This window comes from Lutjanus erythropterus, chromosome 15, assembly GCF_056507025.1.
Source record: "Lutjanus erythropterus isolate fLutEry1 chromosome 15, fLutEry1.hap2, whole genome shotgun sequence".
Taxonomy (NCBI): domain Eukaryota; kingdom Metazoa; phylum Chordata; class Actinopteri; order Lutjaniformes; family Lutjanidae; genus Lutjanus; species Lutjanus erythropterus.
Genome location: NC_139331.1, coordinates 18,930,169 through 19,002,257, shown reverse-complemented (window position 1 = coordinate 19,002,257; position 72,089 = coordinate 18,930,169). Strand labels below are relative to the sequence as shown.

The 72,089-nt window shown below is 39.5% G+C and overlaps 1 protein-coding gene across 5 annotated transcripts; it reads left to right on the top strand.

The window, feature by feature from the left end:
* The first annotated feature begins 18,724 nt into the window (after positions 1 to 18,724).
* On the top strand, positions 18,725 to 67,154 carry sgk1 (serum/glucocorticoid regulated kinase 1). 5 transcript variants are annotated; one of them, XM_084736832.1, is made up of 13 exons: positions 18,725 to 18,895; positions 25,427 to 25,666; positions 45,770 to 45,985; positions 51,228 to 51,291; positions 61,901 to 61,976; positions 62,172 to 62,247; positions 62,845 to 63,033; positions 63,126 to 63,257; positions 64,041 to 64,277; positions 64,377 to 64,472; positions 65,048 to 65,203; positions 65,318 to 65,407; positions 65,621 to 67,154. In XM_084736832.1, the coding sequence occupies exons 1-13, from the start codon at positions 18,740 to 18,742 to the stop codon at positions 65,786 to 65,788; spliced, it is 1,896 nt and encodes a 631-aa protein (XP_084592958.1). In that variant the 5' UTR covers positions 18,725 to 18,739; the 3' UTR covers positions 65,789 to 67,154. The 5 variants fall into 5 exon arrangements, with proteins under 5 accessions (XP_084592958.1, XP_084592961.1, XP_084592959.1 ...); XM_084736835.1 differs by lacking the exons at positions 18,725 to 18,895; positions 25,427 to 25,666; positions 45,770 to 45,985; positions 51,228 to 51,291 and adding an exon at positions 55,670 to 55,688; XM_084736833.1 differs by lacking the exons at positions 18,725 to 18,895; positions 25,427 to 25,666; positions 45,770 to 45,985; positions 51,228 to 51,291 and adding an exon at positions 59,728 to 59,885.
* The last annotated feature ends 4,935 nt before the right edge of the window (positions 67,155 to 72,089 follow it).

Sequence of the window (72,089 nt, the reverse complement as noted above, 5' to 3'; positions counted from 1 at the left end):
TATTTAATTTAGATAAATGTAAAAGTATATGCATGATTTGTCCGTTGGTATTTGTAAACACATCATTCAAAGCTCAACAAGTGAGCTAAAGAGTGCATTAAGAGGGAATGTGGTGTTCGTGAGAACAACATCGTGAGTGATGAGGTGTGTGAGTGTGTATCTCAGCCGTGCCGTCGGTCAAACAGACACACTGACCTGCAGCTCTGTATGACACAGACAGAATATAAAGGAGAGATGGAGACAGTGATGCACAACTGTAACCCGGTCGATAGGTTTTTATATAGTCCCAGCCTCGCAGCCTGCATGCTGTTATTAGCTAGGGGCTACACACCAGTACCCAACGATAGACACCAAGAAACATCCCGAACACAACAAAATAAGAAAATACAAGCAGACAGCAGAGTTTCTGCAGATACACATACCACTGCCACGCATTTCTGTTAGGCCATAAGTGATAATCAAAAGGGATTATTTTTATATGAATCTAAAATTCTTCATAGGACACCTTTAAAGCTTCATAGCCACTCTGTTGAACTGATGACATGAAGATCACCACAGAAACATCGCTTGGACCAGTAGCCTCCAGGAAGAGAAGAAATTTTGTGATTCGCTGTATTTTCAAAGGCAAGACAGCACAAGCTGAATATCTGCTCCCCTGCCAATCCACTGCCTTTATGAAATTCTGAATTTAGCAGACTCTGGGAGAATCAAAAACCTGAAAAAAATCAGCTGCTGAAAAATCAGATCCCATATGAACGAAGACGTTTTTCATGTCTGGCTCAAAACTTCACAGCTTGTTCAACTTCTCAACCACTCTCATAACTTTTTCATTGGTTAAGTTCAGCTCGGAAGTTATAAATCGTGGTTTGATATTGAAGCTGGACATTATGTTTTTATTAACAGTGAAATGGTTTCATTCTATTTTGAGAAACATCATCTTCGGGACTTAGTTGCCTGAAGCAGCCAAGTTGAGCTGTGGATGTGGATGCAGTGTCACAGCTGAGGGTGAGGAATTTTGGTACCTATACTGTGCTGAATTTGGCCTGCCAAAAATAGTGCATAGTGTTATGCAAAGAAAGAACTGTGTCAGGGTTTGCACTCTTTTCTGAACATTAAATTATACATTAATGCATTTAGATGAATCTGCGTTTGGAAAGATGATTAGAGTAGAGTGCAGTGATGAACTTTTTGAGGGGTAAAGGCAAAAAAAAAAAGAAAAGTGCACCCCACTTCATCACGTTTTCTGCCCTGGAAAGGCCCCCTATGTGGCACTGCATCCTGCCGTCTTCACTGATGAGCATCCTAGAGGAAACTTTATCACATTTTGTCAACTGGAAAGAGCATTTCATCACATTTTCTTCACTTGAAAGGCACCCCTGAGGGCACTTTATCAAGTTTTCTCCACTGGAAGGACGCCCAAGTGGGCACTTTTATCACATTTTCCCTACAGCAGGGGCGCCTCAGAGTGCACTTTTCACATTCTCCCCAATGGAAGGACACCCTAGAGTGTACTCTCTGACATTTTCTCTCATACAATCCACTTTTTCATGTTTTTTCTTCCATAGGGACATCCTTTTTTAAACACAGGTCACAGAGGGAAGTGGGTGCTGAAGATCTGCATCTGCATGTTCACAAATGAAAACAGTTTTACCTTAAGAGATTTACTTAACACGTCTCTTAGCTCATTAAGAAACAGGCTGTTGTTCTTAAAGGGCATGAGTGGAGCTGACTTTTTAGCAGTTAATGAAGATGACACCACCTGCTGATATGAATCCCCTCCAAAGTCATGCATTTGTTTGTGCTCTAGCTTTGTTTCGAAATTATATAAACATGCCAAACCAACTTTATTTGCACCCTACACACGCTGTCTTTAAGCTGATGTAAATACATACTAATAACCAAAACTGGAGCTGCAGTGTGAACACAACAAGTGTGCGTGTGTGTGTGTATATCTCTCTATTCTTGCCTTTGTGTTTACTGTGCAGAATAATATCAGTATCAGGTCAAAGATGAAAAAATATGATAAAATGCCCTTCACTCTGCATCCTTAGAGACACTTGACTCAGGTTTTGGTGTGTGTGTGTGTGTGCAGGTGTGTGCATGTGAGCAGGTAGTATGTCCCAGAATCCCTTGGCTTATCCCTGTCAATCATCCACTAAAGACTGTATTTCTGAAAAGGTCACAAGGCTTCCACTAACAGACAGACAGACAACGAGAGAGAGAGAGCTGAATATTTTAATGATTATTTGATCAAAATAGACAGACAAGTAAGGGAATGGGAGGTTTGCACACAAGTGCACACAAGATAAAAATTTAAATAATCCACCTGATTTCTGAATGATAGTTTTTCCTGCCCTCCATTTGAAACACGCTTGACAAGATTCTCATCTATGTTCTTGGTGTGTCTGACTCTGACTAGAACAGAATGTCTCTTTTGGTTTCTTACCAAACCTGCTCACACTGTAGACCAGGTGATTCACTTTCTCAGGTATGTAGCACCTGACAGCAGGTCTCCCGTCTCAATGAGATTCAGTCAAGAGATTGAGCTGTCAGTCACAGCATACCGGTAGGACAAACAGGCGGAGCAGCCAAGTCACAAGGCAGAGTGAAATAACACAAGGTCATACAAGGTGCAGAGGATCTGCACTGTGTTCACATCAAGCAATAATTGTATTCCTCCTACTGTGTTCCTGTTTTTTCTTTCATCAAGCTATTATTCACACACATATAATTAGTTTTTCTGTTCTTTTTTTAGAGAGCAGTTAGAAAGTAAATGTCCACATTCTGAATGAAGTTAACCAGACATCAGTGATGGAAAAAAGTATTTAGATAGAATTATACAGTAAACACAAAAAAAGTTGAGAAAACTTACTGCAATGATGAATTTTGAGCAAACTTAAGTCTTGAAAACATTTTACCAACTACTAATCTTTTGTTGAGATAACTTAATTCTCTTCTTTAGATAAACTTGAATCTCTGCGTTTCAAATTACTAACTTAACTCAATGAAGTGAAAGTGAATAATATTTTAATATTTTCAAATTAAACCATTTAATTTTCAAGCACTCAACTAAATTTATCTTAAGAAGAAAAGTAAATTATCTCAAGTAGAGTTTGAGTTGGACTGTAATATCTATTGCAGTAAGCTGCCTTGAAATTTTGAATTGTCTAAAGTTTTTTTAACAGTGCAGTTATATCACACTAAAATACTCTGCTACAAGTCTTCAAATTTTACTCAAGAAAATGTAAAGAAGATTTAGCATCAAAAAGTACGTGAGGTATCATAAGTAAAAACATTCTTTATGAAGCACTTTTTGGCAGTTCAACCCTTTTAAATCTGTTCAATCATTTTTATCTGAAAAATAGCTAGTAACTAAAGCTAAAACTTAAGTCTGTTAAAGTAGACTAAACAGTACAATAATTCATGTGAAGTGTTGTGGAATCAGAACATAAAGTACCTTACAATAGAAATACTGAAGTGCAACTATATTCAAATTGTACTTCAGTACAGTACTTGAGTAAATGTCCATGACTGCTATACATCCTGTACACTTTAAAAGACAGTGTGACGGGTTCACATCAGTAGACAATTACGAAAACAACTGGTGATGTCTGCTGTTACATACAGTACATACTGTACCTTGCATACTATACATACAGTACTTTACGTGAAGAACTTTCACATAAACTGTCTGTCCAAATAATCTCAAACGACAGATTAGAAAAGTACTTCTCATGGGTTGTCTCTCACAATATTTCAATATTTCCAATTATAAAAACAGTAAAATATTCAAACACTAGTAAAAAAACCCAAAAACTAAAGTGATATATATAGTGCACAGTGGCGTGAAGTCCTTGTTTCACATAAGACTGAACAAGTCACATATATTTTTTTTCCTTTTGCAATCTTTCTTTTGCAGTCAGGAAGTCAGGAAATGAATTACAATCCATATGGTATCCTGATGGAATTTTTTTCATGTACTTGCTGTCATCTATCATAAGATTAATATAATACCAAATACCCAATATATGCAATGTCTGAAACCTGCAAATGTGCACCAAATGAACACTGTAGGCCATGGTAATATTCACTCTAATTCAATATTAAATCATATTATATTTCATTACATTTTACGTTTTTCCCCTGACCTGTCACATGATAGATGAGGTCTCACAGCTCCTGTTCTTCCTGTCCCTTCGGCCTTCAGGTGATTGGCTGAGAATAACTGAAAGTGAAAAAGCTGACAGATCAACTCGTTGAAAACAGCAACCAAATGCTCCACATTCCTGGGCTGCCACTGCTTTGAAAACCCCGTGAACAGAAATCACATAATGCTAATGCTTAAATATTTTTCAGCAGCTGCTCCTTCCACAGGTATGTGCTACACTGCATCTGTCGGGAACAAACACTCGGTGCATTCTCACAAACACACACACACCCATTTGTTGGCTTTGATTCCTGGCTACAACTTGGTCTTATGTATTGAATTATCGGCAGAAATAAGAAGAACAAATTAATTTATGTTCACCTACATGTTGAGCTGCTACAACATCAAATAACGTGCATACATCCATTGAATTCTGTCTCTCTATATATAATAATATTCACTGTGAGAACACATACTATACACGCATCACACCACCAGTCACAAACCAAATCACATATCACAATCAGTCATCAGATGATCAGGTGAGTGAGTGTCAGATGACTCATCCTTGACACCTCTGCCATCCATCCGAGACATCGCCCCACACCTTACTGTCAGGTGGTTTTATGTTTTGCTTTTTCCCTCTTAGCCCAGCTGTGTTTGTCTGTGGTGAGACTATTGAACAACATCTTCATGTGGGAGGGCAAATCATACAAACAGGAGGCTTCACAACTGTATGTGAAGTCCGAAGTGTAAACAGCACGACCGAAATCCATATGCATAGTCTCAACTTCAACCTCTCAACTTTAAATTTTATTTTAAGTGTTCTCATCATCTTACTGTAATTGCGATGTATGATTACAATTCATTAAACTGTGTGTTAAAGGAGCTACATGTAGGAAATTTAGTTAAAACATTCAACACAACAGATTGTGAAAAACATCTATGTATTGTGTTTGCAGAGATATCTTAAAATTAACATGCTAACCAGCTAATCTCCTGTCTTGTTACACCACGTTGTGCCTCAAGAGGCGACAGTGATTCACTGTGATGTCCAATCTGCTCTCAGTCTAATGTGAGAGCATGAAGAAGTAGTGTTGCCCCGAGGGCAGGAAACCACATTCAGCTGCAAAGAAAGACGTGATAAAATTAGAAGCAAAACAAGAGTTAAAATTGGTGCCGCTTTCCACTGCTGGAGACAGCTCTTGGCCTGTAATGAAGTTTGACGCTGAACTCACAGCTTTCTTCTAGACTGACAAATAAACAACTGTTACTGCTAATATAGTGTATAAAGGCAGGTAACTGTATGACTAATTGTGTAAGTTAGCTGTTGTTGAAAGAAAAAAAAAGACCTATAGAGACAGAGCACAATTAAGGCCTACCTTCTCCAAAGGGGAGAAAAAAAAAAAACACATTGATCTCCATTGACTGAAGGTGGTTCTTGTCACTTTCCATCTGCTAGCAACCAACATGAAAATGCCTAAAAGCTCCTGTGTGGTGGCAGGAACTACCAACAGGGTAAAAAAAAAAGTTTTTAGAAGCTGTTGAACTGAAAAACAGTGTGTCTGAGCTTTGGATATGGTTACTTGAACCTCTTTGACACACGCACTGCATCTCTGCAATTATCTAGAAGCTACTTGGAAGAGCTCCATGTGTGAACACATGGCCTGGACCCTTGTTCTATGTCTGGGTGAGCTGCATGTGAGTGGGTGTGTAGATGAAGCTACATGGTGTTCAGTTGCTTGTCTGTGAGTCTGAACCGATTATTTAATGCCTTTCTTCATCTTCACGCGAAAACGTCAGAATACAATTAGAAATATACTCACTTTCAACCACATCTCATTGTCTCCACGAGGAGGTAAGTAGAGTTTGAGTTGAGATTGTTTTGTCAGCTGCTGTTTCCAGTGCAAATGAATTGTCAAGCTTGGCATATATTAAGAGTTTAAAAAGAAATGCAAAAATACTAGTTATATGTCATAAATATAATCAAATGTAGTATTTCTCAAAATATTTTAGGATTGGAAAAAACAACATTTTGTAAAACTTGCACTAGATAAACTTGAAGAATTGGTTAAGCTATAAAAACACCTCTGCTTGTTGCCGAATAGGTGCAAGCTCCTCCTTAATCAGCATCCAACATTCAGTCAAATACAGAACCTCCACTGATTGCTCAGCTGTGAGAAAGTGGCTGACTTTGACGTTTTCTCTCACCTTGCAATCAGAGTGAAATACTGTCTGAATGTTTGCGACCCACTAACCCTCTCTGGCTGTTGTTGATGCCTTGAACCAGGGACATTTTATGGTATTTATTCACAGCGAGATGCCGGAGCCTGATCTTCCGTAATTCTGTGAAATGAGCACAGTGTTTTCAGACGCAGTTATCGGCTCTGTGCTTAGAAAAACACCACGGAGTATTTGTGTCCCGCTCTGAGGTGACAGTATAAAGATGACATGTTTAGAGGCAGGCAGCGTTCCTCAACAGGTAGTGTTTTCATGTAATGCATTATGTAAAAGACTTTTGAATTGCTGTTGTGTTTAAAATGTGCTGTACAAACAAACACGCCTTGCCTTGTCTGAACAGTCTTACACAGTCGTAGGGCAGAAAAACAGGAATTCTTGACACCAAGACAACACAATTTTTTACTCACTAAGTCTTGATTCAGCTCTGTAGTAATTTTTGAGGTTGTGGTGTTGATGTTTTGGATTGCATTATACTGTGATACATTTCTGTTTTTTGGTCTACCCCATAAATGTTGAGCATCAAACGTGATGATTGAACAAACAGAAAATGAGGTCAAATGTCAGCTGTTGTTAGACAGGCTTTTATTATTGGAATGAATCAACTGAGCACTAATAACACCAGTGATGGACCCAGTGTCCCCAAAACCTGGAAAACATAGTGCCCAGGTTTAAAAATATCTTTCAGTCTTGATGCTCTCGACCCAAGTTAAATGCAAAATCCCATACACTTGGGTTATGAGTTGTAAACACTTGATAATGCATTTATCAGTAAACATGATGTCACTTTGAAGATGTCAACAACGATAGTGCAATAGCTAATGATACATAAAATTATAGTTAATTTAAGACAAATGCGTATATTATCCCACAGAACCCTGTCTTTTTCTTTCCATCCCTCAAAACAACTGACAGTGGAAATCTTTCTAAACAATGCTAAGTGCTCTTTTTAAACAGTTGGATGCTCAGAGAGGAATAATTATTGTATTTGTTGGGGACTTTTTTCAGGTACGGAAATACACATTTTGTGAACAGTTGAGTTGTTAACAGCAGCAGGATGGTGTGTGAGGTATCGATTCATGAAAAACTGCAGTGTGCGTTCAATCTAATGAAGGAACATGTCACCCAGTATAACAGTGAGACTCACTGATTGCAATCATTCCTGGGCAACAGAGGAGGTCTATATTACAGCAGAATAACCTTTTCAGAACACTATAAAACAGACCTATTCAATTACTTTGTCAGAGGGGCCAGATTTGAAAAAAAAGTAAAGTGCCAGAGGGCCACATGTTTACATTTCTGACCCATGAAGTTAGAAATTTAAATGTGTAAAACAGTGCACCTTTTTTTTTCAATTTTTTGAAAATTGGAAAGGAAACATGTACAGAAATACAGAAAAAAACAATGCACCTTTGTCATTCTATATTAGAAATAGCTTGTTGTTTTAATAAACACAATGTTGCATTTAACATCTTTTGTCGTTCAGTTTGATTTTTCTAAATTCCCGCTGCTTAAACATCACATCTCTGTGATTAATAATAATAACTTTATTTATATAGCACTGTTCAAAACCAAAGTTACAAAGCGCTTCACAGGCAGGGATAATAAAAATCAAGCATGACAATAATGAAATAGCTCCACCTTCACAAATAACAAATAAAATAGATAAAAGCAGCAAAAAAGATCAAATGAAAAATACACATAAAAGGACAGATAAAATAGGAAACAAAGCTCAGTCAAGTAGCTTGGTGCCATACCACGAAGAGCCTTAAAAGTCAATACTAAAATTTTAAAATCAGCTCTAAAATAAAACTTAAGTCAACTCAACTCCTGCAGTTGGTCCTGTAAAAAGTTCTTACCCACTCAAATATTAATGTCAGTAAGACAGGCAATAAGAACAGGCAGTGCATTGGGGTTATTTAGTGACACGGAAATGTACAGTTGTGTTTTGTCAGCATAAAAATGGCTGTTGACATGGTGGTGTTTAATGATGTTTCCAAGAGGGAGCATATATAATGAAAACTGAATTGGTTCAAGAATGCTTCCTTGAGGAACACCATATTCTACTCGAGCCCATGTCATGTGACCCGATTCCACACCTGTATAAACTACAGAAACTAGAACATTTATTTTAAAGTGTCACGGCCAATGAAACATTATGTAAAATAAATCCTGAGTGAGGGAGTCTCAGTCGCTGCGTGTTGCAGTCGCTGCTCCTGTTTTAGCTGACTGAGCACAGTGATGAGAGTCGGCCAGTGAGCCATTGTAATTGGTTCTCTCCTTCCTCTCCCCGTTCTCTCCCTCTGTCTCCTTAGCTCAGCACTGCAGTGTTGTCAGTCCCACTGGGACTTCTTTCATGGCTGCACTCCCTCCCACGCACACCGACACACACAAAAACTGTACTCCGGCAAAAGTAACTCACACAAAGGCACCACGATCACTGGCACGTGAGGGTGTGTGTGCACCCTACTAGATTCACATAGCCTGTCCCATCAATACTAACTCCCACACATCGCACACACACACCCTTGCACTGGCACCAACAGTTGGCACGTGGCTATGTGTGTGCTGCTCATTAGGCGATGATAGATTCAGTAAGCTCGACTTTAGGCCCTCGGAGACCCTTGAGGTAAAGCACACCTAATAAGAAAGTATAGCTGAAACACACATGCACAGACACACTCACTCCCAAAATGGTCTTCATCCCTCTATTCATTAGTCAAATGTGGGTGTCGGAGGGAATTAATGTTGTTTACTGCACCTGTCAAAAGTCTGCGTTTGCTTTCAGGTGGCAGTTCTTCACTCATTCTCAGTCATCCTGATAATCATCACATACACATTTTGTCATCTACTTATACCCTGATCCTCAGTCGTTCCAACGCATTTGCTTCCTGAGATTATTCACACTAAACAAATCCTGTCAGTTTGCATAAATGCTAACAATCTCACACTCAAGCACGTGCCAGCATAATGCACACACACCTATACAGACAGACTTGTTTTACACCCAGTGAATTGCATTTGAAGGAATCTGGAGCGTTGTGGCAACACGTGTTCGAGGCAGGGTTACTATTTTCAGCGTGGGAGAGAACTAGCGACTGAGAGACGCACTTTTCCCTATAGATGCTCTTTGCTGCAGCCTGTGGAAGCGGTGCAGGAATATGGTTAATTTATGAAAGTGACTTGGAGTCAAGAGCAGCTTCTCTAAAGTAGGAGAAGACAGTGACAGAAGACTGTGAATGTGTCTCAGACAACACTTGAGATGCGTGCAGTCAGGTGCACACAGTGGAGGGAATTTGGGGCATCGTTCCCAGTGATGAGCTCACCTCCGGGTGTCAGTGGTCAGCCTGTCCCTGCCTGCACAGGAAAAAGTCACCCTTGGCGAGACAGCAAACCATGACCCTGCCCTCCTGAGCTGACACACAGAGCTGAGGAGGACAGCAGAAATCAATTGTGTTTGATGCAGTGGAGACAGGTCAGAGAGCAAAGACAAAAATAGAGAGTGAGGGGGAGACTGTTTTTTATCTTCTCCTCATCTGCAATGTTGATTTGTGTTTCTCTTGCAAATGAAACTTGCTGTAAATGTGAACAAACTGATTGTAGAGGTGGAGACCTCTCTGCACTGTGCATAGCTTGTAGAGCGAGGATAAACAGAAGCATAATCAATTTCTATCGATGATCTTTTGCTGCCCTTTACACTGTGCCCTTTATACTTCATCTGTTGGCTGCATAGAAAAATCCACATTTTTGCACTCAAGAAAAATATAAATGCTTTTGTTTTTGCTCCCATTTTTCATGAGATAAATTGAAAAAACTAACACTTCTTCTATATAGACAAAAGGTTTATTTCTCTCAAATTCTGTTGACAAATTTGTTATGTTTGTCATGTTTGTGAAAACTTCTTTGCAAAGATAATCCATCCACCTGACAGGTGTGGCATTTAGAGATGCTGATTAAACATTTAGACCACAGTTCACTGAGAATTCTCACTTAACAAGAACAAACAACACTAATGTGCAGTAGTAGCTGAAATTATATGTGGAAAAGTCACAACCTGGTCAGTCCTACCTACTGGGTCTTCATTGCGTTTTCCCCACAGAAAACAGTAGCCATCTCCGGCAGTGAGAACCGAGTATGTCCCCCCATTTACTGATGGTGACTATGTGATTATAGGTAGTGTCTTTGGCAAAAAATCTTCAATATAACAATGCATATTTCTGGTTACGGTTATTGATGATAAATTAAAGTAATTAAATCTATAACGTGAAGCTCAGGAGTTGTTTCAGTGTTTTAATACACTGAGGATGGTTTTAAAATGCTGAAATATACAACTGGTGCTCCACGATGGTATGGGTCTATTAAACAGTATGATTATTGCACAGGTGTGTCTCTGATCTTTATGCAGTTTGATGTTTATTGTTATTGAACTATGGCTATTTCACATAGGGGTACAGATATCTTGTTCTTTTTCTCAGGAGGTAAAAGTCATGACCCGCCCTACTGTGCTTCTGACTGGCTCACCCAGATATTCTCAACCTAACCCTAACTGGTCACTACTTATACCTAAACCCAACCAACCCAACCAATGTAGGCAACAAATACAAGCCAAGCAGTGGCAGAGAAGGTCATGACTTGGCTCTCAGAGGAAAAAAGAAAATTTTGTAGGCCAGCCCAGAACTTTACACCACTCTGGTTCCCTTCACAAAAAGCCAGTGGGATTTTTCCAGTGGATTTTTTGATTAGTGCAGAAAATAAGCTCTGTCTTACATGCTTTGCTCAGCAAGATAATCTTCACAAAGAAACACCACGTTTATGATTTTTGAAGAGTAAATGCAGCACCAGATGTAAGCTGACATAAGGCTGTAAACAAACTACATCACAGCCGTGTGACTCAGTGTCGCCCCCACTACATGACTAGTGTTCGGCGTGATGACGTTTAACGTCCACGTAAATCTCTGTTGTCTCATTCAGCCACATGCTAACGTCTGTCTTCAAAATTCACAAGTGGTATTTACTGACGTATTTCATGCTGTAGAACAAAAAATGAAAATCACGTAAGCTTGTGTTAATCACAGACCTTTTGCAAATAACTTAAACCTCAACAAAAAACATTGACTTCCAGATGAGGGAAGCAAGAGAGCTAATATGCTATCTCACTTCCACTATTGCAGCATTCTATGTGAAATGGCCATAACTCAGTGCCTAATAAATGCCTTTTTCAAGATAAAACTTTAAGAGTGGACTTTTATTGTGACCAGTATAAGACACACTTGTGCAAAAATCAACTTGGCAAAAAAGTAGTGCTCACTATAAAAGGTTTAAATAAATTTCTGAACAAAATTGAAGAGAAATAAACCTTTTGTCTGCATAGAAAAAGCCTTGGTTTTTCCACCTCAACTCCTGAGAAATGGGAGCAAAAACAAAAGTGTTGCACTTATGTTTTTGTTGAGTGTATTTTCCAGTGTTGCATTTTTAGAAGTTTTAAATATTTAAAATTAACAACCATAGTAATGTCATAGGAAAATATTTTCTCACTGCGTTAGTTGTGTTTGCGCCGTCTGTGCTCTCTCTCACATGCGCTGGTTTCATCAGAAAGTTGAGTCCAGTTGAGTTGAGTGAGGTTGTTTTTTTTTCTCTCTAAAAGGGCTGAAAAGGATTAACAGAGTTTTTTTTTTTTTTAACAGTATATGATCAAAACATGCCCAACGGACCTCATTAGCAGTCTGAGACAGCCAGTGTATATTACCTCTGACCATCACAAGGGCTTAAAACAGCCTCACTTGGCTTTCTATTAAAAGTGTTCACTCTGTGAGGTACTGTCTGATTATTCTGGGCAAATAATAAGTGTGAAAATGCATGTAAAAAAAACAACCTCCACATACCGTATCATGTGGTGGTCACAGCTGGAAGCTTTTTTGAGAAGGGGGTGGTTATATATGATACTCTACTGCATCTAGCTCACTTTGAGGAAAATCCATAATTTATTGACTTTGCGATCATTTTGGCAATTCTCTGAACCATTTAAGAAACCTTGTTATTAATTATTTACTGGCTGCATTTGAATCCGCAAGAGAAGCGGAGAATCTTTGGGTCTTTTGGGAGATAACAGAATAATTTATGTGCCACAGAGCTATACACTTGAGTGAGAAATTGTTGCTGTTATGTAAGGGTGGTGCTGTCAGACTCTATAATAGCACCCTGGAGCCCTTACAAAGATATATTTTGGCAAACTCTTTCTTTAGTTTTATGACTAGATTCAGCAAAGCAAATCACTGGTGCTTAAATTCTAAAAGCCAAAAAAAGGCTTCTTCTTCCTTTATTCTATTGACTAGATGCAGTGAGGGAAATATTAAAAATGCACTTAATAGCTCAAACAAACTTTTATATTTCTGAGCTATTTATGTGAAGCCCACTCAAATTAAAAATAGCTCTTCACAGCAAGGATGTTTGGTCAACATCCCTGATAAAACCAAGAGCAGTATGTAAAGTTTGAACAAATATTTTACAGGCAAATTACATTTTAAGAGATGCTGGTAATCCCCCCAAAAAAACCCTCTGGAAAAGAAAATGCATTGGTTGCTTCCATTGGTAAATTGCAAGCCACCCACAGTCTTTTTACAGCTGGGTGCAAAGCTGATTTCACCAATCATTGTTCCATGTCATTACCGCTGAGTTGCTCTTGATTGGGCCTCTGACTGATCCTGATGACGGTGAATACTGCACAGTCATTGTTTCCCCTCCATGGAGAACTACATCCTTCTCAATATGAAGCTGAGGCACACTGATTCGCTTGCTGAGTAATAAGAGTTTAATTTCCGCTGAATGCTTACCACATATGCTGCCAAATGTTATTAAGAAAGACCCTTTAATTTACACAGCAAGCGGAGGTGATATTTGTTCCCATTGAATTATCAGGTTCTTAACCTTTTCTTTCTAATTGGTTCTGTCTTTATCAATACTGTAACAGTCAATGTAATTGCATTGTACTAAATGAAACACTCCAGCAAGCTGATTTATTTCAGTATCTTTTATACACTGCATTTTCTGAAGAGAACATATTAGAACATATTGGATGTTCTGAAGGTTAACTGGCACTGGAGTACATCAACACATAAATGTAAAATAAAATAAATGTACAACATCCTTCAACAGAAATATTACACACAGAGAACAGGGTATATAACTTGACTGTGAAAGGAAACAGTACCTGATCCTGTGGTGTTACCATGATCATACCCTCGTGCATTATGTTTGAAGTAATATTTCAAAGGAATAGTTGGAAAATTAGCTTTTTTGCCAAGAGTTAGATAAAAACAATTTCTGTACCATGGATATATTATTAAGAACTAGACACTGGATGCAAAGATGGCTTCCAATTGAGTCCACTGAGAATTGCCTGGCGCATACACCAAAAAGGTTTTCTAGCTTCCGGGTTTACTTCCGTGGTAAGTGGCCCAATTAATATGCACAGTTATGTTTCTCCCAGAGGCCCTGCACACCAGTTCCCACTTGGCCCATAGACTTTACATTGTGACTACATTGCAGATTTTTAAACCACTTTTGTTGACTCAAGGAAAGTTTTACATAACATCGATGAATAAAAAATCCTAATAGAAAGAGATAAGAGAGAGAGAGATAATATTAAATATTAAATTGTTTTTAGCATTTAGATAAAATGCTAAGCTATTTTAGGATTAGTACAAGGGAAGAAAAGTCGTAAAGTTAGTTAACTAAGTATTGACTATAATATGGCAAAATTTACCTAATGCTTGCTAACATTAGCTTTTATTAACAGCCATAAGATACAGCTAAGTCAAGCTGTAGCAGCACAGTCCTTGAGTGTATTGAACTGAGTTATTCAATTCAACTTTTCATCTATAAGTAGAAGAATGTGTGACTTGCTCTCTCAAAAGAAATGTGATCTTCTTTTAAATCAACAAAATATAACATGTTAATTAGCTAACCTCAGAAGTGGATTTTTTTTTTTACCTTTGGATGGAGCCAAGCTAGCTGTTTCTCCCTGGCTAATGTAGTGACCAGTTTGCTCACAGCATAACTAGTGTACAGATGTGAAACTGATGTCGTCTTATCTAACTTTTGGCAAGAAAGCAGATGAAGGTAATTCCCTAAATGTCAAACAATTGTATTAAAAAATGCTGATACTTTTAAACTAACTCATCTTGGTATCTTGACCAATTTAGCGATAGCAACTTAAGGCCAGGAGTCCACAAGTTTTCATTCCAAACAAACAAAAAACATACTGGTTCTGGCCCCGATTATAATTCAAGTCACTCTTTGACATTAGCTGTTTGGAATGCCTCAGGCTGTTTGAGTTTGTTAGCCACAGCAAGCAAAGGTCAGGTTTAGACTAATTTTCTCATCATGGATGGAATCAAGTCAGTAAACATCTGTTTTTAATTGATATGTGAAGAAGGCAGACACATAATACAAGAAAAACCTATCAAACATGCAGCATTTCTTAGTGTTGTAGAAAATTAAACTGTTCTTTTCTTTGGCTTAATATCTCATTCATATCATCATTTTTTAAGGCAATAAAGCCAGTGCATAACTAGAAACATGATTTTATTTTTGTTGCCTGACTCACTGCACATGTGAAGTGCATGAATTCATAAAAGAAATGTGATTCAGCTTTATCGTTCATGGCTGTCACATCAGGAAATTAAACTAACCCTGTGTTATAGGTACAGAGGCAAGAGTACACACCAATATGATGAGGTGTGTGTGTTTGTTTGTGTGTATCAAATCCAGCTGGACCAAAGCTGTCAGGAAAGATTGCATACCAAATTAAACCCTCACACAATGCACGCTTATTGTGGCGGAGACATATTGTGGGTGTCCCTGTCCTCTTCAGTCCTCACTGGGATCATTTCAGAGACCAGAGAAGAGAGAGAAATCATGAGAGGGGTGAAGTATGAGGTGAGGGAGATGGAAGGAGGGATACAGAGAGAGAGAGTGAGAGAGAGGGAGAGGGAGGCACCAGCATCGACTGCAGCAGGAGACTGAGCGAGCGGAGGAAAAGGGGGAGGGCAGAGTGGTGATGAGGGACAGTGAGCGAGAGAGAAGGAGGAGAGAGAAGAGGAGGGAGGGAGGGGAGGCTGCATCTGCTCACTGCAGAGCCTTTCATTGATAAAGTAGACTGCAGCTGGACACATCACACACATCATGCTCTCATACACACACTTCCTGGGTGTTTGTTTACAGGCTGACACCACGGCGGCATCAGTGCATCCTCTCTCAGTGCACCCCACACAACACACACACACACAAATCACACAGTGACATGCTCTTATTGAAACGGACAGCAACATCATCAGCATCCTCTTCTTTCCTTCACCCTCTTTTGGGTATGTGGGCATAGTTCAGTTCAGTGACGACAGGAAGGGACACCTGTAACTGAGGAGCAGGAGTTGGTGCATCTGATCTGTTTTTGGAGAAGTCCTCGGGTAAAAACAGGCTGTTAAAGCTGCAGCGGGACCATCCAACGCACTGGCATAAAGGTAGGGAAGCATGAAGGTATGCTTGCATTTGGGATGTGTATTAGAATGAATCTGGCGATATAATACATAACACAATATAGGGATTGCAATTCAATATTTTGTGATACTGTAACCCAGTGTTAGGAAAACTCTCATAATAAAAAGTACATACCAACATATGGATAAAACCTTTAATCTCTTAAGTTTACTTTTTGTATGCAATCAAACAGTGAAGATAGATGAAAAAAAATACTGCTATTAAGATGATGGGGCTTTTGCATGTATCATGATATCATGATGATCATGACAGTGTTTTTGAAAATCAATACAGCATCACAAAACACAATATTGCGATACTCAAGTACATCAATATTTACGTACACCCCTAGCATGTATACACTCAGAGCAGGGCGCAAATACATCAAAACCCATCTTGTTACAAATAGCAAATAGTTGCTCATCAAATGTATCAAAATAAAAACAAAATACTGGCAGAAGAAAATGTATTTTATTAAAAGACAACTATGTGTAATTTTGTAATGCAAAAATTCATTTTATACAAACTGATATTATTACATTTTAGACATTTAGTAGCCTCAATATCGGTCTGACCTTAAATGTACTATGTGAGGCAGTTTACATATGAATCACTTGTATTGCCATGTGAACGGATTGTAGCATGATTTTAATGCTTTAATGCAAAATTTTTATGCTATTTGCACCCAGGTTGGAATAGCCAATGTGCCTATTTGCACCAGGATGGAATATCCAGTGTGGCTTGACTTAATCAAATAGTTTTATTACCTAAACCTAACTAAACTGTGACTGAAAACTGAAAATATTAATAAAAAAACATGACCCCACTCTACCACAGGAAAACCCTGCACTCAACCCATTTGTCTACCTTTTCTCAATAGAGATTTCATTGCTCTTTGTATCTAAAATAAGATGATCAGGTGCCAGCTCTTTTGGTTGCCTGTTGGTGTGTTTCAATGTAAAGGACTCAGAATATTTTTTCTAAGAAAATCTAAAGGATGTGATGTTTATGTGCGGCCCAGAGTGCCTTGCCTCTCTTCAGCTACCTACAGTGTGCAACATCAACAAAGGTTAGCTTCAAAATGGAGTCCTCCGATGTCAACAAGTGACTGGCACCCACCACAACACAAGCCTAGCTTTACTTACATCATCTGTCAACATTATGCTGGTCAATCACATTCAGTCTCAATCAATATTTCATGCAACATTTGGTGGGGACAATAAACATGTCCGGACTGTGCTGCTGCCAGAGGAGTACTGACTAAGATTACAGCATGCATGGAAATCAATTAGACAATAATACATTTATGTATTTTTCTGACTCTACCCCTAGATTTGTGCTAGTCACTTAATTCATATATTAAATATTTTGCAAGTAAAAGGACACACATGGCTATAGGTACTATAGCTGGTGGACCAAACCACTGTGAGTGATCAGCATATCTTGGAGGTGGGAGGTTGTGAATTCAGGATAGTGTGCTGGGTGGTTTGCAGCCATCATTTAGTCAAAGATTTTGATTAAGCCAATTGTTGGATGAAATGTGTCTTGTCTGAGAATAAAATGTATTTTAAGTATTTAAATTACACAAATACAAGCTCTTAAGTATTTTTGTTAGAAATTATTAAATTTTTTTCTACCCAGCAAAATACAAATTATTAAGAACTAGAAAGTAATTAGATATGTATTTTAAAGGAGAAATGTGTACTATACTCGTCGTAATAATGATTTGTGATCAAAGATCAAGGAAGCATGCCAAGTTGAAATATTCGCTTCTCTGACAACAACGCTACAGCCGCACGTTTGAAATTTCTATTTCAGCTCATTTCACATTAATTAGAGTTCAAATTACCACTGGATATTCACCAAATTAGTTAATGTTTATGAGCTGTAAGAAATCATTAACAACCTTGTAGAAGGAGTAAATGTTTGTAACGATTAAATTGAGCAAAATGTTAATGGAGTCTGGCAGGCAGTGAAGCAGGCAGTCACTGACTTCAAACATGAGATTGTGTATTTTCAGAGCAGTGGGCTTTTGTTTTTACAATAACAGGCTTAACCTTACATTGACAGGCAATTGACAGCTATAAACAGTCGCGACTTATCATTGCTTATTATTGTCATTTTATTGTGTCTGGGGAGGAGGGGGCAGGGTTTGTGTCAACCATAGATATGGTATATTAAATGGGATCTCAACATATTTAATATACTCTTGGTGGCTCCAGCTCATGATTTGGACTGCTATACTCAGTTTTTGCAATTGTTACGTTTTGTTCCTGCAAATACATTTAATTAAAAGTACTGCATATACTGGAGGGCTATGTAAACATACTCAGCATGTGAATACACATGCATGGATAAACTTCACACACACACATCAGACAGTTCACTGAGATGTTTTCTGTGAGACTCCTGCTGTTTCCTCCTCACAGCAACAGGAGCTGGTACCTTCCTCTTCCTCTTCCTCCTCTCTCCATCTGTTTTTGTGTATCCCTCTCTCCTACTTTGTCTCCTGCCCTATCTTTATCTCCATCCTGACACCTAGTTGTTACAGTAATCTCATTCTCATTGCAGCATCCTGCCTCTCTCCCTTGCATTTTTGGTCCATCTGCCTCCTCCACCTCCACCTCCTCTCTCACTCTCCTCCTTGCAGCATCCTCCATCCCTCAGCACAAAGGCATCTCTCTCATTTGCTGTCCCAAAAAGCCACAGCTTTCTGCTCATGCCTTAGACAACTCTCCCCTCTCTCTGTCTCTTTCACTCCCTGTCAGTCTGTCCGTCATCCTGGGATCTACGGAGGCAAGCGGAGTGCCGGTGTCGGCCATGAAGCTGGTGAACGGGGGCGGAGGAGGAGGAGGAGGAGGAGGAGGAGGTGGTGGCGGGGGAGGTGGAGGAGGCGCAGGAGGAGTGGGAGGAGGGGGAGAGAAGACAGCCTTTTCCTTTAAGAAGTGCTCAGCTTTCCAGTTTGTCAAGAGAAAGGTGAGTTTAGATGACATACACACACATTTGAGGATGGATACACATGCACCAAGAGTGAGAGGTGTGCATTGGCTGAGAGAGGAGGTGTCACAGCCGGAGTGTTCCCTCTCTTTCTTTCTGTGTGTGTGTGTGTGTGTGTGTGTGTGTCAGTGCCAGAGATGATGTCATTGTAAGAGCTAAGCCGTGCTAATCAGGCACAAGGTTTGGGCGCCCTGTGTTTACTGTGTATGAGTGTGTTTCTCTGTGCATATGTGTGTGCTCCAGAACACTGTTGCATTACAGAACCCACAAGTGTCTGTTGTGTAGAAAACATGACATCATAGAGCTGGCGAGGTCCGACTGTATAGTTTAGGATCTACTCAGCATATCCTGCATTATGCTGCAGTGCTGTCACAAGGCTCATTTCCTGTGTAACATTATTGGTTTGCATTGAACAGCTTCCGTGCTTGGTGTGTTTGTGTAATGAGTGTGTGTGCTGACTTTTACAAAAACAAAAAGTACAATCCAGTGATTTAATGGACTACAAAACTGCACTTGGAGGACATTTGCTGGAGCTTTCTAATTAGGCATATACTGTTGGTTTTATAACTTGTAACTAATGGCTTTAATAATGGCCAATAAATGATTTGTTGTCTTTTTAACTAGGAATTTATTAACTTTTACAACTGACAGACCCACTTAAATAACTTTATTCAAATTACACAAATAATTACTTTTAATAATAGTGGCAGCATAATACTATGATATGTCTTGAACCATTTTATTGAAGAGTTATAACCAAATGCTCAAACTGCTGACTTCAGAGACCTGCAGACCTGATGGCTTATTTTGAAGCGAGAAACTTATTAACGCTTATTAATGACTCACTCACTTTAATAAACCCTCAAGGTTGCAGGTATAAATGTTAGTGTGTATGATACGATACAATACGTTACAATTCAATTCGATACGATACGATACAATACGATACGATACGATACGATATGATTTTTCTTGAACTCAGATGGTGCACACATATAGCTGCCTTTATGGTAACAGTATGAAACAAAAACAAAAGAAAAACAAACAATATACAGGCAAACATATTGCACATATTACCACATTGTCGCTAACCATTTGCCCACCAAATAAGACACCAAGATTTGAGAAAGAACTAACTCAAACCATAAGATCTCAAAAGTTTGCTACAGGGATGATACCAACCAGAGGGTTTTTTTTACCATCAGGCAGCTAAAAGTTGCTTGTTTAGCATTAAATAAAGCCATCTTTTACAACATGTTAATACCTTATGAAGCGTGCCTCATTAGAGAGTAGTAGATTGTCCCATGCTTCAAGGTATGCTATGCAGGATTTTCCTAAAAATGTACAGACTCATAGAAAAATAATCCCTCTTGAACATCATTTATGACCCACTAGAAGTGTGTGGTGGTGTTTGCATCTGCAGAGACCCTGTCTTCTGCCTGTATTTCCTTATTTTGATGTATTTGGGATATTTCTGGGTATCAGCCTTTGGGCAGTGGTGTGTCACCCCCATGCAGAGTGCGAGGTCAGGACTCAATAAAAATGTGGTGACCAATGGTTACATCACTGTCTCCATGTTTCTCCTCTGCTCTCTGTCTGTGTCATGGATGTATGAAGAGCTGCAGGTCTGTGTGTCTGTTTGACCAAGGGTGGGGCTGAGCTACACACATATTTCTGCATTAAAATACTAAAATAAAAAACACTAGACTTGTTGAGTTCAATGCTAGGAAAGTATAAAAGCAACAGTGATTAAAAAAACGAGGAGATGCACAAGGATGCCCATCGTTACCCAGTGAATTGTTAATGTGAGTAATGCTATAGTGTTGATAAACTAAATTGTGAATTGCTCTTTAAAGCTAAAAACAAGCGGGGGGTTTGTTGGACTTGTGAGCTTCAGTATATGCTGTAATCTGTTTAAACCCCCATTAGTGTTTGTCACACTCACTCAAAATATGCCAAGTTTGACAAACAGTTCAACTTCTGCTTCCTCAAATCTGAATAATTTGCAGCCGATTTACATGAGATCAAAAGAAAACATTGAGCAATATGACTGTGGGGTATGACAGGAAGGAAATGACTAACATTACTTCCAGCCTGTATGGAGGAGAGGTGGGTTGATGCATTCACTCAATAATCACTGTATTGCTTTGGGAATATGGCACAACATTATTTTCCCCATTACTGAAAGGGTGTAATATAATAAATCGGATAATAAAGTGTTTATTGCACAGGTTATTGCATTCAGGTTACCACATTTTTAGCCTTAGAGTGTGAACATGTTCAGGATAACAACAAATTGGCAACAATCAACACTCCTTCATACCCTTATGATAAATAATGCTTAGTGTTAAGCTGCCATGTAGATTTAGAAACTTTACTAGTCTGGTTGTGTCATCAACGTGTGTTCTTGCTCACAGTAGGGTTTTCCAAAGTGTGTGTGTTATTGCGTGTGTTGGTCTCAGATGGTGTACAGTATGGTGTGGATCACTGATGACTCGGCTGGTTAATATGGGCAGATTGTGTTGTGTTAACACCCACGCACAAACACACACATGCACTCCCACAGGCACATTCTGCTCCAATCAGGCTCCCATGGGATTTTTTAAAAATTATAAATGTTAATCAGTAATTAAGAGCCTGAAGAACTCTATCTATCTATCTATCTATCTATCTATCTATCTATCTATCTATCTATCTATCTATCTATCTATCTATCTATCTATCTATCTATGCATAGAATCTTCAGGGAGGGTTCTGTGTGGAAACATTAGACCATAGAGGGGTTCTCTGTAGAACCTCTCATTGCAGGTTCTGGGTAAAACATTTCACATATGGTTCTACATATAATATAACCATTGTGTTACTAGAACCCATCTTGAAAAATGTAGAACCTAAAAATCAGAAGTCTCCAAGTGGTGCTTTAGCAAATGTTCTACCAGGAACCAATCAGGATCTATCTGTGGGTTCCACAAGGGTTCTTCTAGAATGGTTGAGGTTCTACCCACAGCCATTCCCTTGAATAAAGGGTTTATCAAGGGTTATTGTAAAAATAAGGATTCCATTAAGAACCCTTTTCATCCAAAGAACCTTTTGTAGAAGACAGGGTTCTTCAAGGGCTGTTGAAAGACACCATAGATTTGTTCTCAGTTGAACCTCTCATAGGGGATTCTGGGTAAAACCTTTCATATGTGGTTGTAAGTATAATCCTTTATGTTGCTGGAACTCAGCATAAAGGGTTATACGTAGAACCACTTGTACTTGAACTCTCTGAAGGGGTTCTAAATGGAATCTTTAGAAAAGGTTCTACCTCTTTATCTATTTTTGTGTAAAATTGTCTTTCCTTCCAGCATAGCAAAGAAACCAGAAGCGTCCTGATATGCATCAGCACACAGCCCCAAATCAGAATTAATGCCTGCTGCTGCTGTTTCAGGGTTTATTTGTCTCTCTATTTTTGTCTAAATAAGCCTAATCACATAATGGGGAGAGTCCAGACAGAGCACTGTATCACACAAATGAGTAAGGGAAATGATGGAAGGAAATATAAAATCAATGGCTCTGTGCGTGTGTGTTTTTGCCTGTGAGTACGGACTGTGTATTTCAGATTACGTCAGATGAGGAGATATACAGATAAAGAACTGTTTCTCAAACAAGACGCAGTCTTACTCACATCAAACAGTGATTAGACGTAGAGACTTTGCAGTTTTGGGATGCAACATGTCCCCAAAGTTACATCAAATTACCGTCAGCAGCTTTTGAGATACGCTGTGTTACACTTGAGCAAACAAACCCATCAAAAAACATGATGTAATGCACAGCTCCTCACTGATTTTTTTTAAAGTGAGCTACAGAAAGAAAAACACATCGCTGCTGCTGGGAGCACCGTGTTTTTGTGCCTGAGGTGAATCAGTGTTAAGCTTCGGATGACACCTCTCATCAGTTTCATCGTCAGCGTGACACGGTGAACAAGCGGTATGACAGCGCACTGTTTGATCCATGGGGTAATGCCAAAGCATTTCTCACACTGCTTTGAATATGATGGCAAATAACAAAGGCAAAAAAGTCTAATTGGATGTTACGTCAATCACACGTAGGGTTGGCTCATGTTTTATGTGAAGAAACGTGTGTGATGGTATTCTTATATTTAGGTGTGTGTCATCAGACTTCAGTGCTCGTCCTGCAGGGGCTGGTTTGTTTGTGCTTTGACCTGCAGGAGTGTTTTTCCAAGTCTGTTTTCATGCCTTGACATGCTGTCTGGCTATCCTTCAACTCAGGCATTCAATCTGTGTGTGTGTGTGTGTCACAGCTGTCTGGACTCTGTGCTGCTCAGTCACACAGGCTACTATCCTGCAGTGTGTGTTTGCTAAATGTTCGACCCACGCAGCAGGATGGGATTTCATGAGGTTCTCGTGAAAATGCTGTCTCCTGTGTGTCAGTTTTTCTGTTTCCTCTCCACTTTCACTACCTCTCCCTCATGTTTCTTTCCCCACAAAACACACACAGCCACCCATTATGGGTATTACGGTTAGTGACGGTACTTTTCTGGGAAGTCTTAGTCACTGCAGGAGTGATGCGTGTGTGCATGTGCTTGCATGCACCAGCTTGTGCATGTGTTGGTGATATCTCACCATCAAACCCAAAACCTCGCTCATTGCTGGTTCTGTATGGTTGCATAGTGTGAACATTTGTTCGTGACAAGGATGTAGGAATGATGATTTGTGATGATTTATCATATCAGTCACATATAGATTGAAATCCCTCTCTGCAAAAACAGAGAAAAAGCTTCCTCTGAATTTTATCTGAAGGGTTATTGGCATTAAAACAAGTCAAACAAGTTGAGGCAAAGATTTCAAGGAAACTTACACGCAATGTTTCAATTTTCCAACTGGTTCCATTTGCCTTCACAAAGGCAAAATGATGTGATCATATAGATTATAGACAGGTGAAGTAGTTCCCCTTCTGGTGTGCCCATAGGACCTTGGAAAAAAATGTGAAATGGTAGTTAATAGCAAGGGATAAATAATTTTTTGATCCAATTTGAATTGTGTAACAAAATATACATATGATGTTTTCCTATGAGCACTAACCAATATTTCAACATTGATTTCTGGTTGAAAACTGATTGCTATTCAGCAAAACATCATCTCGCTTTGGCTCTGCTCCAGAATAGGTCCTTCTTGAGCATGGCACAGCTCAGCTCAGCGTAATAAAAGCAGTAATGGAGATGCATTTGAATTCAATTCAATTTGTGACCAAAAATACCAGTAGATTAGCCCCATGTTTGTGTTAGTACTGACAGTACTCACAAGAGAAGTCGATTCTTTCCTTTACAACCCTCCTCTCTTTACTCTCAACTTGACTTTAAAATAGATATCTTACTGTAAATAGCGCAGTCGGCTCACTGTGGTCACTGTTGCACACAGGTTTACATGCAAACATTAAGATAAATCTACTTTTGAATCCCAGAAGTTTAAAAAACAAATGCTGTGCTCTTGTCTGCCTGGTCCACGGTCCACAATTTCTCTGTGTATTGCTGGTATAGAGGTTGACAAGCAGGAGTAAAATAAATTCACTTTTCAATCCCAACAGTTTAAAAAACAAACTCTCTCAGATTTGCTTTTTAATCCCAAAAACATGCTATTCAAAACATACACTCTCAGCTCCCCTCCTGCCAGTGAAGGAGCCGGCATCAGACCGACCTCCGTGTTTCTTCCTCCAGAAGCTCCAGTCTGCCACTGACCATCTCCTGCAGAGCTCCCCGGCTCTGACCAGCTATCTGTTGGCTCTGTGTCTTTCTCGATGATACCAAAACAATGTCGCCTATCCCATAGTTTTAATCATTTTGCTTATTTGTTCCGATGTAGGTTGAAAGAGTGATGAGTCCCAGTTCATCATAGTTTAGCTTAGTTTTGAGTGAAACTAATCAGTGAACCACATCTCTCATCTTGCACAGTATAAGCCATCAACATCATAATCACTGACCCTTGTAACGTTATCTTACCTGAGGTGCTGGTAAATGTGCTATCAGAATTTGAGTCTGGTGTTCACACTAACCCAAATGAACTGCATCAAGGGGGTAAATGCTCCAGGATTGTGTAAGGGTTGGTGTGTACACGCCATTAGACAAGATTAGACAAGATTGACTTCATTCTTCATCATGTTTGAGTGGCCATTATCTTCATGTCATCAACATGCGACAGGTGTGTGCATGCATGCATGTGTTCCCTCTCTGATTCATGTGTTCAAAGTGTGGCGAGGCAGCGAAGCAATCTGTGCCACTTTGAAGTGTGACTGTGTGAGTGTGTGTGTCCCACTTGAACTGACATGTAATCAGGGATAACATGAGAAACTCCTCTTGCTCTGATCAAAGGAGCAGCTGGCAGGGTTGACAGTGTGTGTGTGTGTGCATGTGTGTGTTTGAGTAGCACCTGTGCAAGTGCTTACAAAAACACGTGAATAATAATAAGAGGAAGTAAAAGCTTTTTCTTCACACTGGTTTTGTCATCCATGCAGGTACGAAGATGGATGAGGAACCCCAAGGTGAGCGTGGAGAAGGCCCAAGGAAAAGGCCTCCTTTATCCTTGTCCAAAGTGTCCACTGGCAGAGGACCTGTGGTATACACACTTCCCCTCGCCTTATGGCTGCTGTCATTATGGTGGCCTGCAGGGCAGCCAGTACTACCACCAGGAGCCATGCTCACCGTGCCCTGCCAGCGGGCAAACCAGCGGTCATGACAAGAGCAAGGGCTGCAAGGTAAATGGAAAACAAATAGCAAGAGAGAGTGTGTGTGTCCATGAATGCATCTGTTTCAGTACTTGTTCATTAAGTCACACTCGACCCTGCAACCTCGACTCAATTAACTGGCTGCACCTTTGAGTATCATTTGTCACCCTCATAGCTGTAAGCAGTGAGTCTTTCTATCAGTTACAACACGGCAATTAGGAAAAGACATCGCTATAAAAGTTAAACAGGTCAAGGGACAAGTGATCAGACCAGTGTTCTCTAGCTTTTGTGGCTCTTGTTCCTAAAACAAAGCAAATTCTAAAACATTCAGTAATCCACAAATATTAGTGGAATATCCTGAACAATAAATCTAAATTTGTGTAGCACACCTTTATTTTTCTTTCTTATCCTATTAATCATCTCATGACCCCTCAGATTTATCAAGTGGCTCAATCGAGAGGGGTTGGAAACTACAGTCAGACATTCAAGCAGGTTATTGTAAGCAAAGCAATAGTTTAGCCAGGTTATCTAAACTATTTTATTCTGATTGAAAAAATCACACCTGAATGTGAATAATCCTCTACCACACAGAAGAAAAACACATTAAGTTTGATACTGTGGGTCAGAGCTCGGTCTGTCAACTTCTTGTGATTTTTTTTCCAGTTTGACTAACCTGGAAGTTTGTTTTAAACTTCTTAGACATCTTTTTAGCAATGCAGCCACATTCCCAGCACAGTTCAAGCAATCTAAGCTGGGCACAGACTGCAGTTGGACAGATTTATCTCAGACTCACCCCTCTCTTGAATCCGAAGGGAAATCAGATCCGTGACCTCAGTCATTACAGATGTTTGCCCTCAGATTATCTGGTAATGTGAGGGGTTAACAGGTCCAATCTTAAACCTCCTGAAACTCTCATGGGCTCTTCTGGGTCACTTTGATCATTTTCAGGCATGTTTGATTCTAAGCAGTTAAAATCTGGAGGATTACGTCAGTACTTCCCGATCAGAACAATATCCAGTGAGAGGGACGAGTCTACGAGAGACAACAGCAGCAGAGCAGCTGATGGTTTTGCAAAGCAACAGTAAACATCTAGCCCTTAAATGGCAACGGTAACTAGCATGCTACTGTTGTGAAACATTAAACTGACTAAAATCTCACCTGAAGAATAAAAAAGCTGTATTTACCAGGTCTCTCCAAACAATTTCTCTTCCAGTCTCTTTAATCCATCTCCGTTTTTTTTTCTTCAGCAAGTTGTCGCACCACACACCAATCTCTGTTTTGTTTACATGTACTGCTTCCCCATGAGTTCACAGGAAATCAAATTTCCCAGTAGATCGTCATCATCTTAATAATATCCTGTAGTGCGTGATTCAAAATTGATTAGAGTAGAGTAATTGGTGAGTACTGCAATAGCGTCATGACTATGAAAATAAAGCCCAAGTTCTGATAAAATGGAAATATCTTTTATGTGAAATGTTATTGTGATTTTGCATTACACAGAAGTTCCTGTCGTCAGTTATCTAAAGTGTTGGAACAAGCAGAATATACTGTATATGTGACATTGTACCATTAATGTGAAAACTAAGTGGTAAATGAAGACTTAACGAGGACAATGTGACCTATTTCAAAATATGTGCCACACACCCGCCATCCTCTCACCTCAATTCTCCCACTCAGGCCTGCAGGTGCAACTACATCCACTAACACACACATACGCAAACAACGACAAACACTTGACTCATTTTACATGCCTCCCTCTGTGTGCCCATTAGTGCTTGTTCAAAAAGTCAAAGAAGCAAATCGGTTACTGACAGGACTCTAGCCATTGTTCTGTTCTGTCTTTATTCTCCGATTAACCTCTGTCACGAGCGTTGTTACGTAATACAAACGCTAAGGCCACTGAAGACTGGGGCATTTATTGTTATTTCTCACCATAGGCCCGTGTTTTTTTAAATTAGAGCAGCAGGCATTCTGTATATTTAGTAGAGAGCATGAACATAGTATTAAAATTTAAAGAAAAAGAAATAACAAATGAACATCGCTGCATGGAATGGCATACTGTCAATAAACGCCTTGCCCAAACACACACCAGTCTATTCACATTACTGGTACTGCAGGTTGTCCTTGGTTATGCAACTGCAAATCATAATAGCCACCCCACTGCTATCAATCATCGCACCCATCAATTGGTTCCCTGCTCGTGTGTGTGTGTGTGTGTGTGTGTGTGTGTGTGTGTGTGTGTTTCTCCAGTCCCATGGGTGACAGGAGAGAATGAGTCATCACTGTCCCAGCAAGACAAAGCCACACTGTACTGTGTGTGTGTGTGTGTGTGTGCAGTGAGACACAATGTTGGAGTGGGAGAATATAAAACAGGACAGCGTTGTTGTCCATCACTCCATTCTCTTCAGTTTTTTTCTTTCCGTTTTTGTTTCATTTGCCGTGTCTTCCCCGTCTCTCCGTCAATTCCACCTCTTGCCCTCACAACCAATAGATCTGTCACTAATGTCCCACCGGAGATAACTGGTGTGTGTGTGCATGTGTAGAATTAATGGCTGTAACTTCGAGGTGGGAGCAGGCTTTGGGGGGTGGGATGTGGTGAGTCATAGCTACTTGTCACTGCACACTCATAAAAAAAAGGATTCCAAAAGGGTTCTTCTTGAATGGCTGAGGTTCTACCCAGAGCCATTTGCTTCTGAACAACTCTTTTTTGAAGAAAGGGTTCGTCAAGGGTTCTTTGTAAGAAAAAAGATTCCATTAAGATCCCTTTTTGGAAGAGTGGCTTTGTCAGTGATCAGTGGTTCTTTTTTGAGTGAAAGGATTCCATTAGGAACTCTTTTCATCCAAAGAAACCTTGAAGAACTCTTTCTACAAGGCACTGTCACAGATTCTTGGTGCCATAATACAGTATAAAAGGCTTCTTGGAAGAACCTCCTGGATAGGTTCTACATAAAACAACTGGTTCTGTGTAGAACCTGCTGGATAGGTTCTAGATAAAACCCTTGGGATATAAAACGACTCTTGATAGAACCCCCTGCGTGGTTTCTAGAGAAAACCCTTGGACCTTTAGAAAAGGTTCTGCCAGGTTGTGGTCATAGCTACTTTTCACTGCACCCTCTTTGAAAAAAAGGGTTCTTTGTAAAGGGCTGAGGTTTTATCCTGAACCATTTGCTTCTGAAGAACCCTTTTTTAAAAAAAGGAGTCATCAAGGTTGTTTGGTAAGAGAAAAGGTTCCATTAGGAACTCTTGGAGTATAAAAGCATTCTCTCTAGAAACCCCTGGCTTGCATCTAGAGAAAACCCTTGAAATATACCCCCTGGATAGAACCATAATGGGGTTCTGTGTAGAACCCCTCACAGGGTTCTGCATGAAAACGTTTCACAGATAGTTCTAGGTATAACTCTTTATATCTGGTTTTAGATAGGACTCTCTAAAAGAACTCTCTGAAAAGATTCTACAAGGAACCAAAAAGGTTTCTCCTATGGGGGCAAAACAAAGAACCCTTTATGGTTCTATAGTTAGCGCTTTTATTTGTAAGAGTGCATGTGTGTGTGTGTGTGAAGTCAATGTGGCGTTAATCAGGACTGACCTACAGTGGCGGCTCATATCTCATGTGTGGTTGTGATCCAAGACTCCATCAATGATTGACCGCATTTAAACCTGAAACTTACAGTAGCAGTCAGGTGCATATTCTAAATATGGTCTGGAATGTGGCATTGCCAAATACTCGTGTAAAAAATTTAGCAAACAGACGTCATGTTCTGTCCCTGTTTCATACATATTGTACTCCGCACACTCTGTCCAAACACTTAATAACTCGGGGCCTCAAAGTTGGTTTGCCAAACACTTGCAGAGTGTGACACTTGTTAAACAAACGGAACAGTAACAGAAACACTTCACTCACACGCCGAACGCACTGCTCTGTTCACAAGGGGGCCTTCCACCCTGACTCAAATGCAAATGAGCAAAGCTTCGCTATAAAATTTGTCGGCCCATCAAAGTGTCTTACAAGTGTCATAGACTCGGACTTAGGAAAGCGGGGTGATGATGCTGAGAGGCTGCTGACACATTTCAGAGGAGGAGGAGATGAATAAGACACCGGACATTGACAGCCAGTGTCAGCTTACTCTTAAGTATGCAGGGACAGATGGGTAAGTTCCAGGGACATTTGTCACGGTCTGATATGATGCTCTTTATTCTTAACTTTTAATTCTGGTGTAAATCCAAAGTATATTATTTTTGCCTTAGGTGTCCTGTATTGTTGAATACTGACTGCTCACTGGAGCTTTTCTGCAGTACACTCATTGTGAGCAAAAGGAATAGTTGGGATTATTTGATGTGGGGTTGTATGAGGTACTTATTGATCATCAGTGTATTACCTACAATAGATCCCAGTCAGCACACCCTGGCTTCCATGCTGGTGCCCCTCTCTGCTTCTCCAAACTGAGGGTGTGCCGACTGGCATCTGCTGTAGCTAATACACCGATTATCAATAAGAACCTCGCACAACCTCACATCAAATAATCTGATCCATCCCTTTAATCTGTTCTTGGCTGCAAAATGCAGTCGCTTGTTGCCAAAGGAGCTGCAGCAGGGCTGAAATTAAAGTTCTCACCAGGCAAAGAATAAATTAACTCTCCAATATTTGAATTAATGTAAGTACACTTACCTACATTGTTTTCTCTCCAAAAAAGGCTTCCCTGACAGATTGCCAACCTCCACCTCCTCCTCATTAAAAATCCATCACTGCACCCACCTTTTTTTTTCTGATTAACGCATCAGCATTTAAAATGCAGGTGGCCTTGACCCGGTGCTTTGCATAGCCTTCACCCTGCTGCTGCATTTGATGAGTCTATCAGAGCCCAAGCTAAATATAGACCAAGTTTATGGTGCTGATCTTATTGTTTTATGAAATCAGTGTAATAAATTTATGGCACCAGCAGTTTTTCCATGACGTGATAATTGCAGAGAAAATAAAGGCGGAGAGGCAGAGAGGTTTACTGTAAGTATAGGGGAGAGACAGGAGAAATTAAAATTAAAAGTGACAAAGGGTAAACAATAATGGCTGGAGAGGAAAAATGAGAGCCGTTGAGGGATTGTTGGAGGGGAAAGACATAAACAGGGTAAACAGCAGTGATCGAGAGAGAGCGATGAGAAGAGCTGAGAGGACAGTTTTATTAGAAGATAGAGGATGAGGTCAGAGCGTCTGCCCAACTGCCCGAGCATGACCAGAAATCAAAAGCAAATAAATTCTCCTGATAAGGACGTTCTGTACTGTACTGCAAAGGCAGTCTTTCTACTACTCCTACATCAAGCATGTACTGTTCTTGATGAAGACTTAATCAAAAAATGAAAAGAACATGAACTTCTGCTGACTTGTTATCTCCCTCGTCATATGTTTTCAGATCTTTTCTAGAATATTAAGCAACTTCATTGATGCTTTACATTACAGCCCACAAGTTATACTATGAGTCCTTGGTTTGTCCTTTATTGTCAGTGCTTTGTCCTGATGGCAGCGTAATATTACTTAAATGTAACATATGTTTCCTCAGCATGCTTTAAAACATCCCTCACAGAAGGATTGGGAAACATTTTTAAATGGAGACTACATATAATACATATAATACATTCAATGCATAACAGGGATAGACCCTAATATCTTTTATTACTGGCCCTGTGCTCAGCCAGCCCTCTAAATGTAATGGCCAAAATACATTTTTGGTGGCCCAAATGTAAATTTATGTAAAAACAATCCAGAAAAGACAATTTAACCCAATTTAACACAGCCTAATATGCAACATTTTCCTAAAAAAAACAAAAAACAAATAAAAAATGTACTGATGAATAATCATTTTCATTACTTTTGACCCACTAGAAGTGTGTGGTGGTGGCTGTATCTGCAGTTCCCTGCCCTGGCCTGAATTATGAATTTATTATTTTGCTGTGTTCATGACAATTTACAAATCCAAAACATTGTTGTTTTTTTTTACATCCTGTGAATCTTTCTGGCATATTTATGAGCAGTTTGGACTACCTTCTACCTTTAACTACCACAGGGTTATTCTGTGACCACCTACATGATATATTTGGTGGCCACAGAATACATTTTTGTGGCCACGGGCTGTGGTTGAAATTTGAAATACAGTAAATCTGGGTTTTTAAAGGCTGACAGTGTGGGCCCACTTTCAGAAAAAAAACTCAGTCAGTGTCAGTGTCAGTGCTCCAGGAATATAAAGAGAGTTGAGTTAAATTAATTTTGCCTCTACTTACATTATTCTTTGTCTTACCTTGATTTGGGGGCCAAACAAGCTCTAAGGGCTGGAACTACAGTTCCCATGATATGGGGGCTTTTGGGGATTTAAACAGAAGTATAATGTTGACCTGAAGTCAGCTGGCTGTAGGCTGCAATTTGAACTCCACTTTTTAGTCTATACATGTATTTATTGACATTTTTGCAGCTTGACACCATTGAAAGTATGCAGAATTATTTAGTAGAAATTATTGTTTGCAGTGTATCCATGGATGCGCAGACACCCATCATCAGATGATGATCACCAGATTACTCTGACACTTAGAAAAACTTAAAAATATATTGCTTCTCAGGCAAGTTGTGGAATTATCATTTTTCAGAATGGTTTCTAAGCGCAGTCACACTTATGTGTTTACTGTCTGCGTGTGCTGAGATTTGACTTATGACTCCAAGATGGAGTACAAGTGTGACGCAAATTGCAGCAATCAGGCAGTAAGAGTTTTAGAGCACCATAAGTGCCACAGCCACTGCTGCAGCTACGACTGCTGACTGTTGAGTCGGTCAAACTACAACATAACTTCCTGTTGTTTTAATATATAGGTAATTTCTAGGAGTGTAGTATGTTTCCCTCTTAAGTCCCCATTAAACTCACACTTGAAGTCCCTCATTCTTTTAACTTTTGCCTGCTTCTCTTTTCTTTATTTATCCTAGCCGTATTTTATTCAGACCTCCATATTTTTATGGTATATATTATACAGTATGAGCTCATACCCATTACCTAAAGTGCTTACTGGCATTATTCCCATTTTCTTATGACGTGTTCTGGGTATGGATCAGGTGATGGTCTTGTTAATCAGTCAGTGTATTCGGTATGGTTTAAACAGCAACCTTTCCCCAAAAGGCCTGAGCCGGTCTGGTCCCATTTGTGTTTACTGTCCAAAACTCATTCATCCAGCAAAAAAAGAGAGAGGAGGGAGGAAGGAAGGCAGGAAGTGAAGCAGAGAAGACTGGAGGGTGAAGAAATCCAAGGAGATGAGAGAAACCAAGCGTGTCCAAGAAGAACAGTGATTTTTATCTACTCCCATGCAGCCTGTGAGATGTCGTCGACTATTGATTAGATCTCAGCTGAAACTGGTGGTACAGAGTAGAGGACAAAAGAATACATTCATGAATTTGTAGAAATGTGCTTGGATGCAGGAAAAAGGTTTACATCATTTTTCAGAGAGGTAACCTTACCTTGTTAATGTCTTCACAGAGTCAGCTGGAACAAAAGTGGGATCATACTGTACCTTTGTCCTCAGTCAAAAATGCCCAGCTCAGATGATCAGTGGGTCAAAACATGCTTCTCATGTGTAAGTTGGCCGTACCATTTCATTCTCTGCAGAGACAAAACAGAGGGAGATGACCTGTGAAATCCACCTCTCTTGTTCTCCCTCAGCAGTGACAAGACCCTGCAGGCTAAGCTCTGCTCCACGAATGCTAATGCATCGTGTCTGAGTCAGTGAGTGAGACCGAAAGGAGACAGTGATGAAGGGCTGATTTCATTCAGTTAGGTGAGACTGTGGGCCCTACGTAAACAAGCTATAGCACATTAACCAAAGCGTATGCACAAGCGCTTGTAGGTTGTGTCCATCTCCACTTTTACTAATTAAATGGTGCATTATCTGGGTGCAAAGTAAGTCACAAGGCCCAAAGTGGTTGTATTTCGTCTCTTAACTATGGGTGAGTTTTGTTCGTAATATGACTTAAACCAGTGTCATCTCCCATTCCCTTTAAAAGCCAGATGCCCCTACACTTCTTGCTTTGCTATTTAAATAGTGCATTCAGCAAGATATTAAAGAAACTCAGAGGATGCTGGAATGACCCACTTGCAAGGAAATATAGCACCGCAGTGACTTTGACAGTACATATGTCTGTTACAGCCTGGCAGGATAAGTGAAGTTTACAGCGGTATTCATCTTTGCTATGCTAGGTATGAGTACGCGGTCCTTGGCTGATGAACCCTCTGCCTCCATTGTCTACCTTCTTCTGTCCCATCAACAACTCCATTTGACCTCATATGAGCATCAATGTCTCAGCAAGTCAACATAATTAGGCGAGCAAAATGCTCTGCTTCTCAGTCTCTTGCAGCATAGCTTCACGCAATTGCATTGTGTTTGGGGGAATCAAGGCGTGACAGTTGCGCTGCGCCACTTAAGTTAGGACTTTGTGAGTCCCTGAAAAGTACAAATACAATTCAGGTCTTTCATCAGGTAACTCAGGGGGATTTTAGAAGTAGAAATGCTGACACCTTCGGCCCACGTGTTGACTGTTAAGATTGTGTTCTTAGAAAAAGATTTCCCACTTTAATGATTATTATGTTTTCTCTGTAATGTGAGACAACATTTCTGCTGGACTCTGAACTTCAGACTCTGATTTTTGATGTAGTCTTATCTGTGAAATGCCTCAGCTGTACATTGTGAGAGGCAGTGGATCTCAGGGAGTTCACTTCTTACTGGAGCTAATGGTTAATGGCTCAAGTGTCATATTCAAAGATAGCACCAATTTAATGGTGACCTTTTACTGGCACTTCACTGACGTTTCAGAAGAAAGGACATGAACTCTGGACTTCAGCCATCTCCAACGCAGCTGTTTAAGTTTAAACTGTGACCGCTGGATGGAACATTTTAATCTAGTCTGAATTTATGAGTTGACAGTTTTTCACCAGTATTTAGGTTAATATTAGAAACGTTTTTCAGTGTTATAAAATCCAATACCCCATTATAATCCGTGAGCTACAAAACGACTATAGACTCTGTGACACAGTCTCAGCAAAACGGTTTGATTTATTGCAGGGCTGTTGTATTAGATAACTAGTTGCCCCTACTGAACTGGTGAACTTTATGTCCCTTGGCTCTCCTGACCGACACTTGGTCCTCTCCTTGCTTGCCAAACAGGTTATAGATCCTTTCACTTGAATGCCAGCTTTAGTTTATTTGCCATGAATTGCAATACTGTCAAAGTGTTGTAGCTTGTATTGGGAATATCAAGGAATTAAGAAGAACAGCCCGCATGGTCCAATTATATTTGATACAAAGAGTACTGGGAGCCAAAATCCCTTTCCAAATTGTTGACTTGTCATGCATACTGTACCAATACCAGGGAGAAATGGCTCTCATTCCAAACTTCTGTTTGCACTCTTTTGAATAGTTCAGCTAATTGACTCAAAACTTTCTTGTCTGCTTGTTTAAGACCTCAGCACATATCCACATTCCCTCCATATAAATGCCACAAGTCAGAAACCCCTGAGTCTTTCAAATTCTGTGCTTAGTAATGAAACTGGTGAGGTGTCAGCTCAGCGTTGGTATAAAGCCAGTTTGGCAAACCTCCAGCTCCTACTTCTGGCAGTACCTGATTAGAGTCTGCTTGTTGGTTGTTGAAAACCTCAACTTTCACATCATCCCTGTATATGTCCCACCATTAAAATAATGTCCTACTGTTTATAACCTTGATATTTTATCCATTGCCTCCCTTTTGTTATGCACTCCTGTATCTCCCTCCTCTGATTTAAAAATATTTAAGAAGCATTTAAATGAGGGAATTCTCCCAGGGTCTGGAAAGCAGTTCTGAGCTACCGCTGTTTAGCATACACTTAGCAATGGAAAACTGCTAATCCTTTGCTATTCTTTTGTTCTGAAGCCAAGTCCTCTGGCAGCGGAAGAATGCGGTTGGAGTAATAAACTTGGAATTGCTTTTCTTGCATGATCTCTCCTCTTTGCTCACAGTAGATGTTTATATACATCCTAAAACGGCACACTGTATTGTGTTCCCATTGCTACTGCCACATTAGACAGGTTTTCTCTGCTAAGGCTCAAAAAAGGAGATAATAGAGAAGGCACTTCATACCTTGGCTGCAGTCTCCTGGATTTGTCATGATACAGAGGGATAGCTTTGTAGTGTTTCACTCAACCTGAGCTAACAAGCTAAAGGGAAGCTCAAGTGGCTGAAGTAAAGCAGGTTGTTTCTCATCTGTGTCTGGTTTGATACAGATAACAAAGGCATTTGACATACGTCAAGACAGATACACATCTGCATGACATCATGTCATGTGGTGAAATATTACAAAAGTGATCATGTCGAAGTGAGACATCTTTATTTTTGATGAAACTCTCAAGGTTTTAATACATGAGTGATTGAAGAAAGGGCTCAAATTATCAAAAAGATCTCAAAAGATCTGTAAAAAAAAAAAAAAACAGTATCAGTTTTTTCCAGATTAAACCCCCATTCATCAAGGAGATCCACCAGCATCTGTACTTCTCCCTCATCCTCTCCCCTCCCTTCCCCTTTCTCTCTGCTGACCTTGGCCCACTAGAAAAAAATGGAGAATCCTTCTTTTCCGAGTCTTATTGTGAGGGAATTTGGGAATTATTGTTGTTCTAATCTACCCTGAGAACCCGGCTAATCCCTTCTTCCATCTCAGTGTTCCAGAGCTACTGCCAAAACTGCTGCACCACAGAGGCTCAGCAGCACCCTGACTATGCAGTGCAACTTTTTTTTTCCTCCCCTCCATTCACATACTCAGCTCTGCTGAAACTGCTTTGTGCACTGGGGTTTTTAGGTTTATGGCTCACACTTGTCAACTAAGCTATGTTGACCCAATCTGCTTCCACATGGACAATACACTTGTTCATTGCACTACTAATACACAACAAGCTACTGTTGATGTGTTATTATATACTGCATTTGTTATCCACTGCAGGTCAGCCTAAGGACTGACCTGGTTTTGTGGTGCTAAATCCCTGAGATCCATCAACAAAATCCAATGTAATACACCAACAAAAGGCAAAATAAGTGTATTGGCATGCTGTAAAACCAATGTTATGAATGAACAGTTAGCACTGGTATCCAGTTGCAGAAGTATAGTCTGCCAAGTTTGCATTTGGTGATTTGTTCAACTGGCCAGTCCCCAACTTTGATCCAGATTGAAATATCTCACCAACTACTGGATTGCTATGAAATTTTGTACAGACATACTGGCCCTCCAGAAGATGAATCCTACTGACTTTGGTGATTACCTGACTTTTCATCCTTTGCCTCTAGAACATCAGGTCAAGATTTTACCATCTCTGTGTTTATGGCTGAATACTTGGCTAAATAATGACATTACCAGCCTCAGCTAAACTTTGTGTTTAGTGCTAATTAGTTAGTTAGTTGATGTTAAAATGAATATAAACCAAACAAAGATGATGAACATGGTAAACCATGTTGTTCACACTTCACAAGAATTAGTTCAAAGTTAAAGTTACATAGATTAAAATGAACTAGTTGGTGTTCATTTCTTCTATTTTCTCCTTCAACAGTCTAGTACGAGTCTGTCTACATGTTGTTGGGAAACAAAGGTCACCAGTCCCATACTAAGTGCTGTGAAGCTGACTTGGGTAGAGGAACTTTGCAGCTGTTGGCTTGTGGTCCTCCCTTTATTAATGATTTCTTGTATTCATCATTCACAGATATTTCCCAAGCTGGTTGGATGCTCCAACTCAATGTGTCATTTCAGCTTCTAACATCATTTAGTTAGTATATTGTGTGCCCGCAGACAGACGTACTTGGTCCGGCAGGCCATAAAACCAAGTGACAACCTCCGTGGCTGAGACACGATGTCATTGCAGATATTGAACCTACAGTCACTTGAGTCACCACTTGAGGCTGGCTCCAAAAGCAAGTCACTACCTATAGACTCTCATGTTAAAATGCCCAGCAGAAATAAACATGTTTATGGCCTGGTACAAAAAAGGTTTCGGCCTCTATTGTTTATTTCCTCAGGGAAAGGGTTAGGGAATTATCATGATTTGGATCAAGATGTTCTTTTGCGGGTCTGGGGTTTCCCTTTAGACACAACCATACATTTGCTGAACATCAGCATGTTACAGTAGCATCGTCCTTGTGAGCATGTTAGCTTGCTGACATTAGCATTCAGCTCAAAGCACCACTGTGCCTTAGTACAGCTTCACAGAGCTTCCCTGTATAGACTTGTTTGTGAGAATGGTCATTCACAAATATCTGTAAAATCAATCAATCAATCAATCAATAACTGTCAATTGAGATAGTCAAATAATTTTACCTTCACACATTTAAACTAAGATGAGCCGTGTCTTTGAATACATTTTGCAGTGTTTTTAAAGTCAGTCAGTGTTTTCACTGCTGACAAATTTAGACAAACTGTGCTCATGCAACGTGAAATGTTTGGGTTGTTCTGACTTTCTCAGTGATACGTGAGGTGAGGCTTAATATCAGAATAAAGGAGAACAAAACAAATCTCATAATAGCCCTTGCATTGGGCAAATAGGCCCCGTGCTACATACACATACCCATATCCTCTGTTTATAGAAATGAGAAAAAGAGATAGAAATATGGGAGGAGAAGCTGAAAAAGTCTTGAGAGTGGGCAGCTTTTTAATTTCCAAGAAAAGTAGCAGGGAATGGGGCACAGTGGATGGCCATGAATATTAATGTTTTCCAAGAGAGTCAGGGTGCAGAGACCTCAGCACTCCTCAGGATTTAAAGATGAAAAGAGTCAGAGTGTGACCCCAGAGGATGAAAATGGCCACATAAGCAGCTGGGGTCACTTTTTTTAAATCCTAAACTTAGCCCTTAGTCCGTTTCCCTGTCCAACAATAACACAACAGAACTCTCTGTCCTGCTGTCTTGTTTCTCAGATACTCGCTCTCATTTTTCAGATCTCTTGTGCTAACTCTGAACAGTATTTCTGCGGCTTAATCTCCCATGAGACGCACCGCAGTTGCTGTTTGATTTTCATTTTGGCCGCCTGAATCATAGCTCTTCGCCTCTCTACCCATTTGGATCTGACTTGCCCCCTTGCTCATTCATTTTAAGACCCATGTTTGCGATCTAGGAACAGAAGCGAGCGGGTAAAGAAAAGGGAGAATAGAGAGCAGTGACCTTGGTGTTAATGAGCAAATCTTATCTCTAACAAGAGAATGGGACAGCTTACGTAAGGCTATCTCACACTCTCATTCTTTATGTTTGTCTTTTTGTCTTTCAAACATATTTTTCTTTATCTCCAAATCTCAACTCGCACCTCATTCCCTTCTTCTGCTTTATGATTCCCCCACCAACACTCACTCACCTCCCCTCATTTCATTATTCTTTGATGCTCAGACATATGTGGGACATCACACAGCCTGTTAGAGGTAGAGTAACACACCAAGGGGAGCTGGTAGAGGACAGGACAAGCCTGAAAGGGGGTTACATGGAAAGGATGCCGTAGGCTGGCTAATAACACCAAGAACACTGTTTATCTATCTACTGTGTGCTGTACAAAGGCTTTAGGCAGATGTACTGCTTGTATTAGATGGGCTGAATAACAGAAACCACCTATACTCTTAGAAATAAGGGTTTCAAAAGGGCTCTTCCTGGGCTGAGGTGCCCAGAACCAAATGCTTTTAAACAACACTTTTTGTAAGATTAAGGGTTCCGTTAAGGACCATTTTCATCCAAAGAACCCTAATTGGAAAAAATAGCTCTTTGAGGATTGTTGAAATACTTGAAATCCAAACTGTTGGTATTTGATGACACATGAATGAGGCTCAACAATCAGTCATCTTTCTGGCATTTGCAACTGACAACTCCTGAGTATTTTACCTTTGACACTGTGGAATAAATGTCTTACATCTTAAAATCCAGTATATTAAGTTCAGCACTTACAACACAGCCAATTCTACAATCACAATACAATGACTTCACATCACAATCCACATTCACAGGTGTTGCACAAACATGTTGCACAAACTTCATACAGAAAGCAGCCGTTATGGAGAACTCGAGGACGTGGGAGAACTGGTACAATGTAACAGCCCGACCAAGGTGTGGTTATGGACACACACACATATCACACAACTAATTATACTCTTGCTCATATCTAAATGTGAATTGTCTGCAATAAAGTCCACCAGATATATTAAGAAAACATGGAAAAATATTTGAACAAGCAATAAATTGATCTTGAGGTTTGCTCTTGCAAATTTGGAGCTTATAGAAGAGCGGACTATTGGCCTTGGTAGAGGTTTGCGCTGTGCCCCTCTAATATTTAATTCATCTGGAACAGCTTGGTCCAACTCTAAAACCGACCTGAGTATTAATTTGCTGTTGGTTTACTTGAGTCTCTTTTAATACCTTAGTTACTGTAGACTTATATCAGTCTGTTACTGCTTATGTCCAATGATTATTACAACACAGTATATGCTAGCTACATGTCAAACATCACCAAATCACCACAAATAACTGCCACTAGTCAGGCCCTGTAGAGTCAATGGAAAAAAGAAACACACTCCAAATTCAACACTTACTAATTAAAGATAACCTATGCAGGATTTTAAAAAAAGCCCTCCATCTTTCATAGTGGTCATTAATTTGCTGTGCTTGGGATGCTTTATTTACCAACCCAAAACGTTGGTAATTGACTTCCAAGAAATAAAAAATAACAATCAACTATCTTTCAGGTGGGTTTACAAACAGAAAATGCCAAATCCTGCTTATTCTATCTAAATAATCTCAGTATTATCTCTGCCTTTACTGTAAACTTAACTCATAACAAGGACAAGCTGATGTAATATTATTTAAAGTGGCCTTTAACTATGACCCTACAATTCCCTTAATGCAACTCAAAAGTGTCTTTCATTAGAAACCCCATCCCCTCACCCTCTTGCCTCTTAGATGCCTATTTCTTTCAAACCCACCCCGTGCAGCATATAAGCCTGGCTTTCTGCAAGAAAACGTCTGACGCCCAAGGAGACATAACCCTTATGACATCACTAGGGTTATTTTTGGTCATGTCCACAAGGGAGCCCCAGGATCTTCCCCATAATGCTAACCAGGCGTATTTTGTCCCTAAACCAAACAGATCTTAAACACAGCATTGGTTAGTTAGTTCATACAATGAATGCACAATAAACAAACAACGCGCACAAATCTCGAGCATCACAAAACTCGTGTTTTCTTCAAGACACAAGCATTATTTTTTCAAATTTGAGGAAGGTCCTCCAGAGCCGTAGAGGACTTTATACAAATGTTTTCATGGACTGAGCAATACTTCTCCTGATGAGTAAACTGAACTTTGTTTGTAAAATCAGTTGAGAACCCTGTTAACTAGAACTTGCTCAACAATCACAACTCTTACCCTAAAAATAACCATAGACATAAATCAACAACTCTGACAGTCTCAGCAAAAACTGACTGATTCTTATTCTTATAAGTGTTGCAGTGCACTCAGTATTATGGTGTGCAGTAGTGTGAGTTATGTGTTTTCTTGTTATCATACACTGTAAAATATGGCTGGGTCTACTGTGTGATAAAGGGCAAATCTTTAGATAAAGGTTTTACATAACTTTGTTGAGAGCCTGAATCAGTTGTTTTTCAAAGATAATATATGAATCACAGGCGAAGGGCAGTTTAAGAGGTTAGTATGGAGGGGGCAGAGGAACGGGGGTCTGGTTAAGTGTGGATATGGTCCATGTGATGTTTTTATTTCTTGATTTATGGGACTGTGTGGCTAATGTGTACATCCTGGCCTTTCTATGAGATTTTCCCTGGACTATATTGCATCCTGAGTTTATGAGGTGAAAGGACAGATCTTATAGCAGAGGCCTTATGTAACCTAACAAATAGCAGAACTACTGTTGTCTTAAAGGAGCAGAACACAAAACCAGGTCAAAGGGCAGGGACAGGGGTTAAGAGGAAGGAGAGTCTGGAAATGCCATGCATATGTGTGTGTGTGTGTATGTGTGTGTGTGTGTGTGTGTGTGTGTGTGTGTGCCTGCATATTTTCTTACTCACTGAAGAAATGCACGCTACCTTCTCTGGAACAAGCTGCAGTATGATGCCATACAAAAAAGGATCATTTGTATGATAAACATGTTCAGGTCAGGCTACCAAAGAGCAGTTTATGGGTCTGTACGTAACTATGATGAAATGCTGCCTCAAGAAACAATGTTTATGACCCACAAATACCTCCACTCTGTCCTCGACTTCTTTCGTGTCTCGAATTTGTAGTTGGCAATAAATGTGCAAATACATTCATTTGCATGAAGATATGTTAGAATTAAAGAAAGATATGCATTAGTATGCAAGATGTGGAAATTATAGCTGTGTGAATTCAAAAGAAATAACACAATTAAGGGAGAAAAAAATTAATGCCATTTGTGTTGTAATACTGTCCAAGCAAGTAATTGCAGCATTTGATTAAAAACTGAAATCCATTAAGCTAGATGAATAGTAATTAGATTATATTTTTAGGATAACACTTTTGGGCTATCTTTTTGCAACCATTATTATCTTGAAGGTGTGATTTCTGGTTCTAGCTATAAATGTCTTGTTTTTACTGCTTTAATAAAGTTTAAATAAATTATCCATGGGTTTATGATATTTAACACATTATATCTTCATTGTTTAATTTGTATAAGAACCGAAGCATAGAAATGTCAATTAACTGTTTTATGGGGGGTTATGTGCTGAATTATTTCTTGGCTCAGAGCAGAAACTTCCTGGATTTTACAGTAGTTGCCTAGCAACTGCTCAGAGCCAAGAAGTATGGTGCCTTCAATCGGAACTTGTGAACTAGTTAATACAACACGGGAAGTCGTGTACTCGACATCGTGAACTTGGAGCTCTCAGAGAACTTCCAGTTAACAGTCGTAAATACCACATGACAGGGTGGACTCTTCCCGTGAACACAGTTAATATGACCCCGTTTGAAGGCAGCAGTCGTCCAGCACATAACCTCCCCACAAATGGTCAGTTTGTCTCTTCTCAAGTCGTGCCCCATTTTGCTCTGTGCTCCAATAACAGTTGAGCAAACTTAGTACCTCGGTCAACTCTCCTTTTTCTGTAGAAGCAACGTATGGGCACTGCATCCAAAATCACTACACACCCAAAAAATCGTTCAACATACTTTTCGGTAAATAAACAGTAGTATGATTCTTTTTGGATGCACTGCTGAGCGAGTGTAACATCATTTCCTGAGAGCCTCCTTGTCTGTTGGGGAAGCTAATTTTAGTGTTATGGACACAGAGCTGCCTTTATCGCTACCCACCTTTGTCCTATGTTGTTGCTGTTGTTGTCATGACTGCATTGCATCATAGGATATAATTGATGGCATAGTGTCCAGTGCTTGTATACTTGACACTATTCTCACACACTGTTTTAGCCTACTAAATAGCATGTTAGCATGGAATTTCAGATGCAGTCAGGGTTTCATGTTAAGCTAATTAATGTTAGCTAAACACTAGCAAACTGATTAGCTAATGTCAGCAAAAATTTTAGCTAACTAGCATGCTAATGAATAATGTGGATTACCTTCATAGTCAGCATTTTGCTAACATTAGCTAATTTAAGATGTATATGCAACATCAAATGGTCCTCCAGCAACATATTTTAACCATCCTCAATATTTGTTTTTTTTTTTGTTTTGTTTTTTTTCAACATAGACAAGCCTAGCACATAGCATATCTAAGTACAGAAAACAGAAAAGGAGAAAGTAGGCCAAGGTACCAAGCTCACAAAACTAGAACTGGAGCACGAAGCAAAAGGGTTATGATTTAGGAAGGGTCAGTAGTGCATGTTTTTGTACAGATTAAATTTAGCAACTTAGCACCAAGACTGGAACAGGGTGAAACAGCTAGCATCTGTCCAAAGGTAACAAAATCCAGCTTCCAGCACCTCACAAATAAGCATGTTATATCTTGTTTGTTTGATCATTACAAAACTGTGTACAATTCATCTTGTCGGGGGTTATGTACGGGATTTCTTGACTCTGAGCAGTTCCCAGGCAACCAGTGACAGTCAATAAATAGCTGGCACATAACTGTCATTTCTATGCTTCATTTGTTATATAAATTAAACAAATAATATGTTAATTTGTGAGCTTTGGAGGTGCTGGAGGGTAGATTTCGTTACCATTGGACAGAGCCAGACTGCTGTTTCCCCTTGTTTCTGTTTTTTGTGCTAAGCTAAGCTAACTGACTGCTGACTGTGGCCTTATGTTTAATGGACAGATAAGAGTGGGGTCAATCTTCTCTCTGTTACTCTCCGTCAGAAAGCAAATAAATGTGTTTGCCAACACGAGGAACTCTTCGTTTATCACTTTAAAAGTTATAGTAATATGTATTGATTCAATACATTTTTTGGCTACACAATACTGTAACAGTAAGTGTAACAGTAAGTGACAATTTAATTTCCACTGTAGACACAGGTAGAGGTAGTGCTGACACACACACACACACGCATACACACACACTGTTATGACAGAATGGTATCATATCGTGTTTGACACCCTCAGTAATTGTTTGGATCTATTCTGTCCTTCCAGCACCGAGCTATAATTATAGTCAAGGGAGCAACCGTTCACACACAGGAAAGTTTTTTTTTTGCAGAGTTGCAAGTTTGGACTATAATACACACAGACACAGACACAATCACTCTCACACACATTTCCCCCTGCCAAGTTGTAGCGATGCAGAGGCCAGCAGAGCAGCAGATACTGATAGCGGCCTTGATAAGACTCATTTGAAATGGCTGCAGTCACTGAACCTGTTCGCTCTGTGTGCCAAGGACACCATTTACCTTACATAAAAGCCATTCTGGGTCACTGACAAATGCATCCATGCAATTTAGCTTCCTCAAGAACCATGTGCACCCTGACCTTAGCTTCCCATGTGTTTTATATTTCTCTCACACACCTTCCCTCTCCCTCCCTGTGCATGTATGTGTGTGTGTGTGAGAGAACTCAGAGAGTATTTGTGTTTTATGCCCATAGCCAGTTTTGCTGGTCACATGCTAAATGATGAACAGGACGAGAAGTTTGTGGTGAAATGTCCTCAGGAGAGTGTGTCACAGTGCAGCTGTCACATGAGAGAAGATTACTGCTAAAGCTGAGACTAACTCACTCACTGCCTCTTGTGTAATGATGCAAATGTAACCCTAAAAAATATTTTACTCATAAAGTGATGATGATGACTCTAGCCGTGGTAGTTTATTTATTCATCTTGATTGCTGTGACATTTGACTTTTTTTCTTACAGTACATACAGTGTGTTTTCCTTTAGCCTGCTTCGTTAGTGACTATGATTAAAATAACCTTGTGTCACTCTTATAAAAAGCTTATTGGTCTCACTTGAAAATACTTTTCTTGAATTAATACCTGTGGTATTTAACACATTGAAACACTTCTTTTAGTCCGATTATACTTTACTTTCATGTTCAAAAGTAGAAGACACAAGAAACACTTTGAAGGCTTTGAAGTCTTCACATTAATTGCAATGTATATTGGATTTATGAATCCATAGCTTGATTAGATAATACCTTAAACGTTGAGGTTATAAAAAAGGGTTCAAACATTAGAGTTCTTGTTTATTTTTTTAGGTATAAGCTATTAAGGGAATAACTTGAAACATCAGGTATGGGGCTGTGAGGACTCTATCATGGTTTTCTTGTGAAAATGTCAACTTTTCATGAGCTAAGAAGAAACAGATCTGCTTTCAGCTTTATGACAAGTTGTGACAAGATGTGGGACAAAATTTATCTGAGATATTTAATAGCCAAATTTGAAGGTACAGTACAGGGTTTTGAGCAGAAGATTTGCTTGATGTGATAAAATATTAAACCCCCTAAACAGTATGTCTCCAGTTCCATCTAAACTCTGTCACTTGTGGTTTAGGATGGAAGTAAGGCTTCCTGTGAGTTATGGTTATGGACTTAGGCGAATGATTACATGTTTAAGTGCTGCAGATAAGCAATTGTCCTGTTCTCGAAGAGGCTGAGACTTTTATTTAATGTTAAGTATTTGGTCTTAAACTTTACTGGCTGAATCAAAAACACTCGTTATCCTTACTTACAGGTCAGGAAGTGGAAGATGCTGGCTCGCCATCATGGCGACGGCACAGCCAAGCAGAGGGAAGCAGAGACAGACATCCACCTGGGCGGTTGTCAGTCCTGGGGGATCCACGCCTCGCCCCTCCTGGCCAGCCCTGTCATGCTGGAGTGCTCCATCTGCAGTGGGCCCTACATCAGCTACGCCCTGGAGGAAACCTGGCAGCCACGTCAACGCACACAGGCAAGTTTACCTATTCTGCCTATAGATAATTAAATTAAAGATAGATAACACTAATTTATTACAGTATTCACATGAAATGAGGGATTGACGCCTTTGTTACATTATACAATAGAGTTTAGCGACATACAATGAAAGAGTGTTTTTACTGTGTTTTCTCAGATGGTTAATTATATAATAACACCTACCGGGAGTGGACAAAATAATAAAAATACTTGTTGGAGAAAAATCTTGTCAAAGGACTTTAAGTTAAGAAAACTCCCATAAATGTGTGGCATTAAACAGCCCTTGTCTGCACCAACAAAGATTAATTTGTTCTAAGATTAGTTCTAATTAGAGTTTAGGAAACTACGTTAAAATTAAGCAGAGTAGGGGTTACAGTAAAAACTAAACTACTACTGAGCTCGCTTGAAAGTTTAGTGCAATTTAAAGATAAACTATTACTTAATTGTGTTCACACATTAATCCTTGTAAGTTTAACTCAGCCTAAATTTCTGTTTATGATTTTCCTCAGTGCTACAGTGAGTGTGCAGCATAAGTTGTCATGATTTTGGAGGATGCAGCTCTATTCACAACTTCTTTTTTTTTTTTTTTCTCGAGGCACCTACACTTGGCTGCAGATCATTTGGCTCAGTTCACTGCAGTACAAAGTGCTGACCACCACACCACTTTTACTGCTGACCAATACTGCTAATTGGTATTCAACATAACATGACCCACCTTTGTAGCAATGCTTGTAATTGTTGTGCTGTTATTTCAGAGTTTGGGACCTTTACAATATTTTATAAAGTACTGTGAATCCATGACACAATTGCGTCATCCACATTTTTGAGAACAACCGAAGCAAATGTGTAATGAGCTGACAGTGGCACAAGTTAATATTTAATGTTGGTGTCTTATTTATGCACCTTTCTCACACTCCTACCAAACAAAACTGCCAAAAAGCAGACTGAGAAAATAAGGTCTTATGTCATAACATGACAAATCCTTAACAGTGTGGTGGCTTAAGACAGATAGCTTTTATGTTAAATGCAAAATAAAACAACAAAAATGGAAAGCACAGTGATTCTATGCTCGTCGCTAATATGGAAAACTTAAGTAAAGCAAGAATTTTAATAAAATATGGTACTTTATTTTGTTTGGAAGTAAGAGATCATGTATAATCAGGATTATGTAATCAGATTACAAAAAATATGCCACTAGAGTATAGTCAACCTAGATAAAAGTAGAAAAAATGTGTTATTACATTGTAGTTACATTGTCAAGGACAAAGATTAAAAATAGTATTACTAAAACCTTACACAAAAGAAGCAGCAACCCAGAAGTAAAAGTATAAGTTTGAAGTAAAAGAATTCAGATTTGATTACATTTTTTGAAATAAAATGGATTACATTGCTAATTACAAAACAATGCCAGGTAATTTGTATTCAGTAACTGACTACATTTCAAAGTAATCTGACCCAACACTGTTAGTTTCTCTTTTCATTATCTTTTTAAAATTTCCTTTATGTTTCATGTTGCATAGAAACCAAGGAACAACACCCAGAGCGAGCTTACGCATTTCTCTGAAGATAAAAACCAAACTATTTCAAGCCCTTTTCCTGTCAAATGTACTTTATCTTATGACTCAAAGTCAAGTCATACAAGCCTCTACCTCTCCTTGACCCTTACGCAGACTCAAACTATTCCTCTCTCTCCCTCTCTAGCGATCTTTGCCTCCGCTTGAACAGCCCAAACTTTCTCTTCTTTTGGAAACAAAAATCTGCAATGAAATATTAATGAAGAGAAAGCCTAGATTCACCATCACTATGGATACAACTGCATCAGATCTCTACACTGAATCAATAAACAGCCTGAAGAAAGAGCATAGGGAGAAAGGACAAAGGAGTATGAATGGTAAAGTGATTTTTTACTGCTGAGAGATGTTGACAGTATAAGAGGATATGAACAGCAAGCTGCATGTGTATATACTGTATGTGTGTGTGTGTGTGTGTGTGTGTGTATGAGAGCAGAACAAAGAGGAAAAAATGGGTAGACAAGGCTGCTGTCAGCTATATTAAGACTTATATGGAGATGAAATGACCAGCATGATAGGCAGATTGTTGAAAGCCTCGCCTCCGAATGAATAAACAAAGTGATGAGATTGAAACAACTCATGCGCACACACACAAACTCAAAAACACACGCCTCAGCTTGTCTCAGAAAACACTCATGGGAGAATACCGAGAGCTGCGATAAGTTTTCAGAGCTGCAGCATGGAATACCAAACCAGACTAAGACTGTATTTAACAGAGACGCTTTGAAAAGTCGATGACTGACAGCGACAATCACCAAAGACTAATATCTGACGTGATGCAGCTTCATGGGAACGTCCTGAGATACAAATGCTGCCGGTCCTGTGACAGCTGCCAATTATGATGTTAGGCTATGTGGAAAGAAAAAGTTTTACAAGCTTAAGTAGTTATTAATGAGAAATTAGAGCATGTGTACCTTTGTGCACTTGAGTGCTTACTTAAACATTTCTGAGATGTTCACCTGCCACATATAGAGCAATGTAATGACTTTTATAACCAAATGTGCCAAGAAAACAAACCCCAGTCTACATACAGTGATGGAAAGGAGCGATGCATCTACTCAAACACTTTGATTATATTTTACATTGATGTTTAATTTAAATTAAACACTAATGTTAATTTTAATTTAATTTTATACTTATACTCCACATGTCAGTAGGAAATATTATAAACAGGAAGGCAATCCAGGCAAACAAATACATAATAACAATGAGGAGGGGAAATGGAGCAACATGTAGCATGTAGTGTCAGTTGCCCAGATTTTTCTTGTGATTCTTCTGCTGGAAGCCATAATAACCATTATAATAATCAGTCACAGAGGACATTTTTCTTTAGAATGAGTGGTTTTTAACTTTAAGTACATTTTGCTGATAATACCTTCATTCTTTTACTTAAAGGTATAATATGCAACATTTTCCTTAAAAACAACATATAGAATTATAGAAAAATAAACAATTTCAATCATCACTTAGTGTGTGGTGGTGTCTGTATCTGCAGAGATCCTGCCCTCTGCCTGTATTTCTTTCTTTTTAACATTATTTTTGCTGTACTCAGGTTTTTAACAACCCAAATTATCGGTATTTGACATCCTGGTATCTTTCCGGTGCATTTACAAACAGCTTAGACAACTCCTGCTAATTCTAAGTAAGATTTTAAATTCAATACGCTACTTGAAATGAAGTATTTGTACGTTATTTATCAGTATTTCCAAATAAAGTTCTGAAGACTTCTCCCACCAAGTTTTTGTTACATTCTGGGTAGTTTCCCAGTTTCTGGGATTCTGTTACCCGGAACTTATCCTAGCTTAGTTATCTGACACTAAGTTCCTTAATAAAAACCTGATTACAAAAAACTGGGGTGCTGTGTAAAACCTAAATAAAAACAGAATACTATGATTTGCCCTGTATCACAGTGCAAAGGAAAGACATTTAATGTTCAAACTAAACTAAAATATACACATCTGAATTTGATGTGCGTAACATGTTTAAAAAATGTTGGAACAAAGGCAACAAGAGACTGGGAAAGTTGTTGAATGCTAAGAAAACACCTGTTTGGAACATTCGACATGTAAACAGGTTAACTGTTCAGAAGTCCTGTTCGTCTCTCAGTCAAAACTTAGTAAGATCTGTTTCACCCTGGCGTTAAGTCTCAATAAAGGACAATTACACTCAAGTCATGTTGTTGTTAGAGCGGAGGTTTCTCACCACTTTCAGCAAGTGATTTAATGCTGTCTCACCCTGGAAACCCAGACTCATTAAAACACATGTGGGGGGACCAACTGAAACTGGGGCATGAACCAGTCTGGGTCAGAACCAGTGGCTTTAAAAACACTGGTTCAGAGTGCTGCTGCTCAAAAATGTCACATCTCCTATAGTGAATGTAATCTTTTCCAAGCTTCAAACAAAGGAATGTTTGTTTGTGACCTGTCGTGGTTTCATTTGTTTATCAGTTGTGACCAGTTCAGCCAAAGAATTCCCCCCCTTGTTTTACATAAATAACTATGAGAAGTATTTTTTCTAGTGTTTCACAATAAAAAAAAACAAAAAACAAAACTAAGCAATGAAGAAGACCATTTAAAGAAAAATTCTACATAATTTGGCATAGCAAAAATGTTACATTTGTGTTGTGACCCCTTGTGGAGATCCTGACCACCACATTGGGACCCACTGACCTAGATTTTAACTTGGCCAGCCTGTATTGTTGAATTTATCTAATGGGAACCTTAAAGAACATGATAAGCATAAGGGCTGTACACTTTCTACAAGATGTCAAACACCTATTATCTTTCACCTGAATTCAAACAAGAACTAAAGAACAAAAGCCAAAACGGGATCTGCAGGGTTGTACATAACAGGGCCAGTGTGTGTTTCCCAGTATGTGGCTATACACTAATCTTATCATTCTAATCAGAGTTCAGCAAACTAGCTTTAAAATGGGTAAATCTTCATACAAAATTAAGCAGAGTTGCAACTAAAAAACTTACAAAATGTAACAAAATGTTACATTGTTACTAGCTAACTAAAAAGTAAAAATGTTGCATTGTTTGCTAGCTGGCTAAAAATAAGTTAAATGTTAGAATGTTTGCTAAAATCTTTTTTTTTTTCCTCCTTTGAGAAAAAAAATGTTTGCTGAATTAAAAGAGCAATATGGCTAAATAATAGAGGATTAAGAAAAAACAGACAGCAGCATAGTAAGGAAAAAAGACACTGCCTGGTAGTGACTGTTTTAACTGATCAGTTGGCATGAAAGAAAGAAGACATACATCATAACCCAATTTTGAGTCAGCCCTTTAACTTTCTTTGGGAAACTTTTACTCAAAAAGAAAGCCATTTAAAAAGCCTAACCTTCTCAAGTGTAAATTTAATGTTAATACCGGATCGTGGTTTAAATTGGAGATTAAAGTTTGGGTGCAAAAAATACGTTTTATTTAGGTTTAGAATAAAAACTAAACTGAGGTTTAAAGAGTGGTCTAAATTGAAACTTTACTCATTTAGGCTAGTTTTAAAGTTTGGTGCAACATCATTTTAAACTAAGCTATGACTTAATTAGGTTTAAAAATTAATTCTTGTTGGTGCAACCCAGCCTTAGAAAGTATTTGATAGCTATGGAACTGAATTCACAGTCTGAATCTGAAATTGTTTTTACTGAGCAATGCCGTATTTCTCCCCCAGGCGATGGACTTGTACTACCACAATGAGTCAGACCCAGACAGCTACTGTTGCCCTGGCGACAACAGTAAGTCACCAGTTGTTTTATATTCTTCTACGTCCTCCCGTCGCTCCTTCTTTCCCATCCGTCTTTCACACTGCGAGTCTGGAGCACAAACTCTCATTCCTCTGTTATCTTTCTCCATCATCTCTCACCTTCAGTCCCGGGTCATTTCTCTTTATTATCTGCACTTTTGTTTATTTTCACCATCAATCCAAAACAATCTCCCACCATTCATTCTCTGTCTATTTTCCTCTTGTTTGTTGTTTCCTTTCTGTCCAAACCTGATGGCTGTGGGAGCAAAATGATTCAGCCTGCACTGCACACACACACACACACACACACACACACACACACACACACACACACACACACACACACACACACACACACAACTTTGCCTTACGTTACCACTTGGCTCTCTAATCCAGCCTCTGAGCTTTCAGGATAATAACTGTTGTTCATAAACCAAGATTACTATTTGTTGTGTGGTGGAAACTGGTTTGGAAAGAAAAACAGTAGTTACACACACAATACTGAGTGCTGATCATCACACACATGACACGGTGACCTCTTTGACATCTGTTTACATCTTTTGCCACTCGTTGCAGTAAAAGTATGAATTTATAAGTTTATGTGCTTTTTGTTTACTGTACTTGTGTGCCACTGGGTGAGAGTCCAACATTGGTTTATAGCCAATATGACAGTAATTTAATTTTCCATCATGCCGTTTTATTCCTGCCACAAATCATAGTCCGATCCAAAGTACGCAATATGTGTGCGTGCCACTCACGTTTTGGCCTAAAGCCTATCTAATACCTTTACCTTTGCTGGAAATCTTTCTTGGCAGTCTCTTTTGACATGAGCTCTTCTCCTGAGTGGTTCAGAGTTCACCATTAAAGAAGTTTTAGCTGCAAACTTAGACTTTCATTTTACTTTGGACTCAAAAATATTCTCAAATTCTGTGGTTTTAACTGTATATCATAGAAGAAAAAGCAGAAAAAAGGTCAGATTTAATTCTCAGATTCTAATTTTTATTACATTGCAGTAGCTCCTTTAACATTATTTTACTTTTCTACATAGGAACCATTCATTTCCAATCTGCACATCCTTGTCACCAGTAGTGGAAGAAATATTTAGATTCTTTACCTAAATAAAAGTAGCAATACTGCAATATGATAATGGTCTTTTAAAAGTCCTGCAGTGAAAAATAAAAAAAAAAACCACCGCCAGGGACAACCCCAGGAGGAGCAGAGGTGAGCGAGGATAAGAATCATGCTAACCCAGCTTGGACTTAGAGCTGCTCATGCTGGCTACTTTCCAGTCAGGAAAATGAAATAGAATAAGCAACAGGAAATCAGAAACCTGTTCCACTGCAGGACGTAACATGCAAGACTGCAGCACGACGAGGGAAGGCCGACTCTGTTTTTATACCAATGATGCTTGTTGCTCAAACACAGTCACATTTGATGGACACTGTTTCCCAGATGATGAACTTTTCATGTGAGGATGTCGACCATGTTATCGTCACCATGTTGTTGCTTCTGTTTACGTTCAACATGACTCAAACTCAAAAAATGCACTGTACATTATTTTTTTGATTGTTATGTTTTCTTTGCTATTTTTATCCTACTCTCTTCTGAATTCAATTATCAATCTGTGTTGCATGTGTGTGTAGCGTGAATGAACTACATATCTAATTTCGTTATGCAACCCTGTGTTGTATAATGATAATAAATTACCTTGGTAACATGACATCTTCATGTTAATGTAGTTAGTAACTTTCCACTACTCTGTGCTGCTGCAGCATAACACGGTTCGTGATAGATCTGCCAGCACCTGCTGCCTATTGGAACATCTCCAAGAAAGAAATGTGACAAGAACCATATTCTGATGAAAATGTTGCTCACTGGGAGTAGTCTGCTTGTTAATTTTAGGAGTTTTTTGGTGTATGGAGAGAAATCTGAGCAATTAGGCAAGCTGGTGACAAGCTGTTCCTGTGGCCGCGGCCGTGATGCTGCTACACCCTGTTGTTCCAAGTTGAGCAATTAGTGGCTATAGGAGCTTGAGATTTGTCACATATGAGTCATTTGCAGTGATGCAGTGGTGTGTGTGTGACAGAGGCAGCAGCAGAGAGCAATGAAGGACACTGAGGTATGGAGCCAGTAATAATAATTAACGTAAGTTCTGACCATCCACTTTTACAGAGGAACAAACAGCAATCCATGTCCGTGTTATTTTACTGCTCTTGGAAAAAGCAGTCTTATGTAACAAAGAGCATCTGCTGAGGTAACCCTTATTAAAACACATTAGTATGTTCATCAACTTGCTGCAGTGCAATTAATCAGCATTTACACACTGACTTATAGTGCTTTTCTTCCTGAGATGCCAAAAGATTTATATAACGTGTAATTACAAAGCCTAACTGTGTGTGTGTGTGTGTGTGTACTCTAACTTAACCCTTTTGTTCGCAGTGACGCACATCGACATTGCAGCTCCCCTTCTTAAGCTGTTATTTACTCTTTTTTTTCCCACCGTTCATAACGCATTATTCACCTGTGTCAACCTGCCCTTTAGAGCTAAACACACACACCCCTACACATAGACATGCACGAATTTTCAAATACAACACAAATGCATGCATATACTTCATAAAGACACTCCCAAATCAGGTTAATTTAACAGTTTTGGAGAAGTGTCTGAACATGTCTGTTGACATTATATCCTCAGGATTTGCACTAAGTGCTATAATTTAGACAGATTTGGGTGTGTGCGCTGCATTCATAGACGGGGCTGCCAATGTACTTCCTGTCCTCGAAACCTAAAAATGACCATCACAGTCTCAACCTAATTCTTGCCTCAGCCAAATCCAAGCATCATGTGACCGTCAAAAAACAGAAATGTCTTTTGTTTGCAAAAATATTCTCACTTTTATGGGCATCCCTAGGAGTTAAGAATAATGCAACAATCCCATTTCCTGCTGGGGGCATTTGCTGCATGTTATTCCTCATCTTTCTCTCATTTCCCCTCATTTCCTGTCATATCTCTACTGTCGCTACCTAATCAAGGCATAAAGCACCCCCAAAAAATACTCTTCCATGTTCTAACTTTTTAAAGAAAAAGAGTTTCTTCAAAGATAGAAGCACAAGAACACAGAGATTCAGTTCATGGATTCATACTTTCTGGAAGGAACAGCAATTCAGTATTAATGAAATTTTATTTTTGGAAACTGTAATCTTCATATATATTTCATAAATCCATATGCTGTATATACTGTGCATTTTTGTGTACTGCACTAGGGTGTGTGTGTGTGTATATTTATATATACTGTGCATTTGACCAGCTGTGACTGGCTATGGCTTATGCTAGCACCTAGTTAGAATGAGATAATTGACAGTGCATCCATTGAAGACATCTCAATTTTCCTTGTAATGAGTATTTATATGATCCTTTCGTGGAACTCAACAATAAGTGGACAGCTACCTAATCTACCTAATAAAGTGTTACCAAATACACTCATGAACAAACGCACAGGCCAGCGCACTGAACCACACAAGCCCAAGACTATCAAAATTCAGTCACAGGTCACATGACCCTCTATGAAAGTAGCTGAGGGGATAAGTCGGCTGCTTTTTGGTAACCAAACACTCCACACACCCACTGACAGTCCACCGTGGCAAAATAAAAGCCCGGCTGTCCTCTCTGAATGGCTGAAGCCTTTATGTAACGGTGTCATTTGGTTCCTCACCACTGAGGCTCATTCACATTCATCGCCAGATCAACTGTAGCCACAAACACCCTCATCATCCCCAGCCCGGCGCAGAGCGCGGACATTGCTACATGGAGGCCTGGGAGAATGAAAGAGATGAACGGATTTAATGGATGGATGTCATCTGCCGGAGACAGCGTGAATATGGGCATATGCTGGTCTTTGTGTATGTGTGGGTGGGTAGGCTGCAGGTGGGTGGGCTGACTGAGGGAGCGTGTGTGTGTGTTTGTACTACAACTTTAATATCCTGCACCTCAAAACCCCTTTGGCACTGCAGTGAACCCCTTCCTGTCCTTTCACGAAATGGCCCTCTAGTGTGTAAATGTGTGTGTATGAGTCAATGCTGGCTTTGGCACCAGTGACAGTGCCACTAGTGGGTTACATAACGTACTAATACACACACACACACACATAGGGAGGCAATAAACACCCAGCTTGAGTATTGTGGAGCCTCCTCTTGTTCAGGGCCCAAACGCAACCAGCCTGTTAATCCAGAAGGGAACGAGGGCCAGATAGGAAAATCACTGGGTGGACCTGTTGTTAGTTCTTTCTTCCTCTCTCCTGATCTTCTCTCAACACCTCTCCTTCATTTCATTCAAGTCTGGGCTATGACCGCAGATGCAGGCACAAGGGCAGTTCTTACATCCCATCGGAGGTAACGTCTTCTTCATCATCGCTTTTAATCCTCTCCTGTTTTAGTTCTTATGACTTGACTGAAAATGCAAAGTAGGTGCTCATCCTTCAGAACTTAAAATCAGTCTCCTCGTGTACATCTGTGCAAAAGTTTTCAAGGACAACCCTTGTCTCTCTTTGCTAGCACATGCTTTCCCTTTGTTTGTGGTATTTGGGAAAGCAGTATGTGAGATTTTTGGCGCGTGATGCTTTCAAGTACTGACAAGAGACGTCTGTATTCCACGTGGAGTGCTACTGTAGTGTCACTGGTGACATATTGTAGATTAAATGCCTCTTGAAGGATGGCAGCACTGCAACCTGCGCTGTCTCAAGGAGAAATGTCTTTTTTTCCTAACAAATTGTTGTCGATGGTGCAGCGAGGGAGAGGAGAGTCAGACACCTTGAGAGAATTTAGGAAGTACTTGATATACCCTTTGTCTCTCTCTCTCTACGTATCTTTGTTTTGGAAAGCATGTCTGTTGGTTTTTGTGATTTAAGCAGGCATTTGATATGAATACACATCCACACAAGGGGGACATTTTGGATTAGCAGGACAGTGACAGTGTCCTGATGTTTCTAACAGTGTAGAAGTGTTTCTATGAGTGCAGAGAGCTCAAACCCAAATTTCTGCAAGAGTCCATCTAGTTCACATTCATTTACCTGTGCATGTGTGTGTGTGTGTGTGTGTGAGTGTTCTGTCAGTCTCTCTGCAGGTTAGATTTTGCCTCTAGTTCCTGTGTGTGTGTGTGTGTGTATGTGTGTATGCATGCATGTGCATGTGTGCTGTCAGACTCCCTGCAGGTTTGTTTTGCCCTCCAGCTCTGCGTGTCTCTGTGTGAAAATGTGTGTGCGTGTATGTGTGAGTGTGATTGTGAATGTGTGTGCATCAGGTGGCTATGGGGGACAGATTAATAATAGATTTGACCTGAGTTAAGGGAGAGACAGAGACAGCAGAAAAAAAAGTTGAGGCTATATTTAAAAACTGCAGAGTCACACAATGACTTTCTCTAAGAGAAGCCGGGGGTCAGGAGCAAAGGAATACACTCTTTCTCTCTCACATGCTCACACACACATATAGAGCCTATTCTTGAGTCATTTGTGAATAAGCCTTAATTGCTACTTGTCTTTAGCGCTGCATTTTCACAGTCTAATAACAATTATCTTCAGTGCTGCTGTAGCACAAAAGTGTGAATGTAGGAAAAATGTGACGCACGCTGTGACTTCATATACATTTCTTTTATTTTGATGACCTCTTGGCCCTCAGGCCTTCTTCAAGATTGACCATCACTGTAGAAACAAAAGCACTGTTATACTATGGATGAGAGCAGTCATACGTCATGTCTCTGCCTTGAGAACGACCACACCGCCCTTTGGGTGAAAACAAGCACTTTAAAAGCAGCCGGTCAGTACGTGTGACAGTGGTAAACACTTCATTACACGTTAGTTAATTATCTTACTGAGTGAATGACGTGTGCGCAGATTGTGCCTGTAGATCAAAGTGAGGCAGTAAAAAGTCTTAGTGATGGAGTAACTTAAGTTTTTACAATGAAATATGGCCTTACCATAAAACACCTGCTTTTAGAATGGAGTTTGGTTCAACGATACTAAAACAGCAGAATAAAGCAACTTAACGATATAAAAAGTGACAGATGTCAGTAATACATTACCTGATGATTCAGTTAACGTAGGTGTATATGTCAGGTTCGTCCACTTTGATAGAGGCACACACTATTTCTTTATTTTTTCAGTGTAACACGACTGATTGTGGATCAGCAAAGCTGTGGCATAATAGCTCACCTGCGCTGGCCATAGGATTTGGACACCTCAGAGCTAAAAAGCAATAAGTTTGATCAATTTTTGCATTTAAAATGGCAAAGATGTCAGAATTTATATGTACTGCTAGTCAAATTAGAGTGGTTGTCTTCACTCAGAAAGGGGAGCAAAGTACCCAGGCTGGTCGCTCTTATCGATGTACCTCACCCCACTTCAATCAAGAGACCCTCAGCCAATCACAACTTTAACCAACCACTAGCAGGAGCTTCAGCCAATCATGTCATTTCAAACAAAATGACAAGAACCACTTCTCACACATATGGAAATTAAAGTTATTGAGTGTGTTCAAAACTGTTAAAGATACATAAATTTACAATGGATATCCAACAGATATACAGAAAAATTAAATGTCAGCTCTGGATGAACATCATAAACGTCATTTAAAAAGGCACATTAGAGAAAACACAAACATCAATCTATATTTAATCCATGAGATGACAATACTGTTCCCTTGTGGAAAGTAAAACCTCCTCCTGGGGTGAGCGATACCTTCTCAATTCAAATATATCTTAGAGAAGAAATAGGGCAATTGAATTCATCAAAATGTGCTGCTACTGAATAATTCATGTTTTTGCATCTAATAATGCTTCTGTGTTCAGCAAAGTGAGTTTTTAGTGCTCTACTCATCATTCAACTTCCAACATATGACTTACAAAAAGGGCAAATGAGAAGATAAATGACTGACTTAATGTGACATGAAATAATTCCTTCTATTGGGATCGCTTCACCACAAAATCATAGTATAGCTCGCCACTAAATGCGTGACTGGAAAGTCTTTGGTTTGATTCCGTATGTATTGAAACAGAGTAGAAGTTCTCTGAAATGATTATGGTTAAAAACATTAAAAGATTTTCATCTGCCCTGCACCTGCCCAGTTCAGTGCTTTCCCATACTGTTTCTTTTCATTTGTTCTCTTTGTTCCCTACTCTCTCACACACCCTCAAGAGGCAAAAATCAGTGAAACGTGTGTGAACATGCATGAAATAGTTGGGAGAGTCGTTCATCAAGACAATTGGTTAATTTAAATGGCTCACACTTCCTGGTAGCTCCCAACTTTGAATTGGAGTGAACTCTGTGAATTTCCAAATCCAGGTTACCTTTTAATACCAAGCTCAGTGGGTGAGTGACCTCGCTGAGTGGAAAAAACCTGCCTCCTGGTGAAGATGAAACAGAGGGAATTTTTTTTAAAAACAAAGGCTTGCATTGCAACAATAAGGCAGTTTTTTGACTTAAGGTGATGTTAAAAGATCAAAAATATGATCATAGTGATGCAGGTTGGTTGCAATAAACAAGCGCCACCCTATTTTCCTCAATTATGATTGACTGTCTCCCCACTGAGAGGCGGGACTTAAGTTTCAACCAAACATTTGATGAGTTTTTTGGATGAGCACTGTTTTCTTTTAATCTCTCCTCTCTACTTTTTTTTTTTTACAAGGTTAATTTAATTGATTGTTCATTTTACGGCACAATGTTATATAATAAGATGCTAGCTGAAGTTTTCTTTATGCTACTCAAAAAAAACTTACACAAAAACTATATACAGCAAATAGATAACTAAATAATACATAACAAAAATAAAACTATTTTTCCTGGTGCACTTCAGGAGTCTCACAGCCTCAGGAAAGAGGTACAATTTCTATTGGAGGACTAAGTATTTAAGCTTTATATTATATTTGTGTGGTGCCATGTGTGCTGTGTTCTTGTAAATAAAAATATTAAACACAGGAATGACAGAAACTATAAGACACTGTTATGTCAATTATTAGAGTACATCTGTACTTATGCCAACCCTGCATAAGTCTGTGCTCCACTTTGGTCACTGCAGCCAAAAATGTCTGGACAGCTCTGCAGATTAAGTCTAATTTACTTCACAAGCACATAAAATAACCATTTGGCTCAAAAATCCATCAGTTTCACGTGTTTACATTTTTTAACCATTCCATTCCGGTTGCAGAAATAGAAACATAAATTACTTAGAAATTACTCTTGTTCATTTTGTAATTAAATAAAAGTTAGGTCCTTGTTTTGTCAATGATCTAAAAAGGTAGGAGCTTATAAAGACCATGTGAAGGCAGCAGCATGTAATACCCCCCGCCCTGAGGAAAACTCATGAAACCAACCATGCATGAAACACAAAACTGTGGAGTGGAAGGAAACAGAGGCGGGACGTCTCCGACTCCGCCCTGCAAAGAAAAAAATCTTGCGGATGAAAGTCTCCAAGAAGAGGAATGCGGTGTAGTTCGATTACCTGCCTACCATCTGAGGAGCCTTAACCTTCTTCCTCTCTTCTTGTTGTGGATTAGAAAACAAAGCATCCATATGAAAGACAAAACGACCGCTTTGACGTGTAAGTAGGCTACATATTCCTTTGACATCACCACCGAGGGTTTTTTTTCCATTCGGAAGAAATCTTTATGATATCCCTATAATGGAAACTATGGATCGATAATAATTTTATTGTGGGATTTAATGGTACGTCTGCGTTTACCAGCCGGTTGTGATTTTTATTCTTATGTCAGAGGGAAGCTAAAGCTCCCAGCCCACTTTCTTTCTGTCTGGTTGGGAAGAAAGAGCTGGCAGACATACTTGGGGGGCGCTCCATTCACCCCATAATCCAGTGACCTGGATTTATTATGCCTTTCGTTATCTATGGAAATTCCTCGCTGGTAGACCGGTTGGGGGGTCTGCTAAAAGTGCCAGAGAAAACTTGGCAACTCTCTTTTGCAACTTGTTGAGCTCTGGAGCTGCAGGCAGCGACATGAGAACTCCTTCAGATCTGAAAGGTTTGTTTGTGTTCTGTGGAAACTCAGTCTTGAGTGGGGTTTTTGGATAGGTAGCCTTGAATTATACATGTTTGTGGGGGTTTTTTTTTACGTAAGACTGTGTAAATTGCTTCTAATTGTATTTATTGTGCAGGAAAATTGCAGTTTTTGTTCTGTCTTTTTCATTTATATAAACTGTTTTGCAAACTTTGCTGCACCAAAAATACTTGAATTTGGATTTTCTTTTTTTTACGCACGGCAATCAATATCTCTTTAAAATCGGCTTTTCCTTCATAAGTGATACCGTCTTACATACTTTCGTTCCACTCAGGGGTGTAGATAAAACTTGAACCAGGTGCCTTACATAATCACGCCTGGCTGAGCCCGTCTGCTCTGCTGTTTGGTGCCAGCGCACGAAACGCAGCGCAAAGTGGCACTTTTCCACTTTATTTCACTCTGATCATGACTTTGAAGTGTTTTGGCTGCTTCCGAGAGGCTTAAAACAGATTGCGGGTTTGATCTAACTCTTTCTCTTTTTTTTCGTTTGAGCTGGATGCATTCAGGAGTTTCTCTCAGTCTGTACTTTTCCACTAGCAGCGTCTTTTTCTTGGCACCGGGCCTCCCTCGGCTCAGGCTCTCCCCTCTCGTCTTTTGTATACCGAGGGGAACCTGCGTCACTCCCGGCCGTTTTAATTGAGAAACAGCCAAACAGGGAAGCTGATAGGGCTGATTAAGAGGCTATCAGATTATTTGTACGGGACCAAATTGCAAAGGATTGGATGGAGAGCATGGATACAGTGTTACAAAAATAACCAGGAGCTCGAAGAATAAGAGCACCCTCTTGCACTGTTTCATTTCATGTTCATACATTTACAATCTGCAGTTTATTCTGTACTCCTGCAACATTAAGAGACACCACATGTTATTTAGTGGACACATCTGGATGTCATTAGTCTATAAAATTTGTTTCACGGCTCTGTGTAAACTAAATTCTATGTTGTCTTTTCTTCTTCTTTTTTCTCTCTGTCAGTTTCAGACCATGTGACGCAAAGTTTCTATGGTATTGTACAAACATATGTACAAATAGTACAACCCGGCCTTTCACTGAGTGGTGGTGCTAAAGATTTTTTTTTCCTTGGTTTTTCCTATGTTTTTGACGCAAGCACCCTTTGAGGTGCGGCTATGACACGGTGGGAGCGCAACGGCCTGTGATTGGTTGAAAACGGATCATACATCTTCTCAGTTAGCAGGAAGAAATGTTTCCAGAGGATCACGCCCACCTGGGGTGTGGGTGTGAGTCTGGGGGGGAGCTCCTCCCCCCTCTTCCTCCTGTTATAAAACTAGAGCCAAAGGCAAGATAGTTATATTTTGGCTTTGGGCTGTTGACGAGTGCAGAGCCACATCATGACGATCAAAACAGAAACAGAGAAGCCTGTCATGACTTACTCGAAAACTAGGGGGCTTGTGGCGTTAGTCACCGGTATGGAATCACAGCTGGATGCTTTAATCTGATTCTTCTTGACATGGATGCACATCGTTTTGCTTTTCATTTAAAGAAGTCTAAACTTTATTTTTGTGCCTTTTCTGCCTTGTGTTGCAGCTTTCATGAAACAGAGGAGGATGGGGCTGAACGACTTCATTCAGAGGCTCGCCACAAACTCCTACGCCTGCAAGCAGTGAGTACCATCTGACTCATGTTATTGTTCTGCATTCACTGGAGGACAAAAACACTGGGAAATGCAATGAGAAATGACAGTTCTCTGTCCTTAGAGGAAACTTTGTTAAGTCATTTGACTTTCAGATAAGCTGATTCACTGATTCCTTGGTATTAGATGAACTGAGTATGAACTGTTTGCTTTTTTTTTTTACAGTCCTGAAGTTCAGTCCATTCTGAACTTGAGTCCACCTCAGGATGCTGAGCTCATGAACGCAAACCCCTCTCCTCCTGTAAGTACATTAGCATCAAACTTCAATTGTTGACAATGTGCACTGTAAAAATAAGCTTAATAACTTATGTTCAACCAACAATTCTTCAGTCTTACATTACAAAAACTTTTGAGTTCCTTTTACTTTTTTCCTGTTTGACAAGTCAGGTCTTCATTTCACACATAAAAAAGAAGGGTCTCAGGAGAATTTTATCTCTCACACAATGCATGCTGGGAAGTCTGCTAGTATGTTGATCATGTTAGTTTAGAAACTTAATTTAATGAGTTGACTGAACTCTATACAGTGCATTAATTCAACTCATCATTTCAAGTCAAAAGACTTTTAGGTTAGAAGAACGCATGTTTCTGAAGTTCTGAGGTTTTCTGAAGATGAATAAATCCTGCTGCTACTAGACATTTTAAGTTTATTTAACTTGAATAAATGAATCTTGTTTATTTATATTAAGCTAATGAAAAAAGATTAGTTGATTCCACTAAATTCCTGCATGATTTTATAGTATGCGCAGAAATACACACACATATCCTCTGTTTACATTTTGTGGTTGATATTATGACTCCAATGTCCTCATCCTGTTCTCCCTCGCTCCCCCTCTCACAGCCCAGTCCATCCCAACAGATCAACCTCGGTCCATCTTCCAACCCCTCAGCCAAACCCAGCGACTTCCACTTTCTCAAGGTGATCGGCAAGGGCAGCTTCGGCAAAGTGCTGCTCGCACGACATCGCACAGATGACCAGTTTTACGCAGTCAAAGTCTTACAGAAAAAGGCCATCTTGAAGAAGAAGGAGGTAAATGCACACACAGACACGCAAAAGCACACGCACAACAAAAGGTGTCACCTCGTTGACCTTTCTAATCCTTCTCTCTTTGTGTTCCTCAGGAAAAACACATCATGTCAGAGAGGAATGTGCTGCTAAAGAATGTCAAGCACCCGTTCTTGGTGGGCCTGCACTACTCTTTCCAAACGGCGGACAAGCTCTACTTCATCTTGGACTACATCAACGGAGGAGAGGTGAGTTACTGGCTGAATTACCGCCAAAAAAAGATCAAGAGATGAAGCTGAGATGATAGAAGAGGAGGGAGAAGCTGGGCTATTTAAGGAAGGAGCTAAAGATGAATGAATAAGGCAGGAGGGAATTTTAAAGATGGATATAGTTGGAGAAGTTTTAAAGGAATAATAAAGCACCAGAATCTGAGATAAAGATGAGGCAGAAATGCAGACAGACAGAGGGGATATCCTGTCATGAGAAACAGAATAGAAGCTGCTGCTCTCCGTCTTTTTTTTCTCTTTCTTTCTCGAAAGGAAACACCTCTCAGGAAATCACGGGGTGGGTAAGGGCAGCGGGAGAGACTCAGGGGCCAAAATTAGCAGTGCCATTCAGACTCAGCGTGTGTCTAATCGAGCTAATTTCCTGTGATTGTTGGACGAGTAAAGACAGAGCTGATTAAATATGGGTCTTGTCAGGAAACAGGATGCATTTACTCTCCGTCTCCCCTTTCTCTTTTCTTCCCCTCTTTTTTCCCTCTATCCTCTGCGGCTCTCTCGCTCCACCTTTGGCCCTCATTTCATCTGTCTTTCCCTTGTCAAACTTTTTAAGCTCTCACCTTCCTGCCTCTTCATTTCCTCCCACCCGGTTTCCTGTCTGTCCCTGTATCCATCTTTTTTGTACTCTCAGTCTCTCTCCTTCTAATTTTCCATCTCTGCTCATGAGATTTTGTAGACAATTTTTAACATAACCATAAATTTTAGGTTGTTTCAATAACTTTTTTTTCCCCTGTTTTCCCTGTCTTCCAGTTGTTCTACCACCTACAGCGAGAGCGCTGCTTCCTCGAGCCCAGAGCCAGGTTCTATGCGGCCGAGATCGCCAGTGCGCTAGGCTACCTCCACTCACTCAACATCGTCTACAGAGACCTGAAGCCGGAGAACATCCTGCTGGACTCACAGGGACACATCATTCTCACAGATTTTGGCCTGTGCAAGGAGAACATCGAGCCCAACGGGACCACGTCGACCTTCTGCGGTACGCCGGAGGTAAGGACAAAATATCCCATGGTGATTCAGAACTCACTGTGACAGTGCTCTTTAATGTTCAGTAATTAACCACTTCTCCCTGTCTTTCTCTTTCCACAGTATTTAGCTCCTGAGGTTCTACACAAGCAGCCATATGACAGGACGGTAGACTGGTGGTGTTTAGGAGCTGTTCTCTATGAGATGCTCTATGGTCTGGTGAGTAACATTCACTTCTAATTTACATAATATTACCAGCAAAACCAGGTTTAAAATGAGTAAATCCCCATTTTTTAAATTAAGCAGAGCTCTATTGTACAATTAAAATTAATCTCTGTTAATAAATCCAAGGTTATAGATGATATTAAATGGAGCTTAATCAATATGAAGATACTTGCATACCCAAATTAAGATAAGGAAATTAATAATAAAGTTTTGGCTGTTCTGTATTCCTCAACAAAATGTGACATTGTTTGCTAGCTAAAAGGTAGTTAGCCTAGTTAGCCTACCATGTTGGCTTAGAAGAGAAGCTCTAATTTCTCCTCCTTTGAGGAAAATTTAACTTAACTTTCATTTTAAGATAGTTTTAAAGTTTGGTGCAACATAATTTGAATTTGAAACATGATTTAAGTGGGTTTAAAAATGAATCCTTGTTGGTCCGATAATAAAGTCCCAGTTCTTATCTCTGAATTTATGCATGATTTGAAATGATAAGATCAGTGTTCATCATGTGGTTTTCTCGCTCCTTGATGTTGTTGCCAAGATGCTAATCAGTTCTTTTTGTCCCTCCCCAGCCTCCGTTCTACAGTCGTAACACAGCAGAGATGTATGACAACATCCTGAACAAGCCGCTGCAGCTGAAACCCAACATTTCCAATGCAGCTAGACACCTGCTGGAGGGTCTGCTGCAGAAGGACCGGACCAAGAGGCTGGGCTGTGCAGAGGATTTTGTAAGTGTTTGGTTGTGATGTGATTGGGTGTGCCTGTATATCTGTATGTATATTAACATATGCTGTATGTTAAAGGACATTATTTAATTATTTGTTATATGTGTCTCTTCACAGATTGAAATTAAGAACCACATATTCTTCTCTCCCATCAACTGGGATGAACTCAACGCCAAGAAGATCACCCCTCCATTCAACCCCAACGTGGTATGTTCCTTTTTATGTAATTTTTATAATTTTCCACAGTATAGTAGCCAAAGTTCACAAAGTCAGTGTTTACATTTACATAACTAGATCAAGAGGACATAACATCCTCAGTGTGAATTAAAACATGTCCAATTATGGCGAGGTATTTTTACCATTACAGCTTGACTAATCCGTACTTGTCTCCCTTGTTCTTCCCTCCTCCTCCCCCCTCAGACGGGACCCAACGACCTGCGGCACTTTGATCCAGAGTTCACAGACGAGCCGGTGCCCAGCTCCATCGGCTGTTCTCCAGACAGTGCGCTCGTCACGGCCAGCATCAAAGAGGCTGCCGAGGCCTTTGTGGGCTTCTCCTACGCCCCGTCTATGGACTCCTACCTATAGGATTTAAACACAGGCACTCAATACGGACACCAATTCAGACTTGAACCGTGGTCTGTCCATGGACTTGCATCTTGACCCCACCTTACATTTCCCATCAGGATGATGGATATTTCGGAAACCAACCCTCTGCATCTGCAAAGAATTTCTACATCTGTACTAAGTTGCCATAATCTGTCCAACTCTTGAATGCGTTTAAGAAGACTTGCTACAAGAGGATGTCTGCGATACTTAAATGACTCATTGGGTTCGAAATCCTCCATCTGACCCCGAGTTACCAACGCACAAATTGTTCAACCTACTACAACAGACACAAACGCTCTGCAGCCTTCAGTTGCCCATCTCATACCTGTTAGTGGAGGTCCTTTGCACATAGCTCAGGCAGCTTAAAAGCCCACGTTGACCCTGAAGCCACAACCGACAAGCACACACACACACCAAATTCCAACTTTTCTCAAAAGAGGAAGGCTGGACCGTACTGTACCAGCCCTGGCAAGGATTCCCATCTCCATCTATGTAGCAAAACAACTTCCCTCTTTTGAGATTCTGTCTAACCCCCCCGTGGGGACCTACAACCTGTTGAGTTTGAGTAGCTTGGAGGTGACATTCATTTTGGTGCTTTAGTTTCTTCTCATTTACTTTCACGTGAGTTTGAAAAGGGAGTCATTTGAAGCTGAATGTTACAGAGGGGGATGTTTTATTATTTTTTTTCTCTCAAATGTGCCTTTATTTTTTTTCTCTCCATCAGAGACTCGCATCTTTTGGGTTTCGTCTGCGTCGACCCTAATGTCTCCACTCCTTCCACACCTGACTGCAGGTGGGAGGTTTTTTTTTCAAGTCACCACGGAGGAACGATGTAGCTGTTATTTAATACACATGTTCTGTCTTTAACACGTGAGACGTAGGAACTCAAAGGATGTTTCGTGTCTTCATTTTGCACATAAAACAATAACGGTAATGCTGATCGAGAGAGAGAAAGAGAGCACGCTGCTGCTAGGTGAGAAAGAGAGTGATGATGTGTTCGAGAAATGTTCGTGTAGTTCTGCTTGCCAACCATGTCCCCCTCATATAGTCTTCCATTCGCCTCACAATAATGTAACGGCGGCCTTCAGCCGAGCTGACGACATCGAAACTGAACATTCCATTTTAATATTGCTGTAATGCAGTTTGACGGTATTTAAGTTTGTTTGTATATTTGGAGTCATGTGTACTAGTTTTAATGTATATTGAACAAAAAATGACTAAAGGTATGCTTAAATATGTATATGTAACAATTCATGTTCAATGTACTGTAAATTGTAAAATTGTTTAAGATTTATGTGACCATGTTTGGTTTGCAATAAAAGTTTAACTTTATTACACCTTAAAAGCTTGTTTTTAATTATTGGTAAGAGCTGCAAATATGCATTTTTTTTTATTTCAGCTTCTCAGATGTGAATATTTCCTGGTTTCTTTCGTCCTCTCTGACAGTAAACTGAATATTATTGGATTGTTGACAAAACAAGACATTTGAGGACATCACCTTGGGCTATGTTAAACAGTGCTAAACATTTTTTTTACCATTTAATCAACTTATCGATCAATCAAGAAAATGATTGACAGATTAATCAACAATGAAAATAATCAGTTTCAGCCCTATACATGTACATTAAATATCTTAATTCTGGGGTTTCCTTTAGTCTGAAGTATGCAGATCATTTTTACATCATCTTGTCTTGACTTTCCCAGTGAAAATCCAACAGTGTCTTTAGAAAATAAGCACATCAAGTATATAGAATAAAAATGTCAAGAATGAAGATCAAATAGTCCTGGTTTTACAGGGCTTGAGCTAGTGACCACTGCCACATGTCCCACATAACTGAAGAACGGACTTTACCCCCCGCCATGCGTCAGCAACCTTACACAACAATGGTGGTGACGTCCAAGTGTGTGTGTGTGCGTGTGTGTGTGTGTGTGTGAATTGATCTGTTTGCGGGCAAATTATTGACCAATGAGGCCACTCCAGGTCAAACAATATTAATGAACCCAATCCATCAGAGCAGCTTTACAGTGCAATACAGGAGCATTGATAGTTGAAGCAAAAGCTACAATTGATTGAAATGACAGTAGACCTTTTTTTATAGCTGCCATTTTACATGAAATGCTATCAGTCACACTAATTAAGGTTCTGGGACAGTAGTACAGAAACTTCATATCTTAAGTCTTATGATAGGAAGACCAAATCTAAGGTAGGACTTTTCCTGATTTGGTATTACAGAACCAAATCCTACTACTTTGTTACTGTCAGGGTTTTTCTCATTGAAACATGCTGAAACATGCATCAAACATGCCAAAAATGTAACAAAAACAATGATATGGGTAAACCTTTAATATATTTACTGTAATAAATCATAAAATGATTGCGATATGTCATAAAGGAAATGTGAATTTGAAAAACCAACCACTCACCCCCTGCCATGTCCCCCTTTAACATACTTATTGTATGTCAAGTAGGAATAATATAAATAATGTTTTGTCTTCGATATAATTACAGCAGGTTGGCGTGTTGGTGAGGGAGAATGTCCCTCTGCTGGAGTTCAAGGTTGAGTCCATGGTTCACTGAGTCTGTGGGTCTTTAAGAAGGACACTAGATGTCTAACAGATCCAGGGGCTTATTGTGTGGGTGACCTCTGACCTCTAACTTCCTGGGAAGAGGGTAAAGCGAAAAAGGAATTTCTCCACAAAGATTTACATATTAAGAGGACTGCAGGAAAGGTGTCCTGGTGGAAACTCATAAAGACTTTAACTCTCTGGACTCCAGCCAACAGTTTGATGTTGTTGGTCTGAAAAGTTGTTTGAAAAGTCAGTGAATCCAGTTCACACACGGGTCTATCAACGGACATATAAATAGGGAAAAATATATTATTTGCAGTCACTACAGAACACCAGTGGTCTTCAGAATTATACAATCCTAATAACATATTTTTTTTTGGAGCTGCTGTTTATCTAAAATGATTATCAACACAAAGAAACGACAGACTCCTCAGATCACCATCTTCCACTGCACTCTTTGTGTCTATACTGAGACAGGAGTTTTTACCACCACCGTCTTCCTCATTATTTACCACTGGTCTGAGTTTTTGGAGAGGGTAAAAACAGTTATTTATTGCTGATTAACCCTCATAATAAAGATATCAGAATCAATTTAAAAAGAACGCTGGTTACAGTGTGAATTATTTTGGATATTATCAGATTACTGTGTGATCATTTTTTAGCTCACATGTACTTTACAGTCACTGTCTGTTGTAAAATTGTCTCAGGCTTGAGATGTGATCTCCAGATCAGCTCAGCAGTCATAGTCATGCACTGCCACCTGCTGGCCAAGCCTCAAACTGATAAAGTAAACCATTTTCTCATACTTACACTGTCTGAGTTTGCCAGAACTCAGGCAACAAATATCAACTACAGAGACTGTGCTTCAGTTAGTTACTGTCCTAAACGATGTCTAATAGACAGAGGGCATTTAGGTATAGACATATGGGGCTGATATAAAGAGACAAAAAAAAGTTGAGGCAGAAGAGGAAGAAGAGAAGCTTGGAGTGGATTAAATTCATTACAGTAAAATTTTTACTGTGACTGAGAATTCAAGTCTTTCATAAAGAACTGACATAACTGCCATTTTTATCATTCTTTATGGTCTTTATGATTTTTATGAGGATAATAAGAGTAGTGGTTACTTATTTCAGTTTATTAATGCAGAGCTTCAGGGGTCTGTACAGTACACTGCATTATGATGACTGATTTTCTTTAATGAGTTATTATACAGAAATCATCAACCATGTCTGCCATTAACATGAGAGTACCTATTTGTTTAATTTATAGCTGATGTTTGATATTAAGTCGGGGAACAATGGTCCTCATTCACTAACCCCCTTAAATTTCTTAGTGCTCATCACGTTCTATCAGAGGAAAGTTTGGGATGTAAATGACGACCCAGATGAGTCTGACAATATGACATGGTCATTACTGATCTTGGCAATTTGGTCATGACTGAGACAGGTGACAATTATGACAATAACGATAATAACAATAAGGTTCATCAAACTGATGTTGCAAGTGAGGTTGGCTTGAAAGTTAACCAGCATGCTGAAGACGTAGCAGAGACGAATCCATAAGTTGTCTGCCAGTGGCTCTGAAGAGGAGTCCCTGCCTGCTTAGAAACTCCAGCATGATGGGAAGGGATGCGCATGACAAAGATGACAGATTGAATTCAAACAGTGAAATGCCGATGTTGACAGATGCTGACACAGTCTCTAAAAAAGATTATAAACTTTTCAAAGGGAAGCTATAACTATTTGTTGAGTTTGACAGTATTAAAAGCCAAGGTATGAGAACATTTTTATAAAGTACTTCAAATGCATGTAAGAAAGATAAATGAAGTTTTACAACTCATAGTTATAGAGACTGGGGTCATATTAATGTTTGTTGGTGCATTTTATATATGATCTGACAGCTGTATCGAGCAATTATATAATTTCTTCCTATATATTTAGTGTTATTTCTAATTCTTGTGAGTAACCCATCATTTATTTAGGACTGACATAATCTTGCTGTATACTGCTGTGCGCCACAGACAGGACTGGCCTTTTACATAACTCAGTCCTCTGCAGAATTGAGTCCAACCTGCAGTTTGAGTATATAAATATACAGAGCTTCTGCCACCTCTAGCACTAGAGCCTAATGATGGCAGCGTTGGTTGCTATCATTATACTGTGACATTTGCCTTTATGGTGGTTGGAGTCTGACACTCCAGCACTATGACATTTTCTGGAGGAACCATTAAACTATAGAACAGGCAGAAAAAAACATGATATTTCTGCTCCTAATTCAGTGCTGTGGTGATGTCAGAAATGCAATCAGTTTCTCAGGCTCAGGGAAATGGTTTATGGATTTACCTGTTTATGTAATTATGTTTGAATAATGATTTAAAAAGAAAAACGCATTAGTCCCTTTCCACTGCAGCCAAACAGCCAAATCCACCAAAACTAAATTCATCATCAACAGAACGAATTTTGGACGTACAAATCCCTAATCCCATTCTTTTCTTTTCTTTTCTTTTCTTTTCTTTTCTTTTCTTTTGTCTGGTTGAATTTGCCATTTAGTTTTTGTCTGGTTATTTATTAATTTAACTTTTGGAAAAAAAAAGTATAAAGATGCACAATGATACAATCAGCAGCAGCAGAAGAAGAAACACTTATATCTAGAAATTGCAATACAGTATGAAAAAAGATGTAGCCATTGTTAAGGGTTCCATTTAGTTTAGGGAAATTCATAAATCTTTTTCAAAATCAATATGAGGATCTATATAAAAGATAAAAAATACATTTAAAAGAAACATTATAATGGAAGTGTCCCTAGCATGACTACAGTTTTTACAGCAACATGCTAGGTGCTTGTAGGTAAACACTGATCAAATATTAAAGCTACTACAAGGAGTTTTATGAAACTGTCTAAATTTAATACTGAGGCCTCTATATGACTCAGATTCTCCTCGATTCTCCCTACGTTAGCCAGTTACGAGAGCAGCGGGAGATTTTTATTTGGATGATTTTCTGTCTTCTTTTTTATTTTGTGGTTATGGCGATGGAAACACCACCGCTTTTGTCCACAGAGGCCTCCAGAATCAACACAATATTAAAGTTCCTTGTAGCCTAAAAAAATCGGTGGAATCGGGTTCCTTGGTTGAAAAGTGCGACACCACTGGATGTAGGGCAACAGGACTTCCACATGGTGGCACTGTTTTTCTTTCCCTTCACCCTAAAAACCTGATGTTGTATGGCAGTGACAGCATAATTTAATAATCACTTTCTCTCTATCACTGTCTCTCCCTGTACATTACTCTGCTTATTACACGGTTACTTACCAACTAAAGCAAACATTTGACACAAAATATTGATTCAAAAAATATTTTATTGCTCCTCCAGAGTGTTTGATCAGAGCTGCATCCATAAAAACAGTCTGTTATACACAGCAATGGTCTGCTATACAAAAATAAAAGACATTAGATAACAGACAGATCCTCCATCCCAGCAGCCACCAGTCTCTCATAATGTAGCACTGTAATGCAAAAAGAAAGAGATGAAAGAGGGTGTGTCTATCTATGAATGGTCCTGTGCATGTGTACAGACAAAGCAGTAGGCCCATATCTGTGTTTGTTTGCATACATAAGGCCATATACACATGTGTATTTCAGGACGGTTGTTAAGAATCTAGAACATTAGATCAGTCTATAAGATCTGATGCAATGTTACAGATGAAACTACAG

What these genes read in the sequence shown, in the direction of transcription:
- sgk1 (XM_084736832.1), top strand. Translation starts at nt 18,740, where the DNA reads ATGAAGCTGGTGAACGGGGGCGGAGGAGGAGGAGGAGGAGGAGGAGGA. An exon ending in TCCAGTTTGTCAAGAGAAAG is followed by an intron (nt 18,896 to 25,426) that starts GTGAGTTTAGAT and finishes TCATCCATGCAG; the next exon opens with GTACGAAGATGGATGAGGAA. An exon ending in ACGCAAACCCCTCTCCTCCT is followed by an intron (nt 62,248 to 62,844) that starts GTAAGTACATTA and finishes CCCCTCTCACAG; the next exon opens with CCCAGTCCATCCCAACAGAT.